General features: G+C 46.7%; 3 protein-coding genes across 8 annotated transcripts; all 3 read left to right on the top strand.

Moving 5' to 3' along the window:
- Positions 1–24,356: 24,356 nt before the first annotated feature.
- On the top strand, positions 24,357–43,136 carry ALOX12 (arachidonate 12-lipoxygenase, 12S type). Its single transcript, XM_007521628.3, is given in 15 exon segments — positions 24,357–24,606; positions 25,021–25,108; positions 25,111–25,221; positions 27,095–27,176; positions 27,265–27,387; positions 28,496–28,599; positions 28,855–29,015; positions 30,363–30,506; positions 32,087–32,296; positions 38,359–38,445; positions 38,630–38,799; positions 39,222–39,343; positions 42,276–42,376; positions 42,487–42,657; positions 42,762–43,136. Coding segments are annotated over 15 exon segments (1,989 nt in total). The 5' UTR covers positions 24,357–24,471; the 3' UTR covers positions 42,942–43,136.
- A 2,804-nt stretch (positions 43,137–45,940) lies between these two features.
- Positions 45,941–48,126, top strand: RNASEK (ribonuclease K). The gene is made up of 3 exons (XM_007521639.3): positions 45,941–46,155; positions 46,820–46,896; positions 47,734–48,126. Exons 1-3 carry the CDS (start codon positions 46,078–46,080, stop codon positions 47,873–47,875), a joined length of 297 nt encoding a protein of 98 aa, XP_007521701.1. The 5' UTR covers positions 45,941–46,077; the 3' UTR covers positions 47,876–48,126.
- Positions 48,127–48,324: 198 nt separating this feature from the next.
- C12H17orf49 (chromosome 12 C17orf49 homolog) lies at positions 48,325–51,292 on the top strand. 6 transcript variants are annotated; one of them, XM_007521648.2, is made up of 6 exons: positions 48,325–48,479; positions 48,661–48,755; positions 49,309–49,410; positions 50,302–50,492; positions 50,700–50,804; positions 51,023–51,292. In XM_007521648.2, the coding sequence occupies exons 1-6, from the start codon at positions 48,459–48,461 to the stop codon at positions 51,085–51,087; spliced, it is 579 nt and encodes a 192-aa protein (XP_007521710.1). In that variant the 5' UTR covers positions 48,325–48,458; the 3' UTR covers positions 51,088–51,292. The 6 variants fall into 6 exon arrangements, with proteins under 6 accessions (XP_007521710.1, XP_007521717.1, XP_016042990.1 ...); XM_007521655.2 differs by having other exon boundaries at positions 51,027–51,292; XM_016187504.2 differs by lacking the exon at positions 50,700–50,804.
- The last annotated feature ends 3,199 nt before the right edge of the window (positions 51,293–54,491 follow it).

Genomic DNA, 54,491 nt, shown 5'->3' on the forward strand with positions numbered 1-54,491 from the left:
CACCACTTGTGAAGTGACCCTGTTGCAGGTGGGGAGCTGGGTTTCAAACCAGGATACTTGGCACAAGTCCTTGTACTTTATACTATGTGTGCTTAACCAGGTGCGCCACTGCCTGGCCCCCGAGATTTTTTGAAAACACCCCAAAATATACCCCCTGAAAAGTATCAGTTGAGTACTGTTGCTTTTCACAAACACCTCCAGATGCGAGGTAGAAAAAGAAAAAAAAAAAAGAAAGAACATGGGCTGGGGAGACAGCATAATGGTTATACAAAAAGAATTTCATGCCTGAGGCACCAAAGGTCCCAGGTTCAGTCCCCAGCACCACCATAAGCCAGAGCTGAGCAGTGTGTATCTCTGTGTGTATCTTTCTCTCTGGATCTCTCTCACTAACAAATAAATAATAAATATTTATACTTTAAAAAAAGAACATATGGGAGTTGGGTGGTAGCACAGGTGGCACAAAGTGCAAGGACCAGCGTAAGGATCCCAGTTCGAGATCCCGGCTCCCTCCCTGCAGGAGAGTCGCTGCACAAGCGGTGAAGCAGGTCTGCAGGTGTCTTTCTCTCTCCCCTCTGTCTTCCCCTCCTCTCTCCATTTCTCTCTGTCCTATCCAACAATGACGACATCAACAACAATAAAAAAAAAGAACATATATCATAGGCTTATATTGTGTGTGTGTGTGTGTGTGTGTGTGTGTGTGTGTGTGTGTGTCACAGCTACTGCATTTTTCTTTATTTACAAATTGAAGGTCTGTGGCAACCCTGCATCAAGCAAGTCTATCAGTGCTTCTTTGTTTTTCTTTCTCGTCTCCAGGGTTATTGCTGGGGCTTGATGCCTGCACTATGAATCCCCTGCTCCAGCAGTCATCCTTTCCATTTTTTGTTGTTGTTGCTATCATGACTGTTGCTGTTGTTGGATAGGACAGAGAAAAATTGAGAGGGGAGGGGAAGAGAAAGATAGACACCTGCAGACCTGCTTCACTGCTTGTGAAGTGACCCCTTGTAGGTGGGGAGCTGGGGGCCTGAACCAGGATCCTTGCACTAGTCCCTGTGCTTCGCATTATGTGCATTTAACCCAGTGTACCACCGCCCAGCCCCCTGGTGAGCATAACTTCTGTATGTACCTGGAAACCACAAATGTGTGTGCAGGTCACTTTATTGCAGTATTCACTTTGTTGGGTTGTCCTGCAACTGATCCAATAAGTATCGTCAAGGTGCACCTATAAAATTAATATAAGCCAATGGGTAGGTGCTCTCTAGCCAGTGCTGGAAACTGAAAATACTATCTTCGAATAAAGACAAATTGAATAGGAAAGACCACGTCAAGGTGACTACTTCCAAATACCCACTCCAGGAGAAGTGGTGGACTAAAGTATCTGGCCAGCCCTCCTAAGATTGGCAAGCCAGCACCTGGACAAAATTCAACTCCCCAGAAAGGAAAAAATCTCCAGAAAATAAATAGAAGACATCTATTTCCAGCTGCATAAGAAAAGGGTGGAGGAAGAACCCCAACAGCGGGGCACCCAATTGAGCACATGTTACCACACACAAGGACCCAGGTTCAAGCCCACACTGTCCACCTGCAGGGGAAAGCTTCAAGAGTGGTAAACACAGGTCTGGGTCTACGGTTCACTCTCCCTCTCTGTCTCCCCCTCCTCTCTCCATTTCTCTCTGTCCTAGCTAATAAAACAGAAACAAACAAACAAAAAAAGTGAAGAGGAGCCTTTGGGAGTGATGGATTCATGGTGTCAACAGAGTCCTAGTGATATAACCCCAGTGGCATAAATAAATAAATAAATAAAAATACAAGGTCACTCATGGGACAGTCTTCTTATGCCTAAACACAATGTCTTTGCAACTATTTGGCTCACCCAGAGAAGTTCTAGAAATATGAAGAAAGGCCAGGAGAAGTCATGATTCTGCCACTGAGAGGCGACGGTCCTGTGAAGAGAAGGAAAAACACCAGAAAAGCATTCTAGGAAGACGGTAGGAAATTTGTTCCACATCCAAAGTCAGTTGGATAGATCCTGGGCTGGCTGAGAAGAATGTCACCACAGACTGTCACATCGCTTCCTTTTTTCATGACTTAGAGAAATAATTATCAGTCAGTTGTCATCACACAAGCGAACTTTCTTATCTCCTCATGATAATCGATGTCTGCACGCCACTCCCACCACCAACATAAGTCCTTCTCGACCTTCTTGTACCATGTTCCTCACACCCTCCCAGGTCCCAGTCCTTAGTTTTGCTGCAACAGACCACACCTCGTCTGAGTTTCACCCTGTCTTTTTCTCTTGCTTTCCTTGTGCAGGTGGGACTTAAGGAACAAGCACACTGCTTTCTAAGTCACTACCTTGTGATCCCAGACCACAGGTCTTCTAACAGAAAATCAATTTAAAGTGACTATGAAAAAAACAAAAAAGGAGCACATGGGTCATTTCTTTTATTCCTATAATCTTTCTGTTAGGTACCAGGGCTTCACCACTCTGGGCCAACTTTTTTAGATGAGGGTGTGGGGGGACACAGCATCAAAGCTTCCCCTGCATAGTAGGGGCTGGGCTAAAACCTAAGTCACAAGCACGGCAAAGCAGGACTCTTCAGATAAGCAATTTTTTCAACCCTGTTCCTATAACTAAAAAAAAAAAAAAAAAAATCAGGAGTGGGGACCAGTAGATAGTTCACCCGGTAGAGAACACATTTGCCGAGCACAAGGTTCCAGGTTCAGGTCCCTGGTCATCACATATGGTACCACACACAGGGTGAAGCAGTGCTGTGGTACCTCCTATCTCTGCCTCTCTGTCTGTCCCCTCTGTCTAGAAAAGAGTCCACTGAAATAAATTAATTAATTAATTAATTAATTAAAATAAATTTAATTAAAAAAAAAAGTCCACTGTAAGCAGTGGAATCATGCAGGCAAGAAGTGCAAGCAAAAACCCTGGTGACCCAAGAAAAAAAAAAAAAGTGAGGAGAGAGGTCTGTATGGCTGAGCTCAATTGTGACTGAATCAAGGCAGTACACACAACATCAGAATTCTCCCTCTAAAATCCAGCTCTGCTTTCCTCAATGCTGACTTTTGTTCTCTAACAGGCTTTTTCCTCAAAGTGAGGCCACTAGCATTAACAGGTCTGTAGTCAGATATGATGGACCTAGACCTCTAATAGATCCCTCTCTCCACCATCACTGGCCACTTCCAATAGGAATGTCATCACAAGCCCTCTCCTGGGCCACTCCAGGGACTTGTCCTCCCTATAAAGTAGCAACGGGGGAGTTGGGCGGTAGCGCAGCAGATTGAGCGCACATGGCCCAAAGTGTAAAGACCGGCATAAGGATCCCGGTTCGAGCCCCCGGCTCCCCACCTGCAGGGAAGTCCCTTCACAGGCGGTGAAGCAGGTCTGCAGGTGTCTGTCTTTTTCTCCCCCTCTCTGTCTTCCCCTCCTCTCTCGATTTCTTTCTGCCCTATCCAATAACAATGACATCAGTAACAACAATAATAACTACAACAATAAAAACAACAAGGGCAACAAAAGGGAATAAAAATTTTAAAAATTAAAATAAATAAAGTAGCAATGGGAGGGACTGCCCCACTCTGAAGGGAGGCTGGGTCAACCTACCTGCCACTTGAGGAAGACTGGTCCTCAAATGAGTGCAGCCCAGAATGTTCCCAGTTGTAACCATGAACTACAAGCTCAGATGGACAGGGTTTCAGAGGTTGCACAGGCTCCTGTGCTAAATGGGTCAGGTTGATGAGGTAAACATTTTTCTTATAATTTTGGAGCTACTCTATGCCCTAATCCAACTTTCTGGTCTTATTCTGAACTCTGACACCATCGTCCCAGGCATTATTTTGAGTCTACCTCCACCTCCATGTTAGCTATCAAACTCAAGCAAAAACTACTCAAGTCAAGGGCTATGAGGAACACACCTAAAATACACTTCCTCACTTCTTTCCACCCTAAGATCCCTATCCTCATATTCTCTGTTCCTACTTTGAGTTTCCTATTTATTTTGTCCCGCTTTGTATCTGCTATCCTTCAGCCACCAAGTGGTAGGCACTGTTATGATTCCATTCTGACTTCCCTGGGCAGACCACCTTACCATTGTGTCTGGGAGCCTCATTGCTTCCTCACTAGGGAAAGACAGAAACAGGCTATGGGTATGGACCTACCTGCAAACACCCATGTCCAGTAGAGAAGCAATTAAAGAATTCAGAAATCCTACCTTCTGCACCTCAGAAATAATTTTGGTTCATACTCCCAGTGGGAGATAAGTGATGGGGGAAGATGACCAGAGAGCTCTGAACTCCAACTCCATCAGGGCCCTGAGAAAGAAGATGAAAAGAGGAAGGACTCTCAGAAGTAGTAATAGGTGTGGGTGGGACTTGGCAGGGAATAGAGTGCAGGACCATAGTGGGAAAAAAGGGTGGGGCAAATACATATAAAGAGGCAGATGGTTATAGAAATAATAGTTAACCCATGTCTGCAAACTTGGGAGAGCACTGTAGCTTCCAATGGAGGGAATGGGGCTACAGATCTCTGGCGGTGGGAACAGTGCAGAATTATACTCCTGTTATATTATAATTGTGTAAATCAATATTAAGTCACTAATAAAATCATTTTTAAAAACAGGCCTGTAGTCTATGAGCTTAGCAAAAAGTAGAAATGCAAAGACTTGGATGGGAGAGATAGAATAATGGTTATGCAAAGAGACTTTCATTCCTAAGGCTAAGGTCTTACACCGTCATAAATCAGAGCTGAACAGTACTCTGGTAAAATAAAATTAAAATTTTTAATAAAATAAAATTTAAAAGAGAGAGAAGTAGGGAGGGAGAAGAAATGCAAAAACTTCATTCTCTCTGTTTCCATCAGTGTAAAATATAAACCCATTTTGGTTCTGATGAGCCCACTATGAGCCATGTGTCCACCTCTTAAATGATCACAAAGAGCCTATGATACTCTCTTGACCAGAGTTGAGTGAATGATTTAAAAGTAGATGAAGGTGGAGGCGGTTAGCATAATGGTTATACAAAGAGACACTTATACCTGAGGCTCCAAAGTCCCAGGTCCAATCCCTGGCACCACCATAAGCCAGAGCTGAGCAGTGCTCTGATAAATAACAAATAAATAAGTGTAGATGAAGAGCAAAATCCTTAGACACTCTGAGATTCACCAGTAATGCCATATGCAAATAAAAGTAACAATGATTAAAAAGAAAGAACAGGAATCTTTTGGTAGATTGACCAGCCTGTAAGATAATTAGAAGTACTAAATAAAAAATTTTTTAAAAAATTTTAAAAAGTAAACATAAACAAAAGAAAAAAAAGAAGTACTAACCAATTAAACTTAACAGACTTCCCTGAGGAGTCTGGAATTGTAATGAATATATATATATATATATATATATCACTTTGAAAAATATCTGGCCTAAAGTAAGCAGTATAGAACTGTGACAGGGTCCCCACTTCCATAGCAAAACTGACTCCATCTTGACCTGAACCTGAACTTGTGCAACTGCTTTACTTGCCAACAACAAGTAGATCTTAGTGTTCTGAAATTACTGAATAATCGTTGATTGTTGATTGCTTCCATAATGGGTCACCCTGACCACAGTACCAGACAGCCCTAACCACCGCGTGCTTCACTTCTGTAACCTACCTTGCTTCCCATAGTTACCCTTATAAATACTGTGCTACACTGAGCTCGGGACTGCACTCTGAGCAGCACATTGGCTGTGAGTGTCGTCACTGGCCAGCTGAATAAAGACGCCTAAATTTGGTTGATTTGGTCTTGGTACTCTGATGTGTATTCCACAACAGAACTTAGCTGTCATCATGAATGAAGGATCCTGAAAAGGAGAAAGGACATAACCTAATGGGCAGGTGGAGGCAACAAAGAGTTTAATCTGCATATTGAATAGAGTGTAACCTAATTTTGTAACAAACTGGTAAAGCAGGATATATTGGCTAAACTACTTTTTGCTTAATTGATTTATAGTTTGAGCATCACAGGACTGTTTTAAAATGTCTTTTCAGCCACCAGTACAAGGGAACTTGGTATGAAATAAATATCCAATACTGGTCACAAAGTTGAAGACTAATACTCTACCTTACTAAATCAAGTTCGAAGAATAGAAACAATAGGGAAGAGAGTAGCTCCCAAATATGGGAAAGGTGTATAAATATTGTTGATTGTAAATCCCATTGGTTTCATGTGATCTGGGGCCCATATTCAGCTTAGAAGCCTATGTGACCTCTGCATCCCTGTAGATCTGAGCTCACATTCTGTGGTCATAAGTAGGAATGTTCCAAGCTGCCCCAATATCAGGACCTACTCTCTTCCCTGATCCAGCTTTCTGGTCCTTCTACCAGTCATGATATCATCTCCCCAGACAATAATTAGGATCCACTTGCATATCAGATTTCAGGCTCAGGCAAAAAAAAGAAAGAAGAAACTAGTATAGCCACAGGCCCTTTGGAATATAACTAAAATAGGCCTACTAGCTATCTACAAAACGGAGACCCACTCAGCTCTTCATTTGCACTATTCCAGCCTTTAGGTCCATGATTGGTTGGCAATTTGTTTGTCTTTGTATGTTAACTCTCTTTTCAGCCACCAGGTTCCAGATGTTAGCATGATGCCGACCAGACTTCCCTGGACAGACAACCCCACCAATGTGCCTTGGAGCTCTGCTTCCCCAGAGCCCTTCCCCACTAGGGAAAGAGAGAGACAGGCTGGGAGTATGGATCAACCTGTCAACGCCCATATTCAGCCAGGAAGCAATTACAGAAGCCAGACCTTCCACCTTCCGCATCCCACAATGACCTTGGGTCCATACGCGCAGAGGGTTAAAGAATAGGAAAGCTGTCAGGGGAGGGGATGGGATACGGAGTTTTGGTGGTGGGAATTGTGTGGAGTTGTACCCTTCTTATTTTTTCCCCTCCAGGGTTATTGCTGGGGCTTGGTGCCTGCACCACGAATCCACTGCTCCTGGAGGCCATTTTTTTCCCCTTTTGTTGCCTTATTTATTTATTTATTTATCTCTTTTTTTTATTGGGGAATTAATGTTTTACATTCAACAGTAAGTACAATAGTTTGCACATGCATAACATTCCCCAGTTTCCCATACAACAATACAACCCCCACTAGGTCCTCTGAATCCTTCTTGGACCTGTATTCTCCCCACCTACCTACCCCAGAGTCTTATACTTTGGTGCGATACGCCAGTTCCATTTCAGGTTCTACTTGTGTTTTCTTTTCTGATCTTGTTTTTCAACTTCGGCCTGAGAGTGAGATCATCCCATATGCATCCTTGTGTTTCTGACTTATTTCACTCAACATGATTTTTTCAAGGTCCATCCAATCGGCTGAAAACGGTGAAGTCACCATTTTTAATAGCTGAGTAGTATTCCATTGTGTATATAGACCACAACTTGCTCAGCCACTCATCTGTTGTTGGACACCTGGGTTGCTTCCAGGTTTTGGCTATTACAAATTGTGCTGCCAAGAACATATGTGTACACAGATCTTTTTGGATGGATATGTTGGGTTCCTCAGGATATATGCCCAGGAGAGGAAGTGCAGGATCATAGGGTAGGTCCATTTCTAGCCTTCTGAGAGTTCTCCAGACTGTTCTCCACAGAGGTTAGACCAATTGACATTCCCACCAGCAGTGTAGGAGGGTTCCTTTGACCCCACACCCTCTCCAGCATTTGCTGCTGTTACCTTTCTGATGCATGACATTCTCACAGGAGTGAAGTGGAGACTTGGAGCATTTTTTCATGTGTTTCTCGGCCTTTTGGATCTCTTCTGTGGTGAATATTCTGTCCATGTCCTCCCCCCATTTTTGGATGGGCTTATTTGTTGTCTTGTTGTTGAGTTTGGCAAGGTCTTTACATATGTTGGTTATTAAACTCTTGTCTGATGTATGGCATGTAAAGATCTTCTCCCATTCTATGAGGGGTCTCTTGGTTTGGGTAGTTGTTTCTTTTGCTGTGAAGAAGCTTTTTAATTTGATGTAGTCCCATAGGTTCATACTTGCCTTAGTCTTCTTTGTAATTGGATTCGTATCATTGAAGATGTCTTTAAAATTTATGCAGAAAAGAGTTCTGCCAATATTTTCTTCTAAGTATTTGATAGTTTGTGGTCTAACATCCAAGTCCTTGATCCACTTGGAATTTACTTTTGTATTTGGTGAAATACAGTGGTTCAGTTTCATTCTTTTGCATGTTTCAACCCATTTATTCCAATTTATTCTTGTTGAAGAGACTCTGCTTTCCCCATTTAATAGTCTGAGCCCTTTGTCAAAGATTAGATGTCCGTAGGTGTGGGGGCTTTTGTTGCCTTTGTTAGTTTTTTATCATTATTGTGGTTATTATTATTGTTGTTATTGATGTCATTGTTGTTGGATAGGACAGAGAGAAATGGAAAGAGGAGGGGAAGACATAAAGGGAGAGAGAAAGATAGACACCTGCAGATCTGCTTCACTAGGCAGTGAGGCAACTCCCCTACAGGTGGAGAGCTGGGGGCTCGAACCAGGATCCTTACACCAGTCCTTGCGCTTTGCACCATGTGTGCATAACCCACTGCACTACCGCCTGACTCTCAGTTGTACCCCTATTATCCTATGGTTTAGTCATTGTTTCCTTTTTATAAATAAAAATTTAAAAAAAGAGGGAGTCAGAGTCAGAGTTCTTCACCCCAAGAAACTGGAATACACGTTCTTTTCAAATCCACACAGCACATCCTCAAGGATAGTCCACATGTTAGGCCGCAAAGACAGTATCAACAAATTCAAGAGCATTTTCTCAGACCATAGTGGAGTAAAACTAATATTCAACAACAAACAGAAAAATACTAAAAGTCACAAAACTTGGAAACTCAACAACATACTACTTAATAACCACTGGGTCAAAGAGGCACTCAAGCAAGAAATTAAAATGTTTCTCTAAATAAATGAAAATGAAGATACAAGCTATCAGAATACATGGGACACAGCTAAAGCAGTACTTAGAGGGAAACTCATAGCCATACAAGCACACACTAGAGAACAAGAAAAAACTCAAGTAAACGACCTTACCGCATACCGTAAAGACTTAGAAGAGGAACAAAGGAACCCTAAAACATTCAGAAGGACTGAAACACAAAACTAGAGCAGAAATAAACAACACTGAAAATAAGAGAACCATACGAAAGATCAATGAAGCCAAATGCTGGTTCTTTGAAAAATTAAACAAAATATACCAACTTTTAGCCACTCACTAAAAAAAAAGGGGGGGGGAGAAGGCTCAAATCAATCAAATTGTAAACAATAGAGGGGATATCACAACAGACACCACAGAAATCCAAAAAATCATGTGAAACTTCTACGAACAACTATATGCCAGCAAGCTAGAGAATCTGGAAGAAATGGAAGAATTCCTAGAAACATATGCCCTTCCAAAACTGAACCAGGAAGAACTACAAAACCTAAATGCACCAATCACAGGCAAAGAAATTGAAACAGTTACTAAGAATCTTCCCAACAACAAAAGTCCTGGACCGGATGGCTTTACAAATGAATTCTACAAAACCTTCAGGAAACAGTTAATACTATACTTTTTAAAATTTTTTATTTATTTTCCCTTTTGTTGCCCTTGTTGCTTTTTTATTGTTGTTGTTATTATTATTGTTGTTGTTGATGTCATTGTTGTTGGATAGGACAGAGAGAAATGGAGAAAGGAGGGGAAGATAAGACAGGCGGAGAGGGAGAGAGACACTTGTAGACCTGCTTCACTGCCTGTGAAGCGACTCCCCTGCAGGTAGGGAGCCAGGACCCGAACCGGGACCCTTACGCTGGTCCTTGTGCTTCACGTCACATGCACTTAACCTGCTGCGCTGCCACCCAACCCCCAATACCTATACTTTTAAAGCTCTTTCAAAAGATTGAAAAAACAGGAACACTCCCTTCCACCTTTTATGAAGCCAACATCACTATGATACCAAAAGCAGATAGGGACACAACAAAAAAGGGAAACTACAGACGAATACCTCTGATGAATATAGATGCTAAAATATTAAAGAAGATCCTAGCTGTAACACTTGTGGATATTTTCTGTCACAGAAAGGTCAAGTGTTGCACTCGAGATGAGTGCCTCCTCCACTTCATCTGAGTCCCTGTCCTGGCTATTCTTTCAAATCTGCACTGACAGCTTGTTACAACAGACAGCTTTGTGTTGGTGATAGCTATTAAATATGGTTCTGTATAAGGTAGAACAAAGAGACCAACAGCTGGCAAGAGATAAAAATTACCGAGATGTCAATGTGAGTGAGAAATGTAAATAATGTAGGATTTTAAGGTAGCATAGGAGTTTGAAGTGGCTGCACAATGTTGGCAGGAAAGCCAGAAGAGTAAGATTTCTGCAACCCTGTAGTCTCTGGTGGGGCCCACAGCTAAGTTCACCTCTAGCCTCCCTCAGCTTCTCCAATACCCAAGGTGCTGTGGGTCTGGCACAGTAGTTCAATTCTGAAAGGAGAGCTCAGACACTGTTGAGGAGTAGAAACCGGAAGGTGAGGTTGGAGGGAAGATTCAGAAATAACCTCTCAACAGCAACACAAATGACTTAAAGGTAACACGCGCATGGGAGGGTGGTGTAAATAGCTGCTCTTGGTGCCATATTTGCTTACAACGCAAATTAATAACATTTGAATAGGGCAGAGTGTTTGGGAGATAAGAACAGGAGAGAGGTTTCTGTCAGCCTCTGCTAGACAGAGCCTCGGGATGCCTGTTCCTTCCCTTCATGTTTTGGATGACTCCAACCTTTTCTTTTTCTTTTTAAACCTCCTGTTTATTATTGGATCGAGACAGAAAATGAGAGGGGAGGGGAGATAGAGAGGGAAGGAGACAGAGACACACCTGCAGCCCTGCTTCACCACTCATGAAGCTTTCCCAGTGCAGGCGGGGAACCAGGGGTTTGAACTCAGGTCCCTGTGCACTGTAATGTGAGTGCTTAACCAGGTGTGCCACCACCTGCCCATCCCCAACCCTTTCTTTTATCAGCAACCAGTCAGGGAGCACTTCAAGGGAAATCACACCCTGAGTCATTTTTCTTTTTCTTCTTCTTCTTTTTTTTTTTTTTGCCTCCAGTGTTATTGCCGGGGCTGGGTGCCTGCACTACCAATCCACTGCTCCCGGAGGCCATTTTTTTCCCCTTTTGTTGCCCTTGTTGTTTTACCATTGTTGTGGTTATTATTGTTGTTGTTATTGATGTCATTGTTGTTGAATAGGACAGAGAGAAATGAAGAGAGAAGGGGGAGATGGAGAGGAAGAAAGATGGATAGACATCTGCAGACTTGCTTCATTGCTGGTGAAGCAACCCCCCTGCCGGTGGGGAGCCGAGAGCTCCAACCTGGATCCTTGCGCAGGTCCTTGTGCTTTGTGTCATGTGCACTTAACCCGCTGTGCTACCGCCCGACCCCATGCTTCTCTCTTTTTTAACTGCCTTTTTCCATTACTGCCCCCTTACAAAGCTTTTTTTTTTAAATTGCTTTATTGGGGAATTAATGTTTTACATTCAACAGTAAATACAGTAGTTTCTACATGCATAACATTTGCCAGTTTTCCATATAACAACACAACCCCCACTAGGACCTCTGTCATCCTTTTTGGACCTGTATTCTCCCCCACCCATCCACCCACCTCTTACAAAGCTTTTTTAAGACATTTGTTTCTAATTATTTCTGCCCCTACCTCATGAAATTTTTAAATATTCTATTTATTTCAGGCTGGCAAAATAGTTCACCAGGATAGTGAATTTTTCCTTTTTTATTTCTTTTATTTGGGGGATTAGCAGTTTCCAGGAAATAGTTGTTGATACATGTATAATATTTCTCAGTTTTCTGCTAAACATTCTCACTCCCAGCCTAGGTCCTCCACCATGATCATACACCAGGACCTGAAGGCCTCCCCTCCACCCTCACCCCTAGTGTCCTTTACTTTGGTGCAATACACCAAGCCCAGTCAAGTTCTCCTTTGTGTTTCCCCTTTTCTGTGAGGGTGAGTGGGGCGAGCAGGGTAGTGCAGCAGGTTAAGTGCACATGGTGCTAAGCACAAGGACCCTGTAAAGATCCCCGTTGGAGCCCCCGGCTTCCCACCTGCAGGGAGGTCACTTCACAAGCGGTGAGGCAGGTCTGCAGGTGTCTCTCTTTCTCTCTTTCCTCTGTCTTCCCCTCCTCTCTCCATTTCTCTCTATCCTATCCAACAACAATGATAGCAATAACAAGAAAGATAAACAACAAGGGCAACAAAATGGAGAAAATGGCCTCCAGGAGCAGTGGATTAGTAGCGCCCCTGCAATAACCCTGGAGGCAAAAGAAGAAAAAATATATATATTTGAATACTCCCATTTTTGTTATTAGAATCCCTGGCTTGCCTTCCTCCATGAACTACCTGATCAAAGATATTTCTTATTCTTCCTAGGGGAGAGTACAAAAGTCATACACTACGAATGACTGTGTCCCAGCACCTGGGGTAGTTGCAAGGAGCACAGTGGATAAGACTCATCCTTAGAATACCACCTTTGTTTGTGTATCTATTTCTTCTTTTCTTTTTACATTTATTTTACATTTATTTATTTATTTATTGGATAGAGACAGCCATAAATAGAGAGGGAAGGGGGGCATAGAGAGAGAGAGGCCGAGACACCAACAGCATTGCTTCAACACTCGCAAAGCTTTCCCCCTGCAGGTGGGGACCGGGACTCAGGAAACCTGGGTCCTTGTGCATTGTAACATGTGCGCTTAACCTGGTTTGCCACCACCCGGCCCCCTGTATCTATTTCTTCTTTAGAGAGAGGCAGAAGTGTGTAAGAAAGAGTGAAAGTGACCACAGCAATGAAGCTTCCTTCAACGTAGTGGGGCCAGGGTTCACACCTAGATTGTCCATATGGTAAAGCAACACATAATCCAAGAGGGCTATATATAGAATACCAACTTTAGTGGTCCTGATATCTTCCTGCTAGTTAAGTATCAATCTGACCTGGAATAATTTTCTTATTTTTCTAAATAAGTTTTTTTTAATTATCTATTTATTTATTGGATAGAGATAGCCAGAAATCAAGGGGGAGGGGTGATAGAGAGGGAGAGAGACAGAGAGACACGTGTAGCACTGCTTCACCACTTGCGAAGCTTCCCCCCTGCAGGTGGGGACCCGGGACTCAAACCTTGCTCATTGTAATGTGTGTGCTCAACCCGGTGCGCCACCACCCAGTCCCAAATAATTTTCTTCTTTTTAAAATAGTTTTTTTTAAAGAATTTATTTATTTATTTATTTATGAGAAAGATAGAAGAAAGAAAGAACCAGCCAGCACTCTGGAACACGTGCTGCCGGGGATCGAACTCGGGACCTCATGCCTGAGAGTTTAGTGCCTTAGCCACTGCACCACCTCTTGGACCACAGTTTTGTGTTTTGTTCTTTTTTTAAATATTTATTTATTTATTTATTCCCTTTTGTTGCCGTTTTTTATTGTTGTAGTTTGTATTGATGTCATCGTTGTTGAATAAGACAGAAATGAAGAAAGGAGGGGAAGACAGAGAGGAGAGACAGATAGACACCTGCAGACCTGCTTCACTACCTGTGAAGCGACTCCCCTGCAGGTGGGGAGCCGGGGGCTCAAACCGGGACCCTTATAATGGTCATTGCACTTTGTGCCACGTGCTCTTAACCCGCTGTGCTACCGCCGGACTCCCCGGAATAATTTTCTACCTTGCAAGTAAGACAGCTTGTAGCCATCTAGCAGTGAGTCCTTCTTAAGAAACTGAAGTAAGAATTTCCAGATACAGGCTGGGTAGACAGCATAACAGTTATGAGAAAGATTTTCTTTTTTTTTTAATTTTTTCATTAGTGATTTAAAATTAGTAAGATTGCAAGACAGCAGGGGCATAATTCCATAGAATTCCTATCATGAGTTCCATGTCCCATCCCCTCCACTGGAAGCTTCCCTATTCTTTATCCCTCTGGGCGTGTGGATCAAAAGATTTTCTTTTTTTTTTCTCCCCCCTCACCCCCCAAAAGATTTTCATGCCTGACACCCTGAGGTCCCAGGTTTGATCCCCAGCACCACCATAAGTTGGAGCTGAACAACACTCTGGTGTTTCTCTCTGTATCTTTCTCATTAAAATAAATTAAATATTAAAAAAATTCCTGATGCAAAGTTTAAAGAAATAAAAACAGGAGTAATCTACTGTCAGGTGGGATTAAATGTGATTTGACATAACTGAATCTCTTTGAAAGCTCTTTTTCCCTAGCTGTCACATTAATACAGGGATTTCACATAGGACATAGAAAAAAAACCTACTTGGAGCAAGGGATACTTAAGCTTTTCTAGTTCTACAGGCTTTTTGCAAAGGCACTTGTCCATTTATTTTGTGTTGGGGGACAAACTAGATGTTTGTGAGATGAATCTTCATCAGTGATCCTCCTTCCTGGTCTGCTGCCCTCGGCACCATCACTGTCCATCTCAGGGCTCTGCCACTGCAGTTAGGTGAGGTGTGACGGGCAGAAGGTGAGATTCCTCCTTCTTAGTATCTTTACTTATTTGATAGAGACCGTCAGAAATCGAAAGAGAATGAGGGGATAGAGAGGAAGAAAAACAGAGAGACACCTGCTGCAATGTTTCACCACTCCAAAAGTTTTTCTCCTGCAGGTGGGGCTCGAACCTGGATCCTTATCCACTGTGATATGTGTGCTCAACCAGGTGCACTACCACCCAGCCCCAGAAGGTGAGATTCTACATACATTATCTTCACCAGTATCTGAGAAGTACTTTATTTTATTTTTTTCCCTTTTGCTGCCCTTGTTTTTATTGTTGTTGTTGTTTTTTTATTGTTGTAGTTAATTGATGTCGTCATTGTTGGATAGGACAGAGAGAAATGGAGAGAGGAGGGGAAGACAGAGAGGGGGAGAGAAAGATAGACACCTGTAGACCTGCTTCACCGCCGGTGAAGCGACTCCCCTGCAGGTGGGGAACCGGGATCCTCACACTGGTCCTTGCACTTCGCACTACGTGCGCTTGACCCGCTGTACTACCGCCCTACCCCCAAGAATTATTTTTTAAAAAACTGATTTAAAAAATGATCAACAGGACCATAGGATAAGAGGGATACAATTCCACAAAATTTCCACAACCAGAGTTCCACATCCCATCCCCTCCACTGGAAGTTTTCCCATTCTTTATCCCTCTGGGAGTTTGGACCCAGGGTCATTATGGGGAGCAGAAGGTGGGAAACCTGGCTTCTGTTACAGCTTCTCTGCTTACTTTTTTTTTTTAAGTGTTAAATAACATGACCCTAAGCTGTCTGGCTAGACTACCTGACTCACACTCACTTTGTTTTTTTTTTTACTTATGTGTCTGGAAGATAGCTCACCCGAGCACAGCACCTCACTGTATGTGAGGTCCTAGGTTTGAGTACTGGTAACAAAGAAGCACCACAGCTCCAACGGAAGCTCCAGATGTGGGAGCACTTCTGTGATAACTTTCCAGTCTCTGTCCAAAAAACATTGCAAGCAGTGGCAGGACTTGAACCCAGGATGCAAGTAGTGTTCCCTACGCCTCTAAGTCACCACTCTAGCTGTTATTCTGACATGTTTACGTTTAATTTGTCCAATAAACAAATACAAAGGCATAGGCTCCATGCCAAATATGGGTTCCAAACCCTGACAGAGTAGGGACAGTGAGCGAGCCTCTAAACTGACTCAGTTTGCCACATCAATATAGGATAAAGGAAGGGAATAAATATTGTGTTTTGGAAAAAAAGAAAAAAAAAAAACAGCTCAACAAGTTTTGTTTTTTTTTTAATATTTTATTTATTTATGAGAAAGACAGAGGGAGAGAGAAAGAACCAGACATCACTCTGGCACATGTGCTGCCGGGGATCAAACTCCGGATCTCATGCTTGAGAGTCCAAAGCCCTATCACTGCGCCACCTCCCAGACCACGTCAACAAGTTTTTTTGGCTATGAAATGAATGTTCCATTCCCTCAGCTATACCCCTTAGGACATTACCTAGTGACAGAAACGAAACTTTGACCAAGGAGTTCAGTAGTTCTGCAAAGGGAAGCTGGAGGAATGTAGGGCCGGCTACTGGCATAGGGTGCAGGTTGCTGGCGGTGTGAACGAGGAAAATTCAGCTCCCATATCACAGATGGCCAGTGTGGACTTCCTTGGTGCTATGGTCTAGGCAAAAGCAAACCTTTGGTTTGCTACCAACTAAACAGTGGCTGTAAGGACCAATATAAATGTTAAAATGAGAGGCCTAATTGTCCCTGGCAGTCAAGGAAGTTTGTGCCTGGAGACACAGCTCCACTGGTAGAGCATCAGGCTTGCTTGCCTGAGGTTCCTAGTTCACTCTGGAGTGCTGTTCTGACTTGTCTCCCCCATGTCTTGTGTGTGTGTCTGTCTCTCTCCCATATGTAATAAATAAATCTTTAAAAAGGAGTGAATATTCTTTCTTCCTCTTACTAAAGCACTGACTTTAGAAAACTTGTTGTTGGTGTCTCTCTCCTCTCCTCTACTGGGTCAACTAGGAATGCCAAAGGAGATCATCTGGGACTGCAACAAGGCAGGACTAGAACAACTTCAGGAACCCACCAAATCACCGGTGAGGGCAAATATGTGTGGCTGGCTCCTGGACAGAGAGGAGCCTAGGGAGAGAGTAAGTGGCTGGTAACAGGCCGGCAGTTTACCATTTGGGACACCACCTCCTGTCTATTTCACCAACAAAAACATGGCTAAAGGGAGAAGAGGACTCCCCTAAAACTCACCAAATGCAACTATGAGTCTCCATTGCTACTGCCCTCAGAGGCTGGAGCAGCAGGAGGAAGGCCCTGTGCTGACATCAGGGGACAGAGAACTAACCAGGAAACTCAGGAGAAGATCTACACCTTGGTGGGCTAGCGGTGGGGCTGTGTGGTGGGGCCTTTCCATGTTGTTCTCCTGATGAGAACATAGTGAATAGTTGCCTCAAAATCTAGACTATAAATGAGACTTGTTTAGAAACTCACATGACCCAGCAGTGCTGCCTGGCTTGGAAGAGAAGCTGAATTGAGCTTGGAGCTTTGGATCCTTGGGGTGTGAGAGTCTCTTTGCATAACCACTGTATTATCTCTCCCCCACCCTGCTTTATCTCTTGGTCAGGAGTCAGTGATTAAGCTAAGAAGCCTACTTACAGTTTAAAAGCCCTCGGGCTCCCATAGCCTACAGGGAAGAAAAAGAACAAAAGAGGCTTTTAAGCCACTGTGCTCCAATTCAGGGATTAAAATAATATTGAAACAACTGTCAATTTCCACAATTGTGAACCCTTTAAGTACCTTACTTAGACACAAGTCAATCCAGGCAAGGGTGATCAGTAATTTGAAAAGTTCTGAGAGAGAGACCTAATAAGATACTATATAGAATGGTTAAACCAACAAGAAGAATTACTAGAGAAATGAACCAGGACAAGAGTCCAGCTAAAAGCCCCCCAAAGGTAGAACCACAAAATAACGAGGTCAACATCCAAACACTAGTTAAGGAAATAATCACAGGAGTGAGTAAAGAGTTTGAAAGAGTGGTCCGGGAGGTGGCGCATGGTAAAGCTTTGGACTCTCAAGCATGAGGTCCCGAGTTCAATCCCCAGCAGCACATGTGCCAGAGTGATGTCTGGTTCTTTCTCTCTCCTCCTATCCTTCTCATAAATAAATAAAATCTTTAAAAAAAAAAAAAAGAGTTTGAAAGAATTATCATCAGAAATACAGAAACAACAAATGAGACTCTGGAAGAAAACACTAATTATCTCAAGGTTATTAGAGAGCTGAAACCTGAAATAGCTGAGCTAAGAACACAACTAGCTGAATAAGCTAAAACAGTATCAGAACAGGGTAACAAAATAGCTGAGCTACAGAAAACAGTAGAGGGGAGAGAGAATAGAATAAAAGAGGCTGAAAACAGAATTAGCAAAATTGAGGGAGTCGGGCGGTGGCGCAGCGGGTTAAGCGCACGTGGCGCGAATCACCAGGACCTGTGTAAGAATCCCAGTTCGAGCCCCCAGCTCCCCACCTGCAGGGGAGTCGCTTCACAAGCGGTAAAGCAGGTCTGCAGGTGTCTGTCTTTCTCTCCTCCTCTCTGTCTTCCCCTCCTCTCTCCATTTCTCTTTGTCCTATCCAACAACAACGACATTAATAACCACAACAATGTTAAACAACAAGGGCAACTAAAAGGAAAATAAATAAATTTAAAAAAAAACTTAATTTATTTTAAAAAATTAGCAAAATTGAGGATAAATAAATTTTTAAAAAATTTATTAAAAAAAAAAGAATTAGCAAAATTGAGGATAAATTAGAGACAACTAAAAAAGAAGTAAGAGATCTCAAAAAGGGATTAAGAGATACTGAAAACAACAACAGACACGTATGAGATGACTTCAAAAGAAACAATATATGCATTATTGGCTTACCAGAGGAAGAAAGAGAAGGAGAGGAAGAAAGCATTCTTTAGGATATAATAGCTGAAAACTCCTCTAGTCTAGACAACATAAAAGACATAAAGGTTCAAGAAGCCCAGAGGGTCCCAAACAGAATTAACTAAGACTTAAAGACATATCATACTTAGAATGGAAAGGAATAAGGATAAAGAAAAGATCCTGAAGGCTGCAAGAGAAAAACAAAGAGTCACCTACAAAGGAAAACCCACAAGATTAGCAGCAGACTTCTCCATACAAACACTACAGGCCAGAAGAGAATGGCAAGATATCTGTTGAGTGCTCAATGAGAAAGGCTTTCAACCAAGACTACTGTATCCTGCTAGACTGTCATTCAGACTAAATGGAGGCATCAAAACCTCCTTAGAAAAGCAAAAGTTGAAAGAATCAACTATCACCAAGCCTGCTCTGAAAGAAGTTCTGAAGGGTCTCCTATAAACAGTCAGACCACCATAAATAGGCCATAGATCAGAACACTCTAAAAATCTACAAGAATGACATTAAAATATGTTCAATCTTTGATATCAATAAATGTCAAGGGCCTGAATTCACCTATTAAAAGACACAGAGTAGGAAGATGGATCAGAAAACACAACCCAACAATATGTTGTCTACAGGAAACTCACCTAACTCAACAAGACAAACACAGACTCAAAGTGAAAGGATGGAAAACTATCATACAAGCCAGTGTCCCACAAAAAAAGGCAGGAACAGCTATTCTCTGATGAACATAGATGCTAAAATATTGAACAAAATTCTAGCAAACTGGATACAGCAGTATATTGTAGCTCAACAAAAGCAAGACCAAAAAAAAAAAGAAAAGATTTACACACATTTCTTTTTTATTTCATTATTGTAGGAATAACGGTTTATAATCAATGGTAAAATACAGTAGTTTGTACATGTGCAACATTTTTTTTTAACCAGAGCACTGCTCAGCTCTGGCTTATGGTGGTGTGGGGGATTGAACCTGGAACTTTGGAGCCTCAGGCATGAGTCTCTTTGAATAGCCATTATGCTATCTACCCCTGCCTGTGTGTAAGTCTTTAAATTTTTTTTAAAAGATTTTATTTATTTATTAATGTGAAAGACAGGAGAGAAAAAGAACCAGACATCACTCTGGCACATGTGCTGCCGGGGATCAAACTCAGGAGCTCATGCTTGAGAATCCAAAGCTTATCACTGCACCACCTCCCAGAACACAAGACTTTAAATTTTTTTATTGGCACCAGGGTTATCACTGGGGCATGGTGCTGGCACTACAAATCTACCACTTCAGGCAGCCATTTTTTTCTTTCTATTTTATTTGACAGGACAGAGAAATTGGGGGGGGGGGGCAGAGAGGAAGAAAGACACTTATAGACCTGCTTCATTGTTCCTGAAGCTTCACCCCTGCAGGTGGGAACCAGGGGCTCAAACCCAGGTCCATGTGCACAGTGTGATGTGTGCACTCAACTGGGTGGACCACCACCTGGACCCCTGTATATTTTTTCAGAAGCTAACCAAGCCTCTTCCCAGCTTTATGACCCTGGACATGGTTTTCCCAAGGAACTGAGAGCCTGTGAAATGTGTATATCTCTTTGAAATGTAAACATCAAGAGAGATAGCACTCCTACTATTCAATTTCTGTGGGGGAGTAGCAGTCTAATAAGGTAGACTCCTAACTCCAAGCTGTAAAACTACTTCTAGTCATAAAGATAGGAGAACTTTGTATTTCCTCTGATTGAGCTTATTAATAACAGATGTCACTGATCACCAGGTGAAGTTGGGGCAAACTAGGAATGACAAGTGACACCATCGAGTCACAATTCGAGGCTACTTAACCTCCTGCATCTGTGCACATATGCACACATAGGCATGTGAGTGATGGATTGCATCTTCTTGGCTGTAGGAAGCAAGAAAGGGGCTGGCAAAATAGCTCACTTGGATAGGGAGCAGCTATGCCATATATGAGACCAAGTTCAAGCCCAGCCCCCACTGCACTGGAGGAAATTTTGATGCAGTGTTCTCTCCCTCCCCTCCCCCCCCCCCCCCCCGCTTTCTCAATCCAAAAGAAGGGCAGGAGAGAGCTTGGGAGACAGTCATTAAGTAGTTCCATAATTTTTCTTCTTTAGTGGGGGATTAATGGTTTACAGTGGATAGCAAAATACAGCAGTTGGTACATGTGTGACATGTCTCACTTTTCTGCATAATACTCTAACCCCCACAGTTCAATATATTTTCATACCTGAGACATCAGAGGTCCCAGGTTCAATCCTTGACACTGCTGTAAGCCAGAGCTAAGCAGTACTCTGGTTTAGAAAGAAGGGGCAAAGAGGACGGCTCTTGACTAAGACCTCTAGTGGGAGACTGGCTCTTTGCAGGGACATGGAAAAATCCTAGACAGTGGGGGTAGATAGCATAATGGTTATGCAAAGAGACTCTCATGCCTAAGGCTCTGAAGTCCCAGGTTCAATCTCCCGCACCACCATAAACCAGAGCTGAGTAGTGCTCTGGTAAAAAAGAAAAAAAGAAAAATAGACAGTGGAAAAAGGCAGAATGATGTTGACATTCAGACTGAAATTGTTTCCCATGTGTAAACATTAGCAGCTAATATATATACAGGGACCATACTAGACTTATATACTGTTTTGCTCCAAATGTTTTCATTTGTTTTGTCTTAATTTTTATTTACAAAATGGAAACACTGACAAGACCATGGGATAATAGGGGTACAATTCCCACCACCATTCCCTATTCCGTATTCCATTCCCTCCCCTGGTAGCTTTCCTATTCTTTAACCTTCTGGGAGTATGGAGACCCAGGGTCATTATGGCCTTCTGTAATTGCTTCCCCACTGAACATGGGTGTTGTCAGGTTGATCCATATTCCCAGCCTGTCTCTCTCTTTCCCTACTGGAGCAGAGCTCTGGGGAAGCAGGGCTCCAGGACACATTGGTGGGGTCATCTGCCCTGGGAAGTCAGGTTGGCATGATGGTAGCATCTGGAACCTGGTGGCCAAACTTCCCAGTTTTGAAGCAGCCTCCTTGCAGAGCTCAAGCCCAGTGTTGTCTCCGAGTTGCCATCTTGGCTTCCTGCTTTAAGTGTTTTAAACATATTAACTTGTTTTTTTAAATATTTATTTTATTTATTCCCTTTTGTTGCCCTTGTTGTTTTATTGTTGTAGTTGTTGTTGGATAGACAGAGAGAGATGGAGTGAGGAGGAGAAGACAGAGAGGGAGAGAGAAAGATAGACACCTACAGACCTGCTTCACTGCCTGTGAAGCGACTCTCCTGCAGGTGGGGAGCCAGGGGCTCGAACTGGGGTCCTTCCTCCAGTCCTTGCGCTATGCACCACCTGTGCTTAACTCACTGCGCTACCACCTGACTCCCAAACATATTAACTTATTCAGTATATGCAGTAGCTTGGATTATTGTTCTTACCTGTTCACTCCTCATGTCGGTCTGGATAGTATACCAGAAAAGGCAGAAAAGGTGTCACAAGATAGCAGGCTCAAGTATGAACTGATTTTGGAAATCAGTATAAAACAAATTCTTTTCTTTTTTTTAATATTTATTTTATTTTTAAAATTATCTTTATTTAGTTATTGGGTACAGCCAGAAATCAAGAGGGAAGGGGATGATAAGGAGGGATAGAGGCAGAGAGACACCTGCAACAATGCTTCACCACTCACAAAGCTTTCCCCCTGCAGGTGGGGACTAGGGGCTTGAACCTGGGTGCTTAAGCTTTGTAACATGTGTGTTCAACCAGGTGTGCCACCACCTGGCCCCCAAATTCTCTTTCCTAGAAGGATGTGTGTGGAAAAGATCAGAACCAGCTTCATGGGCTGGAACACTACCCATTTTACTGGACTAGTAGAAAACAAAGCGATACACATAAATAATAAACAAATAGACAAGTAAAACAAATGGAGGGGCTGGGGGATGACAAACAACAGACACCCAGTCTTGAGCACAGAGGATGCAGGCATAAGTGGGCCTGGGGAACAGGAAGAGGGCTGGCACCCTGCAAGGGTTAGGGTTAGGGTGCCATTGCATTAGGCTTGGAGGTTGTAAGGCACAACTAAAACTCCTTCAACCCTGACAATAACCAAAGTGTCAAGTCACTTCAGAGGTTCTAGTAAAGACAGATTTACAATTCCCTGGCCCTGCCCAATCCAGCAGACACATCCATTGTGAGCTAAATGTTCATAATTACCCAGACCAAGAAGAGCTACCTGGAGACCTTCCTGCAAGAAGTTTCATCTGATTCCTGGAGATGACAAAGCCTGAACCCTGAATCAACCTTCTAATGTTAACAAAGTCCCCAACCATCACTGGCCCCACAGCTGTATTTGGGTTTCCTGCCCTGAAAGATAGGAAGGACCAGGAAACAGCTGGGGTTGAGGAAAAGAGTAATTTAAGGACAAGAGGGAAATAAATGAACTTCATGCCTAATAAAAATGCCTATGTCCAGAAGAGAAGCAACTACAAAAGCCAGAATGTCCACCTTCTGCACCCCAAAAGGAATTTTGGTCCATACTTCCAGAGGGGGAGAAATGTTAGGGGAAGATGACTAAAGGACTCTGAACTCCAATTCCATCAGGACCCAGAGAGAGGAGAGTTAAAAAAGGACATTTGAAGTAGTAATAGGTATAGGTGTGATTTAGAAAGGAAGATAAGCAGGACCATAGGGAAAAAAATGGGCAAATACAGATAGACAGACAGACAGACAACTCCTATCTGTGAGCTTGGGAGAACTACTGCACTTTCCCATGGAGGAAATGGGGACACAGAACTCTGGTGTTGGGAACGGTGTAGAATTATACCCATTATCTTAGAATTATCTTAGAACTTATTAAATCATTAATAAAAAATATGTCAACATTTTTTCTGTATAACTGTCAGAAGAAAACTGAATTCTGGTAGAGGAGGCAGGCACTAGAGTAGTGAGATAATGCCAAGTGGAATTTTTTTTTGGGGGGTCATCTCTGGGGTTTCACCACTCGAGTGTTTTTTTTTTATTTGTTTGTTTGTTTTCAGATACAAAGACAGATGAAGAGAAGAAAAAGTCACCATAACACCAAGGCTTCTTCCATTGAGGGGAAGGGGGCAGGTTTAACAAAAGAAGGCTGTCTACGGCCATACCACCCTGAACACGCCTGATCTCGGAAGAAGGCTATCCAGATGAGTATTTGTGCCAGCCCCAAGTGGAAATTAACGGATAAGTGGAAATTCACTGATAGGGAATAAACTGCACTGACCCAGAAAAAACAACCGCTGAATGCGGGATCCCTAAGCGCCTTCATGCCGCATCCTAACACCGGTACCCCTGCCACTGTCCGCATCCACCAGGAAGGCTGGTCAAAGGAGACTTTTCACTCCCTATGTCACTTAGGCCACACACTGTTTCAGGTGTGCCAAGGGCGCTAATGCAGGGATGTCTGAAACCTGGGTCTGGGAGATTGGGGCAACAAGTCTTTGTGCTTTTATCTCACCACGTTGCAGGCGGTCTGGGGAACCCTTGATGATTTTTTGAAGGGTTCATCGGACCATACCAGATCAAGCCATGCTCCAGCCTCTTGGAGCCAAGCCAACCTCCCAGGAGACCGCCCACGTACTTGCCCAGGTCCCAGCTCACGTTTCTCTTAGCTTTTCAAAAGGCCTGGAGACCTGGGAAAGTGTCCTTACCCTTACTCACTCCCACCGCGGCCACGAGGCCCGCCGTGAAGGTCCAGGCGCACCCATCCCCATCCTGTACCCCTCCACCAGGCCAAGGGCCCCTTCTTTTCCTCCAGCAACCCTGACCTTCCCCACAGCCGGCTCTACAGCTGGCAGGTTTGGGCTAGTCTGGGGCGGGGACATGGGAACGCCAGAAAGTGGAAGAGGGCGGGGACGCAGACCTATCTTTAAAGGCTGGGAATCGGCCCTCAGGCGTTTCGACACAGCTGCCCTGGGCGGTCTGGAGAATCGCTAAGGAGCAGGCAGCCCCTCACCTGAGCTGCCGCCATGGGCCGCTACCGCATCCGCGTGGCCACCGGGGCCTGGCTCTACTCCGGGTCGCACAACCGCGTGCAGCTGTGGTTGGTCGGGGCGCGCGGGGAGGCGGAGCTGGAGCTGCAGCTGCGGCCGGCGCGGGGCCAGGTCAGCGGGTCCGGCTCCCAGCTGGGGCGGGAGGGTGTCCCCGCCACACGTGTGCGGGAGCCCGGGCGGGGGACGCGGACGAGTGCTGCCCGTGCTGGGGGCCGGGACTGCTGCTCGCGTTCTCTCTCTCTCCCCGAACTTCGATTCCTCCTTCCCCAGCTCCTTCCCCCAATGCCTCCAGGGCCGGGTTCAGCACGGGGTCGGAGGTCAGAGGTGATGCCCTGCCCTGGGCCAGGCTCGGCCTCTGCGTGCAGCCCCAGGGACCCCGCGCAGTGTCCCGAACACCGAGCATGGAGCCCGGGGCGCTGCCTCTGGGGGCCTGGCTCCGTGGGGCTCCGCCCAGGACCCCCAGGGCCCGCACGGCCTCCTCTCCCAGCACCTGTGCTAAGTCCCCCTCTGGCTCTGGCCCCACAGGAGGAAGAGTTTGAGTGCGAAGTCGCCCAGGACCTGGGGCCACTGCAGTTCGTGAAGCTGCGCAAACTCCATGCACTGGTGGACGACGCGTGTACTGTGACCGCGTCACCGTGCAGGGGCCTGGGGCCTCCGGGGAGGTGGCCTTCCCCTGCTACAGCTGGGTGCAGGGCCAGGGCGTGCTGACTCTGCCTGAGGGTTCCGGTGAGGGGCGGCCAAAGATGGGGTGCAAAGCTGGGGAGATTGTTAGGGAAGGGTGGAGGGAGAGTTAAGAAAAGTCAGAGAAGGCTTTAAAAAAAAAAGTTGGTGCTCAACTGTCTAAATGTGTAGAAACAGGAAATGCAGAAAGCATTAAAGTCCCACAGTTAGAATTAAAAAGGCTCCCAATGGGACTGGACAGGAACGTAAGTGATCTGGAGACCTTGTTCTGCCAGGATTTGGTAACGGAGCAGTAGACAAAGCGCTGGTGGAAAACTAGAGGCTGGGTAAACACAAAAAGGAGATGGTCAGGGGCCAGGCAGTGGCGGTGGCCAGGCGGGTTAAGCACACATAGTGTACACGCTGGGACTCAGGCAAGGATCCCAGTTCAAGCCCCCGGCTCCCCACTTGCAGGCGGGTCACTTCACAAGTGGTGAAGCAGGCCACCAGGTGCAGTGGATTCGTAGTGTGGGCACTGAGCCCCAGAAATAACCTTGGAGGCAAAAAAAAGAAGGAAGAAGCAGCATCAAGAAAGGAGATGGTCTCTGCATGTGGTAACAAGTCAGGGCCAGGGAGCACCAGAAATAGGTGGGCCACCCCTGTAGGATACAGCTGAGGAAGATAGTAATCATGAGAGCTCTGATTTTGGTTGAAAAACCAAGAAGTTAACAGTGATGGCCGAGGGGCTGTGTTGATGGAAGGGGATAAATAAAGATAGTAAATACTGACTTTGTCCTGGTGGAGAACAGAGCAATAAATACAGATACAACTGAGGGTAAAGCCTGGTGAGAATGGATGTGTGAGATGTATGGTTTTGAGACAGGTGACAGAATTCAGATAAGCACAGCAACAAGTCAGTAAATACAGGTTGTAAGAAAGGGGAAGCCAGGTAAAGAAAGGAAACGCACAGCTGTTTCTCAATGACTGACTGACAGCCGAAGGTGTGGTGGAGGAGGTCAAGTCGTGTGAAAGGAAACAAAGCAATGTGCAGCAGAAAACAGGTGTGGGCCAACAATGATTAAGATTTTATCACCCCACACAGTGGTAATATTGGGGTGTGTGTATTTTACCAGAGCACTGTTCAGCTCTGGCTTATGGCGGTGTAAGGGGTACTGAACCTGGCAGTTCAGAACCTCAGGTGTGAGTCTGTTTGCACAACAATTACACTATCCCCCTCCCCTCCCAGAGCGGTACTACTGAAATGTGAAGCTCTCTTTCTGAAATGGGTATGTTTCAGGAGGCACTGTAAAACTCATGTGGCACTGTAAACCAGAGTGACTCTGTGCCATCTCTGTAACTATAAAATAAAAATAAAATTTTATCAGCAGGCCCTCTTCCTGTCCACCCTTCCTTTCTCAAGGGTGTACTATACTTTCCTAAAATATTTCCGCTGAATCCTTGAAAGCAAACAAAAACCATTTTACCACCTTACTAAAATGATATATGCCACCATAGATAATGATGGAGTATATCAGGCAAAGGAAGACACGTTACAGAACACAACAGTGACAAACATTTGAGATTGTTGAGCCAAGGCAAGAGATGAGGACTGAGGCTAGTGAAAACAGGAGTGCAAAGCTGACAGAGGTGGGCTGTCTTTGGAGGAAGCAAAGCTTCACTCTGCTTTACAATGCCATGTCAGTTTTGCAATGCCTCCTGAAACATCCATTTCAGGAGAACTTCACATTTCAATATCAGTCGGGGAGGGGAGGGGGATAATATAATGGTTGTGCAAACAGAATCTCATGCACGAGGTTCTGAGGTCAAATGTTCAATGTCCCGCAGGACTAGGACTAGGACTACAAAAGGGAGACAAAGGCAAGCAGGGAGAGGACAGAGCGCACAGAACCGTAACAAGACATCTTAAATTTCTCCCTAGCCCGTCTAGCTGGAGTCAACACATCAGACATGTTCCAGAAGCATCGAGAGAAAGAACTGAAGGAAAGAAGACAGGTATACTGGTGAGCATCCACCCACCACCCCCTTCCCAGCCCCGTTTCCCTTCACTGTCCTGGGGACATCCTCTGAAACTTTGTCCCCATCTCCTAGCTGGGCCACCTGGAAGGAGGGCTTACCCCTGATAATAGCTGCAGACTCTACAGATGATCTACCCCCAAATATGAGATTTCATGAGGATAAGAGGCTGGACTTTGAGTGGACACAGAAGGCAGGGTGAGGAAAATCCTGAACTTGGTATATTGCACCAAAGGAAAGAACTTTGGGAAAGGAGGGCAGAAAGGTTTGGTATCGTGGTGCATGATGATGGCAAAGGAGCTAAGTTGGGAGTGAGAATGTTTTGTAGACACCTATCATGGTAAGATTAGAAACTGTACCTATGGGAGTCAGGTGGTAGCGCAGCAGGTTAAGCGCAGGTGGCACAAAGCACAAGGACCGGCCTACGGATCCCGGTTCCAGACCCTGGCTCCCCACCTGTAGGGGGTTTGCTTCAGTGAAGCAGGTCTGCAGGTGTCTATCTTTCTCTCCCCCTCTGTCTTCCCCTCCTCTCTCCATTTCTCTCTGTCCTATTTAACAAAGACAACAACAATAGTAACAACAATAAAAACAAGGGCAACAAAAAGGAATAAATATTTTTTTTAATTTTTAAAGATTATACCCATGTGTCAGCAACTTTCCTATGAACAATTAAAGACTCCCCCAATAAAATGATGAAAGCAAGAAGAGAGATCAATCTTAGCTCAGAGTGGAAACAGACTGGAGATCCAGGCTAGCAAAGTATCACGGGGACACTGTGCTGCTTTTTCACAGACACTACCTGAGCTTGTCTTGATTGTTCTTTTTTAAAAATTATTTTTGGATAGAGACAGAGAGGAATTTAGAGGAGAGAGGGAGAGACAGAGACACTTGCAGTCCTGCTTCACCACTCATGAAGCTTTTCCCCTACAGGTGGGGACCAGGGGCTTGAACCTGGGTCCTTGTACACTGTAATGTGAGCGCTTACCCAGGTGCACCACCACCACCACCACCTGGGCCCCTGACACTACCTGGGTTTGAACCCAGTCCCCACCATATTGAAGGAAACTTCAGTGCTGTGGTATTTTTCTATATCTCTGTCTCTGTCTATATGACAAAAGCCTGGAGTAGTAAAGCCCTAAGGGTAGACCAAAACATACATACATACATGTGCGCGCGCGCACACACACACACACACACACACACACACACACACATATATACACATACAACTAGAGATTCAAGAATGAGTAAATGATGAGAGGCTGGAAGATCAGCCAATTAATTTATACCTCCACACCTGTCCTAGGGCTCTGGAGACTGTCCTCAAGCGTGTTTACACTTTCCTGAGCTCCTGGAACCATGTGAACGATTTTGATCAGATCTTCTGGGGTCAGAAGAGCGACCTGGCCGGTCAGTGGTTCCCCCAGCTCTACAGCCCTTTGGTGATCCTTTCCAATGATCAGATGTCACACTCCAGCCAGAGCAATTAGACATTCATGCCCCATAGTTCTCTGTAACTTCTTGCTATGTCTGTTCACCTCACAGAGGAAAGGGCAGGGCCTGGATACAGTTAGTCATATAGCTTGGGTAGAGGCTAGAGGAGACGGACATCTGGGCTGAGGGACATTTGCTTCCCCCCACATCCCACCCCACCTCACCCCACAGAGAAGGTTCGTGAGTGCTGGCAGGAAGATGAGCTTTTTGGCTACCAGTTCCTCAATGGTGCCAACCCCATGCTGCTGAGACGCTCCACCTCGCTGCCCTCCAGGCTGGTGCTGCCCATGGAGATGGGGGAACTTCGGGCACAGCTGGAGAAAGAGCTCCAGGTACCACCCTCCCTCCTGCCCTGCCTTGTTCTGTCGTGAATGTGGGGAGAAGCAGTGAGGAGAGGGGGCCAGAGATGAGTCAGGGAAGGGAGGCTGTGCAACCACTGCCCCTGAATCCTGTGCTGGCATCTAGAGGGGATAAAACATGGAGTGGGGACTGTGAGGAGCTCCCACGTGGAGTGGGGGACAGAATGGATGCCCTGCAAACACATGGGGAGAAATATCTGTAGGGACAATGATATCCCATGGCTGATGCCACTTCTCTGGGCACTGGTATTGATGGCACAATGCAGTATTAGATGAGAACTGGTGGATTTCCTGGAGGAGAGATGGATTTGGAAAAGATGAGTTTGAGTAGGAACAACAAGTGAGATGCTGCATGTGAAGAGGGGCAGTGGGGGTGAAAGCTGGACAGGAAGTGAAAGTGCTTGATGAACTAAAGGAAGCAAAGCAAGGACCTAGGTTCAAGCATCCCCCCCCACCATGGGGGAGCACTTCATGAATGATGAAGCTGTGCTAAAGGTTTCTCTCGGGAGTCGGGTGGTAGCGCAGCAGGTTAAGCGCATGTGGCGCAAAGCTCAAGGACTGGCATAAGGATCCCGGTTCGAGCCCCTGGCTCCCCGCCTGCAGGGTAGTCACTTCACGGGTGGTGAAGCAGGTCTGCAGGTGTCTATCTTTTTCTCCCCCTCTCTGTCTTCCCCTCCTCTCTCCATTTCTCTCTGTCCTATCCAACAATGACGGCATCAATAACTACAACAATAAAACAAGGGCAACAAAAGGAGATAAATATTTTTTTAAAAAGTAAAAAAAGGTTTCTCTCTATCTCCCCCTTTTATCTGTCAATATCAAATAAATAAATAGTGTGAAAACACAGAAGATCACCAGCAGATGAAGAGGGCAGGGCCTGGTCATCTTGATAAGGCCAGTTTGCAACCTCCAGTAATGCAAACTGGACAGAACAGACCTGGTTCTAAATCCACATCTGCTGCCACACATCCCTGCACAAGACATTTATTTACCCTCATGAGGTCGCTGTCTCTTCACTTAAAATCAGGGCAATGGGTGGGGCGGAGAGCATAATGGTTATGCAAAGAACTTCCAGACCTGAGGCCCCAGAGGTCCCAGGTTCACTGCACCACCATAAGCCAGAACTGAGAAGTGCTTTAGTGGGGGGAAAGAAAAGAAAAGGGAATTGACGGGGTGCTCTGATTCTCCTACCAATACCATTGTACTGATATAGAATGATGACAAGAAGTTAAGATATGTGAGTGTAAATGAATATTTTCTCCCTCTGCCACGGCACTGAGAGTAGACCCTGAAGTCTAGACACACTCCTCCTTTCCCCAGAATGGTTCCCTGTTTGAGGCTGACTTTATCCTGCTGGATGGAATTCCAGCCAACGTGATTCGAGGAGAACAGCAGTACCTGGCTGCTCCCCTTGTCATGCTGAAGATGGAGCCCGATGGGAAGCTGCTGCCCATGGTCATCCAGGTGAGGTGCCCTGGACATTCCCCTGCCACCACTGTTCTCTGTTCACTGCCGCCTGTCCTCCCAGGGACCTGGCCCCCTGGCTGTAATTTCACAGAGTGAGACCTGCCATGTCACTCTGCTAGCTTGCAACCTGATTTGCCCTGACTCATCCAACTGGAAGTACTTGTTCAAAAGTCCTCAGAGTTTTTTGTAGTCTCTTCCTCTACCCCGATTCTCAAACTTTCCTGTACACCAGAATTACCTTGAGGGCTTGTTAAAACACAGGCTGATTTCAAACAAATTGTAAAAAGTGAGACTAATGCCTCTGGTTTCGGAACACACCTTGAAAATCACTGCTGAATTTCTCAGTTATCTTTGCCTCTAAGTGACCTTCTTCTCTTAAATATCTCTTGCCCAGTTTTTTTTTTTTTTTTTTTACCAGATCAGAGCTCACCCCTGGCTTATGGTGGGCAGGGTATTGAACCTAGGACTTCAGAACCTCAAACACGAGAGTCTCTTTGCATAATCGTTATACTACCTACCCCCACCTCCCCCACAGAAGGATGGCATCTCGCTAATGGCTATCAGCAGGAAATAATGCAAATCTGTCTTTAACCATTTAACTGCATATCATCAACAGTCAGTAAATGAAAGCTACTGATTATAACTCTCATTTATCCTGTCTCCACTACCTAGTTCCCAGTCCTACAGATCTCATTAAAAAAACAAAACAAACAAACAAACAAAACAGAGCCAAAGTAAAGGAATTTGGCAGGTGAAGGGTGGGGATTATTCTCAGGTCCTGGTGCAAGATGGTGGTAGAAGACTAGGCTGGGGGAGTCAGGCGGTAGCGCAGTGGGTTAAGCGCACATGGCCCAAATCACAAGGACCATCGTAAGGATCCTGGTTCGAGCCCCCGGCTTTCCACCTGCAGGGGAGTCACTTCACAAGCAGTGACCTGGGTCTACAGGTGTCTATCTTTCTCTTCTCTGTCTTCCCCTCCCCTCTCCATTTCTGTCTGTCCTATCTAACAACAACAACATCAATAACAACAACAATAACTACAACAACAATAAAAAACAAGGGCAATAAAAGGGAAAGTAAATTTTAAAAAAAATTTTAAAAAGAGACTAAGCTGGGAATGAGAGTGTTTTACAGAAAAGTGAGAAATTTTACAGATGTGTCAAGTTACATTTAGTGTAAACTATTAATCCCCCCAATTACATTTTTTTTCATGTTATAAAAAAAAAAAAAGAGTACTGCTCAGCTCTGGTTAATGATGGTGCCAGGGCTAGAACTTGCAACCTAGGGGTCTCAGGCATGAAAGTCTTTTTGCATAACCATTATACACCAGTCCTCAGACCCCATCATGTTTCTCCTAAACCTCTGTGAGGGTCTCATTACTGGACTGCTGACTCTGCGTCTCCTGCACTCAATCTGCCTACCAGGGCACACACAGTAAGAGGCAGAGTGGAAAGGTCCTAGATCTGAACTCCCTGCAAGGCAGCAGTCTTGCCTTAGTTCTGTTTCTCCCAGAGGGCTGGGCATGGTGTGTCATATGTGGCAAGAAGTAAATCAATGCTGATTCCTCTTTATTGCAGATCCAGCCCCCCAGCCCCAGCTCCCCCACCCCACCGCTGTTCCTGCCCTCGGATCCCCCACTCGCCTGGCTCTTGGCCAAGTGCTGGGTTCGCAGTTCAGATTTCCAGCTGCATGAGCTCCAGTACCATCTGCTGAACACTCACCTGCTGGCTGAGGTCATCGCTGTGGCCACCATGAGGTGCCTCCCAGGGCTGCACCCTGTCTTCAAGGTACAGCCTCTATCTTTCCCACCTCTCAAAGACAGGAAACAGCTTATGTGATTTTGCAATGGTGGGCGGGGGTGGTGGTGTATAACAATATTTGAAAGAAGGAGTCAGGCAGTAGCGCAGCAGGTTAAGCGCAGGTGGAGCAAAACGCAAGCATTGGCGTAAGGTTCCCGGTTCGAGCCCCTGGATCCCCACCTGCAGGGGAGTCGCTTCACAAGCAGTGAAGCGGGTCTGCCAGTGTCTATCTTTCTCTCCCCCTGTCTGTCTTACCCTCCTCTCTCCATTTCTCTCTGTCCTATCCAACAACGACATTAATAACAGCAACAATAACAATAAAACAAGGGCAACAAAAGGGAATAAATATTTTAATAAAAACATAATATTTGAAAGAAAGAAAACTGAGTCAGTGTTCTAAGATTTATTTTAGTTAAGTCAAATCACTTAATGTTTCTTCAAGACAGACTGTCAACAGCCTGGATTTCTCAGAGGTCTAACAACCTAGCAAATGGGACTCAAGTACAGCTGGAAGAATATGAAAAGATTCTTGTTTGCATTAGAATATTTAGCCAGGGGAGTCGGGCTGTAGCGCAGCGGGTTAAGCGCAGGTGGCGCAAAGCACAAGGACTAGCATAAGGATCCCAGTTCAAACCCGGGCTCCCCACCTGCAGGGGAGTCGCTTCGCAGGCGGTGAAGCAGGTCTGCAGGTGTCTGTCTTTCTCTCCCCCTCTCTGTCTTCCCCTCCTCTCTCCATTTCTCTCTGTCCTATCCAACAACAACAACAATAATAACTATAACAATAAAACAACAAGGGCAACAAAAGGGAATAAATAAATTTAAAAAAAAAAAAAAAAGAATATTTAGCCAGGAAGACCAAACTAGAGAACATCTCAAGAGCCATTCTGTAGGACTGATGGAGAATGTTCCACCCCAACTGAGGAGTCTGATAAACACAACAGATCAAAAGGAGAGGAGAGAAACCCAGGACACTTCTCTTTGTCTAGGACAGAGGTAGATAATAAAGACATGCCTTAGCAAGGCAGTGGCAGGAATGAGAAGCAAACGTGAAGACCTGGTGAAAAAAACAAACAGAAGCTGTAGCATGCCCTGCCCTGGGTAAAAAAATTAGAAAGTTGGGCAGAGGACTAACTAACCTCCTGTAACAACTAGGATCCCACAGGGAAGTATTACACTGTCCTGGAAATACTATAATTTTCTAAGAGTGAGTTCAGTATCTATTACAAGACAGAGAGCAATAAATATGACTTTTTTCTTGCTTTAAAATACATTAGAATTGGGCCAAGCAGTTCTGTTCTTGGTTAAGCACATGGTAACATGTACACGGGGTTCAAGCCCCAGCCCCCACCCCCAGAAGCTTCACAAGCAGTGAAGAAGCAGTGCTGCAGATGTCTTTCTTTTTCCTTCTCTATCTCCCTCTCCCCATAATATCATTAAAAAAAAAAAAAAAAAAAAAAGAGGGCCTGGTGGTGGTGCACCTGGCTAAGTACACACATTACAGTGTGCAAGGACCCAGGTTCGAGCCCCTGGTCCCTTGCCTGTAGGAGGAAAGCTTCACAAGTGGTGAAGCAGGGCTGTAGACGTCTCTCTCTTTCCCTCTATCCCCCCCCTCAATTTCTCTCTGTCTCTATCTAATAAATAAAAGTAAAATAAAATAAAAATATTTGAAAGAGAAAGAAGGAAGGAAGGAAGGAAGGAAGGAAGGAAGGAAGGAAGGAAGGAAGGGAGGGAAAAGAAAAAATGGCCGCTGGAAGCAGTTGATTTGTCAGGCAACGAGCCCCAGCAATGAACCCTGGCGGCGATAAAAAGCATCTTGGTGACACTTTAGATGTAGAGAACACGGCAGGGAAGGGGCAGAGCTGAGACAAGTCTGTGAGCCCGAGCACTTGCCAGGAGAAGTCAGTTGGAAGGCAAAGGTGAAATGTTGTGTTCAGGCATATGGAGTTGAAAGAGTTGCGAAGTGATGTGAATACTCAGCGAGAACAACTGAAGCAACCGTATCTTCCTACGGCCTCGACCTAGACTCCCCAAGTCCATTCAGCAGTACCTGGGGCCGCTTGCAGTCTAGGGTGACCCAGATGAGGCAGAGCTTACTGATCAGATGGCTCTCCTGTATAACTATCTTCTGCTCATCTTGAGCAGGTTAAGCCTCCAGATGCACGTCTCCCATTTACCAGCTCAACACGCCCCGCAGTCCCACACGCACCTCCTTGCACTGTAAGGATGCCGACCCCTGGCAGGCAGCAGGTATCAGGACAAAGATGTGACCCCGCAGACAGCAGAGATTACTTGTGCAGGCTCTGGATTCAGGTCTTGCTCTACTACTGAGTCATCTGTCCAGCCACAAACTTAGCTTCTTTTTAATTTTTTCTTTTAAAGATTTACTTATTTGTTTTATGAGAGAGGCCAGGGTACTCTGAAATCCAGGGCCTCCATGCGTGCCAGTTCCACACTGTAGCAGCTGACCCACATCCAGCCTCAGGATACAGGCTGCATGGTCTGAAGCTTACAACAGTCTCAGAATGGGCATGGTGCTTGCTTCAGCCTCCTCCTCTCTAAATGGTAGCAACAGGGTCCCCATTAGGCACTTATTAAAGGATAAAATGGCACAACAGTGTGACACAGGCTAAAAACAGCCCAACATATTGTTCTTGGAATTAATATTAAGATGACGGGGGGGGGCAGGCAGTGGCACACCTGGTTGAGTGCACATGTTACAATGCACAAGGACCCAGGTTTGAGCCCCTTGTCCCCACCTATAGGGGGAAAGCTTTGCAAGTGGTGAAGCAGGGCTGCAGGTGTCTCTCTGTCTCTCTCCTTCTCTATCTCCTCTCTCCTCTATCTCCTCTCTCCTCCTTCCTTCTCGATTTCTGGCTATCTCTATCCAATAAATAAAGATAATTAAAAGAAAAAAGATTACGGGAGGGCAGGCATTGGCACACATCATCGAGTGCACATGTTAACATGTGAAAGGACATGGGTTCAAATCTCTAGTCTCCATCTGAAGGGGGAAGCTTCACAAGTAGTGAAGCAGTGCTGCAGGTGTATCTCTTTCTATTTGCCTCTCTGTCTCTCCCTCCCCTCTCAATTTTTCTGTCCTATCCCCCCAAAAAAAATTATTAGGAGTACTTTGTCCTCCAGTATCCCCTCTAATGTGAACTCAGTATGGTACTCAGCATTTTTCCTTTCAGGTGTGAAAAGTTTCAGACCCATGTGAGTTGCTTTTACTTCTTTTAAAAAAAAAAATTTTTTTTTAATTTATTCCCTTTTGTTGCCCTTGTTTTATATTGTTGTAGTTACTATTGTTGTTATTGATGTCGTTGTTGTTGGATAGGACAGAGAGAAATGAGAGAGGAGAAGAAGACAGGGGAAGAAAAAGATAGACACTTGCAGACCTGCTTAACCACTTGTGAGGCGACTTCCCTGCAGGTGGGGAGTGGGGAGCTCAAACTGGGATCCTTATGCCTGTCCTTGCACTTTGCACCACCTGCGCTTAACCCGCTGTGCTACCGCCCAACTCTCCACTTTTACTTCTTAACACGATGGTGTCACTGGAGTCATTCCCTGTGTTCAGCATCAGCAGCTCAGATAAATACCAACACTGCATGAATGTTGCATATAAACTGGGTTGAAATGAAGACAAAATTAACCTGAGATAAAGAAGGGCATGTGGTGACTTTTCTTAATATTAAGGAAAGCCTTTTTTTTTTTTTCACCTTAGTTAAAAAAGAAAAGAACCAGTTTTTGACCCAGGAGGTGGCAGGTAAAGCGTCCCATATGCCAATGACGCTCTGGTTGTTCTCTTTCTCTCATTAGTAAATCTTTTCATTTTATTTATTTGTAATTAGTGATTTAATAATGATTGACAAGATTGTGGGATAAGCAGGGTACAATTCCACACAGTGATTTTATTTACTTATTTATTATCAGATAGAGACAGATAGAAGTTGAAAGGGAAGGGGAGCTTGGGAGAGAGAGACAGACACCTGCAGCCCTGCTTCACCACTTATGAAGCTTTCCCCCTGCAGGTGGGGACCAGGTGCTTGAACCTGGGTCTTTGTGCACTGTAGTGTGTGCACTCAACCAGGTGTGCCACCAGCTGGCCCCTTTATTTATTTATTTTTTAAATATTTATTTATTCATTCCCTTTTGTTGCCTTTGTTGTAGTTATTATTATTGTTGTTACTGATGTCGTTGTTGTTGGATAGGACAGAGAAATGGAGAGAGGAGGGGAAGACAGAGAGGGGGAGAGAAAGACAGACACCTGCAGACCTGCTTCACCACCTTTGAAGTGACTCCCCTGCAGGTGGGGAGCCGGGGGCTCGAACCAGGATCCTTCTGCCGGCCCTGAGCTTTGCGCCACCTGCGCTTAGCCCGCTGCACCACCGCCCGACTCCTTTTATTTATTTTTTAAGAGAACCTACCTAACTGGGAAGTGGGGACAAAATGGTGACAGTCCCTAAGCTAAGTACTTGGCTCCATATTGTTTTTTTTTTCATATATATATTCTTTTTCCCCCTTTTTGTTGCCCTTGTTGTTTCTTATTGTTGTTATAGTTATTATTGTTGTTACTGATGTCGTTGTTGTTGGATAGGACAGAGGAATGGAGAGAGGAGGGGAAGACAGAGAGGGGGAGAGAAAGACAGACACCTGCAGACCTGCTTCACTGCCTATGAAGCAACTCCCCTGCAGGTGGGGAGCCGGGGCTCGAACTGGGATCCTGACACTGGTCCTTGCACTTCACGCCACGTGCGCTTAACCCACTTTACTACCACCCGACTCCCCCATATCTTTTCTAATTCTGACTGAAGGTAACCACCCCCCAGAAAAAATCCAATAAAAAAATAAACAGAAGACGGCTATGATAATGAGTAGGAAGTCTAATCTAAAATTTTTTATTATCTTTATTTATTGGATAGAGACAACCAGAAATTAAAAGAGAAAAGGAGAGAGAGAGAGGGAGAGAGACACCTGCAGCACTGCTTCACCACTTGTGAAGCTTCCCCCTGCAAGTGGGGACTGGGCTTGAACCTGGGCCCTTGAACATTGTAACATGTGCACTCAACCTGGTGTGTCACCACCCGGCCCCTGGGAAGACAAATTTAAGATATGAGGGTATGGGGCCCAGGAAATAGAGCACAGTGAACTTGGAAGCATAAGGTCCTGAGTTCAATCCCTAACATCCCCTGGAGAGATCACCTAATGTGTCTCTTCTCCCTCTCCCTCTCTCTGTTAACAAATAACATCTTAAGCAAAAACAAAGATAGGAAGCTGGGAAAACAGCATAATGGTTATACAAGTCTTTCATGCCTGAGGCACTGAGGTCCCAGGTTCAATCCCCAGCACCACCAGAAGCCGTTTTTTTTTTTTTTCTCTCTGTATCGCTTTCACTAAAAATAAATGTAAAAAATACTTTTTAAAAAAGATACAAGGACATGATGGAGTTATAAAGTGTGAAGGGACTGACTCTAAAGAACATCTACACTCACCTTCACACACAGAGACGACTTCTAACAGATACTACAGCGAACTCGACACTCTTCAGACTCATGAATATGTCAGCACAGCCCCGAGTGTCCCCCATTATCACTTGCCATTGGCAAATAAGGGGTTAGAACCAAAAGTGTTTGTGACCTTGGGGAGAATCTCGATATGAGTGAAGCTGAACTGAAATCGTGATCAGTCTGCCTCATAGGAGAGTGATAGGGAGTATGGAAGAGTGGTCAGAGAAGAAGGTGAAGGACAGCCTGTCAAAGAACTGACAAGGAAAGAACCCAGGCAGAGGCACAACTGGTTGGGCATTCAAGTTAGCATGCTCAAGAACCTGGGTTCAAGCCCCCTAGTCTCCACCTATGGGGAGAAGCTTGATGAACATGAAGCAGTGTTGCAGGGGTCTCTCTCCTCTATCTCCCCTTTCTCAATTTCTATCTCTATTCACTAAAATAAAAATAAATAAAATTAAAAAGAGGAGAGATGGCCACCACAAGCTGGGCACCACTCCCAACAAGGACCCAAGCATGGCCTCTACTAACCACTTCCCTCCAACCCAGCTCCTGTATCCACACATCCGCTACACCATGGAAATCAACACACGGGCACGTGCCAAGCTCATCTCAGAGGGGGGTATATTTGATAAGGTAAGAAGGGGGTGGGGCTGCCTAATCATCCGGCTGTCCATGACCTCCAGCCGCCTTAGGCATCCCACACCAAGCTGAGCCTTTCACTTATACTCACATCTTTGAACGTGGAGACCCCCATCTGAACCTCGCATGGTCTACACCCTGTACCCTTCCTCAAGGCCACTCATCTCTTTTGACCCAGGCAGTGAGCACAGGTGGCGGGGGCCATGTGCAGCTGCTCCGTCGGGCCACAGCTCAGCTGACCTACCGCTCCCTCTGTCCTCCTGATGACCTGGCTGACCGGGGTCTGCTGGGAGTTCCAAGTGCCCTCTACGCCCAGGACGCTTTGCGGCTCTGGAACATCACTGCTCGGTGAGACAAGGGGATGTGGGGAGAGATCAGGGCTCTGGCCTGAGGCCAGCATGAGGCAAGAGGAACATGGAAACCTGAAGGCCCAGACATGAGAAGCAGAGACTCGATCCTGAGGAGATGAGGAGCAGGGAGGAGTCAGTGAGTGGGGTCTGAAAAGGCGGAGACAGGGGTAGGTAAGAGTGTGGATGGAAGCTCAGGGTTCTGGAGAATCAAGTTTGTGAGAAAGAAGGGCTGTTAATCACATACAGAGAATTCCCATCCAGTGATGCACATTCATTCCTTTCTACATGAGGGGATGTCCCAAAAGGCAAGTCTTGGAGAGTCTGTGTTCAGACACAAGGACAGTCAGTTGGGCAGAGGCCACAAGTCAGAGACTGGAGGACCTGCCCTCAAAGGGCTCAGCCCACTTCCCCTCTGGGCAGGTACGTGAAGGGGACCGTCCAGGTCTTCTACCATGGGGACGCGGCTGTGAGAGGAGACCCTGAGCTCCAGGCCTGGTGCCGGGAGATCACTGAGGTGGGGCTGTGCCAGGCCCAGGACCGAGGTAAGACCCCCTCCCCAGAGATAGGAACTCCTCAGAGATAGCAACTCTGCCAGAGACCCCTCTCAGCCCTGCCCTTTGGGGCAACATGACTCCAACCCTTTATCACACCCTCTACTCGCTGCATTGCAAAGCATCTGAATTCTTTGCTCACCTCCCTGGACAATTCTAGTCATCAAGGATTATTCGCACAGACCCTGGCCATCACCCCTCATTGCCATCACTCGACTCAAATCGCAGATGTCCCTAACTGGCCCCATATGGGGGCCAATGTGGACAGAACCAGTGAGAGAGTTTCCCAGTCCTCCTCGAGCTCATGTTCTCTCTTTGTGGTTGTGTAATCTCATACCTGAGAAAATAAATGGGAACCTTTTACAAACCCCATGATGACCGCTGTTTTCCCTCACTCCTGACTTCTCCAGTCCAGCATAGTCCAGGCACACTTACACAGTGTGCAGGAACATGTCTGGATGCAAAATCAACACTCTGTGTGCTTTGGCTCAAACCTGAACTCCTCATGCTGCCTGTGTGGCTCATGTTTCTTTGGTCAATTCACCCTTCTCCTTCTCCATCCCACTAGGCCACTACCTCTAGTGCCCTAACCCATCACCAACATTTTAATCTCTGTAGAAGAAACATTCTTTCTATTCATTTTATTTTAGAGAGAGAGAGATACAGAAAGATCAGTCAGAGGACTGCTCAGCTCTGGCTTATGGTAGTGCTGGGGGTTGAACCTGAGACCTTAGAGCTTTAGCTGTAGAAGGCATGACCATTGTGCTGTCTCCCCAACCCAACTTCTCCCTCCCCCCTTCTCTCCACCCCCTCTATTTTAAATATCTACCTCTTAATGTGAGAGAAGACACACCAGAGCCTCACTCTAGCATATGTGATGGCAGCAATTGAACTTAGAACCTTATGTATTCGAGTCTGGGGCTTACCTCGTGTACTACCTCCTGGGCCTTGAAACTGCCTTTTGCGAGTTCTCGCTGGGTTCCTCCTCCTCCTGGACTGCTTCAAATTGCCCATCAGTCCCCGCCGTTCCATATCACACCGTCTCTGTTTATATTAGAACAACAGACATTCACTAGGGAACCACTCTGGTCAGATTTTTTTTTAATTTTATTTATTCATTTTCCCTTTTGTTGCCCTTGTCATAGTTATTATTGTTGTTGTTACTGATGTCGTTGTTGTTAGATAGAGCAGAGAAAAGTGGAGAGAAGAAGGGAAGACATAGAGGAGGAGAGAAAGACAGACACCTGCAGACCTGCTTCACCGCCTGTGAAGGGACTCCCCTGCAGGTGGGGAGCCGGGGCCCAAACCAGGATCCTTACACCAGTCCTTGTGCTTCGCACCACATGCACTTAACCTGCTGCACTACCGCCCAACTCCCTCTGGTCAGATCTTGAGAATGAGTGAGCATTCATTAGCACCTGCTCCCTAGAGGGGGTGGCTCCCTAGGGAATCTGTGGTCATTCCACCAACGTCCTTTCAAAACCAACATTAGTTTTTCAAAATATGTATTTACTTACTTTAATGAGAGAGAAGGGCAGGAGGGGAAGAAAGAGATAAAGAAAGACACAGAGAAAGAGGCCCAGAGGGCTAAAGCTCAGCTCTGGCTTACAGTGGCGCAGGGCAATGAACCTGGGACCTCAGAGCCTCAGGCCTGAATCTTTTGCAGAACCATTATGCTGTCTCTGCTGCCCCTCATCTTTCTTTCTCTAGAACATCTCAGAGCGGCACTCTGCGCTTCACAAGGGGAAGCAGCTCAGCTGATTGAACAAAAGACTTGCGTGCATGAAGCTCCCACTCCCATACTCAGAACCACATGTACCGGACCACTATTTCAACTTCTCCTTCCCATACACATAAATAGATAAAATAAAACATTTTTGGTGTATAAAGTGAAAGTAATTACATTTGCTGTGCTAAGATAACAGTATTAAAAGATCTCTGAGCTCCCACCTCCACTATAAAATGAGCAGGCAGCCGAGAAAACCCTTACTGGGAGCTTCTGTTGATCTGGCTGTAGAAACCCGGACTTGTTATGATGTCTCAGAGATCTGACTAGGGAAAGGAGAAAGCATTCCTAAATTCTTTCCTGTGGTTGGACAGAGGATATTTAATAGATACTTTTCGGCCTCTAATCCCCCCTCCATCCTAACAGAAACTACTCGTTACACATCAGGTAAATTCTATACGTCATCTCACTGACAAGATACTATCCACATTTTACGAGTGAAAAAAAACTAAGAAGTGTGGTCCAGGAGGTGGTTTAATGGATAAAGCATTGGATTCTCAAGCATGAGGTCCCGAGTTCAATCCCCAGCAGCACATGGACCAGAGTGCGATCTGGTTCTTTCTCTCTCTGTCCTATCTTTCTCATTAATAAATAAATAAAATCTTTTTAAAAAAAAAAGAAAAAACTAAGAAGTTAAATGTTGGTCTAATATAACCAAATTATATTGTTTTAGCTTGGATATTAAACCCATCAAGTCCGATAGAAATATATTTGATTTGGGAGTCGGGCGGTGGTGCAGTAGGTTAAGCGCATGTGGCGCAAAGCCCAAGGACCAGCGCAAGGATCCCAGTTCCCCACCTGCAGGGGAGTCACTTCACAGGTGGTGAAGCAGGTCTGCAGGTGTCTATCTTTCTCTCCCCCTCTGTCTTCCCCTCCTCTCTCCATTTCTCTCTGTCCTATCCAACAACAACGACATCAATAACAACAATAACTACAACAAGGGCAACAAAAGGGAAAATAAATAAACAAATAAATAAATATAAAAAAATTTAAAAAAGAAATATATTTGATTAGATGAATAAAACATTCTAAAACACAATGAATAAAACATTCTAAAACACAAGCATCAGTCTTTCTTTACTTCTACCCTTTCACGCTATAACCTCGAAAATGTTTTTCTTTTTTTTCTGTATCCAGGCTTCCCTGTCACCTTACAGTCACAAAATCAACTCTGTCATTTCCTTACCATGTGTGTTTTCACATGCACTGCCCAGCATGCAGCCATCAACCAAGGCCAGGTATGGATAGCTGAGAGTCCGGGGCTTTCAGGCAAGTGTCTGGACCTTAGGATACCTGAAGGACACGGGGACTGTAAGTATGAGTCCTAGGTTACAGTTTCTTCCCCCAGCTGGACTGGTACACTTGGGTCCCTAACGCCCCATGCACAATGCGGTTGCCCCCGCCCACCACTAAGGAAGACGTGACAATGGACACAGTGATGGACTCACTACCTGATGTCCGGCAGGCCTGTCTTCAAATGACCATCTCATGGCATCTGGGGCGCCGTCAACCAGACATGGTAAGACGGGACTCCGGGGAAAGGAGACATCAAAAGTGAGAAGCTGGGCTCCGGGCGCTTCTGCTTTCAGGCTACAGACTGACTGACCCCTTGTTCTTTCTCAGGTGCCTCTGGCACATCACAAAGAAAAATATTTCTCAGAGCCCAAGGCCAAGGCTGCACTAAAGCAATTCCAAACAGATCTGGAAAACTCTGAAAAGGAGATTGTAGCCCGGAATGAGCAAGCTGACCTGCCTTATAAATACCTAACGCCCAGCAACATAGAGAACAGTATTACGATCTGAGGCCAACTTGGAGACTTCTCATCAGCCCGAGGACTGACTGTGCCACTCTGAGTTTCATCATTCCCTAAGAATCTGCTGCTAAGACTCTGTTTGCTCCCCCAGTCGGATCCCCCAGATCTACATCCCACCAGCCCAGGGGTAAGCAGATCTCTTCTGCAGAGGCCCAGTAATAAAATAAGCTCTGTAGGCCACTCAGCCTCAGTCTCTGTCACAATTACTCAACTCTCATTGTAGTGTAAGAGCAGCCACAGACAATATGTAAACGAATGAGTATAATTCACTCCAGAATGTGTTTATTTATAAATAGTGACTTATGAATTTCATGTCATAAAAATGTATGTGTGAGGGAGTTGGGCGGTGGCACAGCGGGTTAAGCGCACGTGGCGCAAAGCGCAAGGACGGAGTGAGGATCCCGGTTCAAGTCCCCAGCTCCCCACCTGCAGGGGAGTCGCTTCACAGGCGGTGAAGCAGGTCTGCAGGTGTCTATCTTTCTCTCCCCCTCTCTGTCTTCCTCTTCTCTCTCCATTTCTCTCTGTCCTGTCTAACAACGACGACATCAATAACAAAACAATAATAACTACAACAACAAGGGAAACAAAAGGGAAAATAAATATTTTTTTTTTAAAAATGTATGTGTTGGGGTCGGGCAGTAGCACAGCGGATTAAACATACATGGTGTGAAGAGTATGGACCGGCATAAGGATCCCGGTTTGAGCCCCCGGCTCCCCACCTGCAGGGGAGTCACTTCACAGGTGGTGAAGCAGGTCTGCAGGTGTCTGTCTTGCTCACCCCCTCTCTGTCTTCCCTCCTCTCTCCATTTTCTCTTTGTCCTATCCAACAATGGCGACATCAATAACAACAACAATAATAACTACAATAAAACAAGGGCAACAAAAAGGAAAATAAATAAATATTTAAAAAGTATATGTGTGATTTAGTCAATCATTGTTTTAAAGTTAAGTGAGGGCAGAGGTAGATAGCACAAAGGTTATGCAAACAGACTCTCATGCCTAAGGCTCCAAAGTCCCAGGTTCAATCCCCTGCACCACCATAACCCAGAGCTGAGTAGTGCTTTGGTTAAAAAAAAAAAAAAAAAAAAAAAAAAGTTAAGTGATATTGGAATTGGATAAAAGAAACAAAGTAGTAAGTTCTCAGGGAAATGTGGAAATATACACTTGTGAGAACAAAAACCTTGTAAATCAACATTCCCTCAATAAAGTGATATTGGAATTGGAAAATAAATTTTCAAAGTTTAAAAACCTAGGCTAGAAGTCACTTCAGTGGGCTAAGGCATGTGTCTTGCCATGCACAAGGTCCAAGTTTGGAACCCAGCACCATAGGAGTGTCACAGCACCAGGGGAAGCCTCAGTACAGTGGTGTCTGTCTCTCCACACATATGATTGAAAAGTCAGCTCCGGAGCAGTGAAATCAAGCATATGAGAGGCCCTGCTCTGCAAAAATAATTATGTGCACGGAGTTGGGGCTGGATTTGGTTCTCAATGGCAGTACCAAGCACCAGCCTGAGCACTGACTCTACTTCCAAAACATCCAAATACTGGGTGGCAAGATTTCTCGGGAGAATTCAACCTCAACTAATTCTCCTTGCTCAGAAGACAAGCCCCGTGCTTGATTGGAGTTTAAAAGGTTAATGCCCTCACCACAATGAGTACAAAAATCTCAGTGCAGCGGCCCAGGAGCTAGCTCAGTGGCTAGCATACAGGCTTAGAAGAATGAGATCTCATGTGTGATTGCATGTACCAAAGTGATATTTCGGTCCTCTCCCCCCCATCTCATGTCACTAAATAAAACTTTTTTTTATTTCAGTGCAAAATTGTGCACCCCTATATTCCTTAATAATTATTACAAATCTGTTTCTTGTCAGTAAACTACACATAAAGTTTTCTTTAGAGGTCAACCTATTCAAATTTCTTAAATCCTGTAGTCAAAAGACTATTGTTTCCTCAGCTTACAGTAGAAGAGCAAAGCAGCATTTTTGTTACCTATGGCTTTCTCCATCAAGCTTACCAGGACCATTCATTCACCTTCACATCTTGTTCACTGAGTCTGCTTTCCCTGGACTTTCCCTAAGGCCCGTATTTACCATCCAAAACTATTCAGCATTGTAAGTTTCGTAACAAATAAAAAATGCTATTCAACTATTTTCCAATGTCAAGAAAGCCCAGTAGTCTTACAGCGGTCTACCCACCACAGTACGGAAGTAGGTTGCTATCTCCTCTTACTGTGGCAGAGTGTTTTTTTTTTAATATTTATTTTATTTATTATTCCCTTTTATTGCCCTTGTTGTTTTATTGTTGTAATTATTGTTGTTGTTGTTGGATAGGACAGAGAGAAATGGAGAGAGGAGGGGAAGACAGAGAGGAGGAGAGAAAGATAGACACCTGCAGACCTGCTTCACCGCCTGTGAAGCGACTCCCCTGCAGGTGGGGAGCCGGGGTTCGAACCGGATCCTTATGCCGGTCCTTGTGCTTTGCGCCACCTGCGCTTAACCCGCTGCGCTACAGCCCGACTCCCGGCAGAGTTTTTAAAGGTAGACGAGTAGATCTACTACGATCACTAGTGGTGTAAATCTATCTCACTTACCATGTCCCCATCTAGGAACACCACCTGAAACTAACGTATCTGAGGGGACAACAGGAGGTCCCGATGTTCTGTTCCTAAGCGCCCTCCAAGGCCAAGGTTACGAGACTTACCCCAAGCTATACTTTCCCCCAGGCCCGGCGACTGGGGGTTGCCTGTCACGTGACTTGCCACCAGGGATCACGTGATTTCCTTGGCTTCTTCCATTCCCGCCGTGGGGGGGGGTGCGGAAAACAGATACCGGAAACCCTCGCTCGTGTAGTACTCGCCTCCACATAAACAGGTCAAACCGATTGCTGAAGGGCTTTTTGGGGTTCAGCCTTCGCTCAGGTTCCAGCAGAAGTCGGAAGTCCCCCTTTTTCGGTGTGGCGCTCCCCCGCACGGTGGCTGGGCCCACAAGCCACGCCCCCCGCAGCCCTCCAGGCCCCCGCCAGGCTCCGCAGCGCTAAGCCCTTCGCTCGCTGTTCCGGGCTCATCAACACTTCTCGTCGCTTCCCCCGCTCGGTCAACCTCCGAGCGACCTCTGATTCCCTTCTTCATGGCGTCGCTTCTGTGCTGTGGGCCCAAGCTGGCCGCCTGCGGCATCGTCCTCAGCGCCTGGGGAGTGATCATGTTGGTGAGGGGACTGCCCTGCGAGAACCAGACAGGGCTGGAGGGGCTCCCGAGCTGGAGAGCTGGAAGGGTAGACGACCTGAGGCCTTAGACAGCCACAGGCAGGCTGCAGGGGTCGGCTGACTCGCCGCTGGAGAACGAAACAACTGAGATTGGGAAATGGATAACTGGAACTGGGCGAGGCGGGAGGGGGGAAGGGGAGCTGGAACCTGTACGGGAGAGAGGGGTCTTACAGATATGGAGAGATGCTTGTAAGTGAATGAATAAAGGCCAGTAAGACAAGGAAGAGTTTGTTCCAGAAATAGGTGGCCAGGGCCTCGTTTCCCCAATACTCAACCCGAACCCAGTCCGGGAAGAGATAAAATGAAGAAGTGCTTCTTGCCGCCCAGTCTTGTGATAATGACGCCCTCTGGAGAGGATCATCTAGGCTCCTGCCCTTACCCCTGTCAGGCTCAAATGTCACCACCTCACCCCCTAATTCATGCAACTGAGTCCGAATCCAGCAACAACCACCCCAAAATCCCAGCTCATTCTGGTAGTTCCTGGACCCAATTGTTGTGGCAACATTAGAAGAGGAAGGAATTTGGGTAGGGGCCAGGTCAGGTGCCTGTGTTAACCCGCCCATTTCTTTTTCTTTTCTTTTTTTTTTTTTTTTTTTCTTCTTCCAGATAATGCTTGGAATCTTTTTCAATGTGCATTCCGCTGTACTAATTGAAGACGTTCCCTTCACGGAGAAAGATTTTGAGTAAGTATTCAAGTTGGGGAGATTGAGATAGAGGTAGATCGAGATGGCAGGACCTGTGGTCAGAATTATGGGTGGGGAGTTGCAGAAGGCTAGATGGTTCTTCCTCCCTTTTGTCCCCCATACTACAGAACTGGGTTCGAGCTGGGTGCGGCCAACAGTGCTCTTTAGCATAGTTAGGAGAGGTTTCAGAACCTGGACTTGCGGGCTGGCAGGTTGCATAATGGTTATGGAGAGACTCTTATTCCTGAGAGTCTGAGGCCCCAGGTTCAATCCCGTCGCACCACCACCAGCCAGAGCTGACCACTGCTCTGATTTAAAGAAAGGAAACCTAGGGAGTTGGGCAGTAGCGCAGCGGGTTAAGCGCAGGTGGCACAAAGCAAGGATCCACCTAAGGATCCTGGTTCAAGCCCCCGGCTCCCCACCTGCAGGGGAGTCGCTTCACAGGCGGTGAAGCAGGTCTGCAGGTGTCTGTCTTTCTCTCCTCTCTGTCTTCCCCTCCTCTCTCCATTTCTCTCTGTCCTATCCAACAACAACGACATCAATTAAACAAGAGCAACAAAAAGGAATAAATAAGTATTTTTAAAAGAATTAAAAATAAATAAATAAAAAAGGAAACCTGGACTTGGGCAGCCACCGTAAGCCTACCACTTCAGGTGTGCTAAGTATTTAACTTCTCTGTGTCGCAGTCCACCTCTGCAGAATGATTGCTATAATCAAGCTCACACAGGGCCATGGGAAGTGCAAGTAAATAAAATTACAAGGGTACAAGGCACATGGTAAGTGCTTAGTTAATGACGGCTGTTAGTTGTTTCTGACACCTCTTAATCTTCACCCCAGGAATGGACCCCAGAACATATACAACCTGTACGAGCAAGTCAGCTACAACTGTTTCATCGCTGCGGGCCTGTACCTCCTCCTCGGAGGTTTTTCTTTCTGCCAGGTTCGGCTCAATAAACGCAAGGAATACATGGTGCGCTAGAGCGCCGCCACGGTTTCCCTCTGCAGCCCCCTCCCTCTATTTAAAGACTGTTCCCCACACTGTATCACCGTCACCCCTACACCTCAGATTCAGGGCCTCTGCAAGACTGGGCTTCCCTACTCAGAGACGGAGTCCCGTGATCTCCAATCTCTGGCATCCCGCTCCGGTGGAGGGAGGCTTAGGGCTGGCCTTTCCCTCTCCCTCCGGCCTTCTTGCCTTGTCCCACATCCCAATAAAGAGAAACTGCTCTCGCAAGCCTGTGTCTGTGCGTGGAAGGAAGGGGTGCGTGTGGAGGGGCCACAGAATCAGGAGCCGGGCCTCCTACTGGGGAGACCCGACCCAGGGACGGAAGTGGAGTGAGGCTAACCGGAAGTGAGGCGATGTCTTCTAGGGCCTGGTCCTCGAGCGCGGCGCCGCCTCCATTGAGTGAGGCGGGAGGCCGGGTTTAAGCCAATCGGCTGCGGGGAGGGGTGGGACTTCCTGCCAGGGGGCCGGAACGGCTCTGTCGCCGGTGTCACCGTGGTCCCGGCTCGCGTGGTGGCGGCAGTGGCAGCGGCGTCTCCGTGAGGAGGCGCGCGGGGACATGACGTCAGCGTCCACAAAGGTTCGACCTCCCTCGCGGACAGCGCTCCCTGGCGGCCACGGGAGGGCGGCCCCCCGCTCGGCTCCCGGCTCTCTTCCGCCCGGGGTGGGGCCAGGGGCTGCGGGCGGGCGGGCGGCCGCCGATGGACCGAGGGGGAGTTGGGGGGCTGCGCCGGCCCCCAGTAACGCTGCCCCGCCTCCAGGTTGGAGAGATTTTCTCCGCGGCCGGCGCCGCCTTCACGAAACTCGGGGAGCTGACGATGCAGCTGCATCCCGTGGCCGATTCTTCCCCCGCGGGGTACGTGAGCCCGGCCCGGGACGTGGACGCCGCGCGCGGACCGTAACTTCACACACAGCGACCCTCTAGGGCAGGGACAGATGTTAGTTTCCCTTTGTGCCTGGCACCGCAGCGCGGAGTAGGTGCTAATAAAGGATTTTTTTTTTTTTTTACACGAACGAATGAATGAGTTAAAGGAAAAAAAAAAAAGTCACACCGATTCCCGGCTCTGCCCCAGCCGCGCGCACAGCCCCACCCCAGACCGCTGCAGGCGGGGTTCAGTTTGTAAAAAGAAAAAAAAAAAAATTGGTTTCAGTGGTGATCTGTTTATACCAGTCATATCACATTAATATGGGAGACGCTCTCAACATAGCATGTGGTTGGTTGGGGGGTTCTCACGGGGGCTTTAAGAGTTTTTTGGTTTTTTTTTTTTAATGCTTTCGGGATTCACGAGAGGGGTCCCGGAGCTGGGGGGCTGGGGCCGCGCGGGCCGGTTGCCGCAGGTGCACGGCCGTCGGGCTGGCTGCACGCCCTCCGCCTCCCACTCTCGCTGTTCCCCTCTCCCCTCTGACAGTGCCAAGTGGACCGAGACGGAGATAGAGATGCTGAGGGCTGCTGTGAAGCGGTTTGGGGACGATCTTAATCACATCAGCTGTATCATCAAGGAACGGACAGTGTGAGGGAGGGCTGGCCGGCAGAGACCAGGCGGGAGGGTGGGCAGCCTTCTCCTCCAGCCCCTCCCCCTTGCCCATCCCCCTCCCTCCAGGGTTCCGTCTTCCTCAGAACCGCTTTTGCAGCTCAGCATCTCTTGGGGCGTTATTGCTAGTTTTGTTTGCATCTCCTCCTGGGGGGGGGGGGGGGCTGAAAAAGATACAAGAATTGTCATAGTTGATCAGAAGTGACTAAAAGGTCGTGGTCATCAGGACCTTCCAAGAATTTGATTTTTAGGTTGCCTGAGATATCCAGCCGTCAGATTTGATTTAGGGAGTTTTCTGGTTATTTATAAAGACCTTTTGAGGGTGGGGGTAGATAGCATAATGACTATGCAAAGAGACTGGCCTGCCTGAGATTCCAAAATCCCGGGTTCAATCCCCCAAACCACCATTAGCCAGAGCTGAGCAGTGCTCCGGTAAAGAAAAAAAGAGGTAACTTTTTGAGACACCACTGCAGTATTTCCGGGAACACTGTGATTCTGAATCAGTTCATCAGGATCTGAGTCTCCATTTACCTTGGGTTCCTGAGGCTTATCTAGTAAGCTTTCACGTCCATGTGTCTCTCCTAGAAAAGAATAAGGAGATGGGCCTTTCCCACTACTTGGTTCAAGGACTAACTTCACACTCCTCTGCCCTGAGTGCAAAACTTCAGGAGAGAGAGAGAGAGAGAGAGAGAGGATGAGATGGAGAAGAGAGAACTTTATGAAAAGGTTGGGGCCCTAACCTAGATTCTCATGTAGGAGACCCCCAGTAGTTGTTCAGTGCCCCATTACCCTTGTCCCTTCTTGTCCTGTCCCTTCTTCCTTCTGTCTCTCTGATATTTCCTTTCCTGACCTGCTCTTTGTTCTTTTCAGGGCACAGATAAAGACCACAGTGAAACGCAAGGTCTATGAAGACTCCGGTATCCCCCTTCCTGCTGAATCACCCAAGAAAGGGCCCAAGAAGGTGGCATCTGGTGTCTTGTCCCCTCCTCCAGCCGCCCCTCCACCTGGCAGCTCCAGTGTCCCTGAGGCTGGGCACCCCCCAATAAAGAAACAGAAGGCTGGTGAGGGCTGTGGAATTGCTACTACCTAGGGGGTAAAATCCCATCTGAGGTTCAATGACAACTGGGTTTGGGTCAGAAAAGGACAGCTCTCTCCTAGTGAAGGGTCTCAGAGAGGGAGTAGCATGGGGGAAGAGAGAGGGATTCAAAGCTTTGGGAAACTAGGGAGTAGTCAGGGAACCGAGAACCCAGCTTATACTCCTCTCTCAGATGTGACACTGAGTGCTCTGGCTGACTCCGATGGCAACAGTGACCTGGTGGATATTGAAGGGCTCGGAGAAACTCCTCCAGCCAAGAAACTCAACTTCGACCAGGGTAGGAGTCCTCCTCCTCCCCCCCATTAGCTGAAGGGGAAGGGGAGGAAATCCACCTTTGGATTGTGGAGAGCCTCTCAGCAGGAGCCCCTCCCTTGTAACAGGACTTTGGGAGAGAAGGTTCTCACAGTGCAGAGCTTGGGTCTGTAGGCAGCTGAGTGCTTAAGGGAACACAGTTGGAGCTTGCTCCATTGCCTGCCGTTTCATTCCCTGTTCCAGACAGCCTGACACTGGGTTCTGGCCTTCTCGTGACCTCCACTGATCCTCCTCGGCTCTCTCGATGAGTCTTCCACCTCCGACCCCTCTCACTGTTCACCCTGGACCTGTGGATCACCTGGGACTTTGAGCAAGGCCTGTGTGAGAAAGGGTTGAAAGGCTGCTGGGACTGTTGACCTCAGAGTTCTGCATAAGCATCTGCCCCCAACCCCTGTGACCTCCAACCGACAGACATTTTTATACAGAAAACTATGAATAAAGCTTTTCCTCTCAGCTTGGTGCCTTCAGCCTAATGTTCCTGGAAGACCAGGGGTGGTTCCCTCTCCTCCAAAGCTTTTGGGGGCTCAGCCCCTGCTCAGCAGCTCCCACCACCCTGCCTGGAGCAGCACAGCTAATACTGGCAGACTCTGCTTCCCAGTGCCAATATTTCTGTGCTGCTAGAGCCAGGGGAGCTGGTGTGTGAAGAAAAAGAAAGAAAGAAAGAGAACTCCCACTTTGCTCTCTGGAGGGAGAGCTTATTCCCAGGGTCTCTGGCAGTCAATATTCCTAAAACAACCTGGGGGTTTTCAGCAGGCTGTCTCAGTGCATTCACACTTCCAGCCCCTCCTCTCCCCCCATCTCTCAAGAAGTCTGTCGCAGCCCCAGTTGGTTTTGTGTCGCTTCTCCAGGGTGGCCTCTCAGCCAGGCCTCAGCGGCGCCTCCCCTACCCTCGCTCTAACACCACAGTGTGGTTTGGACGTGGCCACAGTGCCGTACAAACCACAGTGTGCTGCTGGGGCGGGAGCAGGACTGGGTGGGTCAAGAGGAAGAGCATGAGGCAGCACTTGGACGACTCTCACCACCAAGCACAAGGAGACGAGGGCAAACATGGCCCCAACGAGGACCTGGGGAGAGGGGGTAGGAAACGAGGGCTAGGAGCTGACAGGCAACTGGGGGGAAAGGGGCCTCTGGAAATTCTACCTCTGTAGGAGCTCCACTTGGGGATCCCCAGGGTGGAGTCAGGGGCAGAGGAAATCGGGAATGATTGTGGGGGACCAACACTGCCTCCTGACTCAGCAAGGGCAGAAACCCAAGACTTACTGAGTCCCTTCCTCCTCTCCCTGGGTCAGTACCCAGGAGAAAGCAAGAGCAGTCAGAAGGCCAAGGACGGCAGGTTTGGGAGCTGGCAGTCCAGAGGTGGTGGGACCGGAACATGGTTGGGAGAGGGGGCCGGAAGTTGCCCTGGGCCTTCCACAAGATGGAGGCCAAAGGCAGGAAATGGAGGTCAGGAGGAAAGGGGAGCAACACAGTCCAAGAAGAGGGCCATCTGGACCTGGGGAGCAGACATTCAACCCCCAACACTGTTCCCAGTTCCTATGGACTCTCAGGACCCAAGTCCCACCTCCCGCAACAACCCCCACCAACTCATCCACCAGGCCAAGAAAGGCGGGCCCACCCCAGAGAGCCACGTTTTAAGCTGAGGCAAACACGTCTCTCCCCACCCCCACCCTAGGCCTTCCCTTGGTCTTTCTCTCCTGTCCAGGCCTTAAATTTTTAAAAAGCGGCCCCCTGAAAACAGAATTCAAGGGTCAAAATCCCTTCTGCAAATCAAAACAATGTCCTCTAAAACCCAAGAGTTATCCTCCCATCTTTACTACCCCCTTCCGACACACCCCCAAACTTAGCAAGCAAAAAGATGGTGGGTGTAAGCAGTCTTTTAAGACTTGGAAGATGCCAGCCCCCCTGTCTGTCTTCCCTACACCAAACCCTTCCAGGGCCCTCTGCTCCTCATTCCAACTTCCATAGCCCCCCAAAATCAATAGCTACCCCAGATTCCCCCCCACCTCGGCAGAGCCTTTGTGGGGGTGAAACAGAAATTAAACACTACACTAACGGCTGGGGATGTTATGGAACCCTCTGGACTCAGCTCTTAGTTTCCATCTAGGGAACTAAAGTTTTGGGGTGCAAGAGAAAGCCTTACCAATCTTCCCCCCACTTTCAAGACTGACAAAGCCCAACCCCACCCCAACACGTACCTCCAAACCTCCCCCCCAACCGCCATGTCTCTCCTGAAAACAGGGGACACTTTCCTCCCCACTTACCTCAGCTACTCTCCCCTGAGATCCTGGTCCCCTATTTTGAAAGGAGCAAAATTTGGGGTGCATCCCTCATATTTGGGGTGCAGGAGAAAGGAGCTGCCCCAGTCGCATCGCTGGCCTCCTTCCTTTTCAGCTGGCTCAGTGAGTGGGGAGTGCCTAAGGAGTGGGGACCCCCACAAGAGAGTTCAGAAGGGGGTTCCTTCACTCCCAGTTAGAATTGGGGACACCCCCCCCAAACTCGTCCCAGCCCATCCGTCTCCAACTCGGCGGGAGAGGCAGCTGCAATGCCCCAGTCAGATTCCCCCAACACTACATTCCTCACCCCATCTAGAGGGGTCCCAGGGCCCCCAAAAAATCTCCAAAAAATCTAGGATGTTGTCAGAACAGTCCTGGACTAGCTCCCCAAATTTGGGGTCCTCAGATACTCCCGTTTTTTCAGGAAAATTCCGTCTTTTGCCTGCCTCCCGCCAGCCCTGCTCTGTCCCGATGCCAATTTTGGAAGTCACTCCCTCCTTCCCCCTCCCGTCTCCCCAGGCCCCCCCGCTTGGGAGTTAGGGTCCAGGACACCTGGCTTCCAGACCCAGGGGCACTTCTCGAAGGTCTGGGGGCCAGGAGGTCAAGCCTCCAAGCCCAGTTTTAGGGAAGCAGGAAAGCCCGATCTTCCCTTCCCCTCCCCCCTGGCTGTTCTCCGTGGTGGTTTAGGAAAGCCTGGAGGATTGGAATCTGCCATTGCTGTTGCACAGGCAGTTTTTTTCCTTGGGTTGGGGGGGTGGGCGGTGGGAGGGAGAAGGAGGAGAGCCGAGGACAGCTGGGACCCAGGCATGCAGAGCTGACCTGGCTTCCCCTCTAGCCCCTGCTGCCTGGGGAAGCCCTCTCCCCAATCTCACCCACACTCCCGGCCCTCTGCTTTGTTTGGGGCTCTGATTCTAACGAATCAGGGTACAAGAAAAACCTCTTACACCCCACCACTATCTCTTCTTTACTACAGTTACAACTATTACTGCCCTGGTCAGGGTACCCACTTTACCCTAAGACACCCCGTGCCCCCCCTGCTCCCTAAACTAAGATGTGCTCCCTTAAGAAACGGGGGTTCAGAATTTAAAAGCCACCATTTTCTCATTCAAATCTGTCCCATCTACATAGGAAAAAGAGGAGCTACTCTTCCTTTCCAAGTGTCTCCCTTTTCAAATTCTGGGTTTACTGGGGGGTTCACTAAAGAAAGAGCCTTCTAAAATGTGGAGTGCAAGGGAGCTATAACCAAAAGTCATCCCAAACAGTAACATGGTAAATTTCCAAATGAACCTCATTTTATGCAGCACCCCTCAGCTTTGCCAAATGTACCCCAAATAACTGCACCCCAAAACCTTAGTCTCCTACCCTGGGGGCCCTCAACT

Source organism: Erinaceus europaeus, chromosome 12, assembly GCF_950295315.1.
Source record: "Erinaceus europaeus chromosome 12, mEriEur2.1, whole genome shotgun sequence".
Taxonomy (NCBI): Eukaryota; Metazoa; Chordata; class Mammalia; order Eulipotyphla; family Erinaceidae; genus Erinaceus; species Erinaceus europaeus.

Excerpts from the sequence above, each read along its gene's own strand:
- RNASEK (XM_007521639.3), top strand. The coding sequence starts at position 46,078 with ATGGCGTCGCTTCTGTGCTGTGGGCCCAAGCTGGCCGCCTGCGGCATC. Across the intron at positions 46,156-46,819 it reads CCTGGGGAGTGATCATGTTG|ATAATGCTTGGAATCTTTTT; the intron begins GTGAGGGGACTG and ends TTCTTCTTCCAG. Across the intron at positions 46,897-47,733 it reads TTCACGGAGAAAGATTTTGA|GAATGGACCCCAGAACATAT; the intron begins GTAAGTATTCAA and ends TCTTCACCCCAG.
- C12H17orf49 (XM_007521648.2), top strand. The coding sequence starts at position 48,459 with ATGACGTCAGCGTCCACAAAG. Across the intron at positions 48,756-49,308 it reads GCCGATTCTTCCCCCGCGGG|TGCCAAGTGGACCGAGACGG; the intron begins GTACGTGAGCCC and ends CCCCTCTGACAG. Across the intron at positions 49,411-50,301 it reads ATCATCAAGGAACGGACAGT|GGCACAGATAAAGACCACAG; the intron begins GTGAGGGAGGGC and ends TGTTCTTTTCAG.